At 35.2% G+C, this 72089-nt stretch overlaps 3 protein-coding genes and 2 non-coding genes across 5 annotated transcripts; 2 read left to right on the top strand and 3 right to left on the bottom strand.

Moving 5' to 3' along the window:
• Window positions 1-19847: 19847 nt before the first annotated feature.
• On the top strand, window positions 19848-21417 carry LOC118036729 (heavy metal-associated isoprenylated plant protein 28). The gene is made up of 3 exons (XM_035042526.2): window positions 19848-19891; window positions 20729-20790; window positions 20963-21417. Exons 1-3 carry the CDS (start codon window positions 19848-19850, stop codon window positions 21310-21312), a joined length of 456 nt encoding a protein of 151 aa, XP_034898417.1. The 3' UTR covers window positions 21313-21417.
• A 13653-nt stretch (window positions 21418-35070) lies between these two features.
• Window positions 35071-38327, bottom strand: LOC118036730 (protein ACCELERATED CELL DEATH 6). The gene is made up of 4 exons (XM_035042527.2): window positions 37426-38327; window positions 36116-36654; window positions 35234-35566; window positions 35071-35133 (listed from the first exon to the last, which is right to left on the bottom strand). The coding sequence occupies exons 1-4, from the start codon at window positions 38078-38080 to the stop codon at window positions 35071-35073; spliced, it is 1590 nt and encodes a 529-aa protein (XP_034898418.1). The 5' UTR covers window positions 38081-38327.
• Window positions 38328-47113: 8786 nt separating this feature from the next.
• On the top strand, window positions 47114-51391 carry LOC118036743 (uncharacterized). Its single transcript, XM_035042541.2, has 4 exons — window positions 47114-47695; window positions 48042-48181; window positions 49429-49870; window positions 50682-51391. The coding sequence occupies exons 1-4, from the start codon at window positions 47172-47174 to the stop codon at window positions 51229-51231; spliced, it is 1656 nt and encodes a 551-aa protein (XP_034898432.2). The 5' UTR covers window positions 47114-47171; the 3' UTR covers window positions 51232-51391.
• A 460-nt stretch (window positions 51392-51851) lies between these two features.
• On the bottom strand, window positions 51852-51958 carry LOC118036752 (small nucleolar RNA snoR97). Its single transcript, XR_004685437.1, has one exon. It is a non-coding gene; the product is annotated as a small nucleolar RNA snoR97 (small nucleolar RNA).
• Window positions 51959-52807: 849 nt separating this feature from the next.
• Window positions 52808-52958, bottom strand: LOC118036750 (small nucleolar RNA snoR134). Its single transcript, XR_004685435.1, has one exon. It is a non-coding gene; the product is annotated as a small nucleolar RNA snoR134 (small nucleolar RNA).
• Between the last annotated feature and the right edge of the window lie 19131 nt (window positions 52959-72089).

The raw sequence follows: 72089 nt of genomic DNA, 5'->3' as shown, positions 1-72089 counted from the left end.
AACCTTTTTTTTTAGATTAAACAAGTACCTGCATTGAAGTACAATTCAAGTATTTTCAAATAAGAAAAACATAGAAAATACTTTAAGATATGAATTCCATTGCAACTGTAATATCTCACCGTTCGAATGGGTACATCCATCTATACTGGACCGGTCCTCCAGCTTTTGCCTCGAACGGTAGATGTATAGGGAGATGCTCCATTGAGTCAAAAAATAAAGGAGGGAATATCATCTCAAGTTTGCATAATGTCTCGATGATATTCGTTTGAAGCATCTCAATGTGCTCAACATTCATCTTGCTGGAGCATATATCTCTGAAGAAATGACTGATCTCCGTTAGTGCATCCCATATTCCCTTTGGCAACAAATCACGAAAAGCTAATGGGATGAGTGTTTGCATAAACATGTGGCAGTCATGGCTCTTCATTCCATACAATCTGCAGTCCTCTATGTTAACAAGCCTTGATATGTTCGATGCATGTCCATCCAGGAAACGCAGACTCTTAAGCCATTTGTAGACTAGCAGTTGTGCGTTTTTCTCTAACACGAAGCTTGCCCTTGGTTTTGCAACCCGTGACTCCTCATAAACCAACTCCATATTTTTACGGTTACAGTATAAAGCTATATCCAATCTAGCCTTCATGTTGTCCTTTGTCTTCCCCTTCACATCCATAATGGTGTTGAAAATATTCTCAAACACGTTCTTTTCGATGTGCATGACGTCAAGGTTATGACGGAGAAGATTAGTCTTCCAATACGGAAGCTCCCAAAAGATACTTCGCTTTACCCAATTATGGGTCAAACTAAAACCAGGAAACTTTTGCTTACCTGATTGAAGGCCAAACACAATGTCACCGTACTCTGATACAACATGATGCAATTCTTCACCAGAAAGACGCGGGGATGCAACATCTTTTTCAACTCTACCAACAAAGAAATCTTTTCTGTTCTTTCTGAACCTGTGATTAAGTGGCAAGAAGCGACGGTGACAGTAAAAAAAAGAAGCTTTACCTCCGTTTGCTAGCGTGAATGCCTTGTTGTTTTCCATGCAGTATGGACATGCGAGTTTCCCATGCGTGCTCCAACCAGAAAGCATTCCATAAGCTGGAAAATCACTGATAGTCCACATCAAAGCCGCCCTGATAAGGAAATTTTGTTTCCTAGATATATCATAAGTCAGAGATCCGGAGGACCACAACTGCGCCAGCTCATCTATCAACGGTCGAAGACAAACATCTATATTCCGCTTGGACCGGGTATGACAGTAGATAGAAACATGAACTCCGGCCTCATACACATTCCTGGTGGCAAGTTATAAACTGTGAGAATGACCGGCCAACAAGAATAGGGAGCAGCAAATGACCCAAATGGGTTGAACCCGTCTGTACACAACCCAAGTCGAACATTCCTTGATTCAGCAGAAAAGTCAGGATGAACACTGTTAAAGCGTTTCCACGCTTCACCGTTAGAAGGATGCACCATCACACCATCAACGACATCGTGTGTTTGGTGTCATGTCATGTGCTCAGCAGTCCTTGGTGACATAAATAACCTCTGCAGTCTAGCTGTGATCGGAAAATATCTAAGTTTTTTATACGCCACTAGAGTCTTCCCCCTGCCAGTTCTGGGTTTGTAACGGGAATGCCCGCATGTCATGCACTCGGTCATCTCAGCATTTTCAAGGTAGTATAACATGCAGAAGTTAGGGCACATGTCAATTTTCTGGTATCCTAAACCGAGGGGTTTCATCATGGACTTCGCAGCATAGAAGTTCTCTTTGAGCCTGTTCCCTTATGGTAAAATGCTTCTTGCCCAATCAATAATTTTGTCATACCCGGCCTCACTCAACCCGTGATCTGACTTGATGGTGAACACCTGTGCCACGGCTGATAATTTACTGTGGTTTGTGCAGCCATCCCATAATGGTTCGTCAGAATCTTTCAACAAATCAAAAAACCTAGCTGCCTCTGCATTAGGTTCTTCTTCTACGATTGGACATTGATTGACATTATCTTGATTCATTCTCATTGCATCCATAACCATGTTTCTGTAAGGATTAGTGTTGTCATTTGCCGCTTCATGCACGTTGCTAGCACTAGAAGTTGACCCAACCACCGTTTCTCCCATTCTCCTATTACTAACAAATACCTCTCCATGTGCATACCAACACTCGTAATCCTCCACAAACCCTTTGTGTAGAAGATGCATCATTACAACATCTGGATGCAGATACTTTTTATTTTGACACTTCCTGCATGGACACCTAATACCGCCTCCAGTAAAATTTCTGGGAATAGATGTTGCGAAATTAATAAAACCCTGAACCCCGTTACAATAATCCATCCTCCACAATCCTTGGGGTGAATCTAGATACATCCATGAACGATCATCCATGACTTCTATCGAACCTCTATAAAAAGGACCCATTAATTAAGCAAGCTCTTAATTATTTCAAAACATAACATGTAATTCGGTAATTCTACAAATTAAGTTTTAACAATTTTCAAACAAATACAATCTTACAAAATCTAAAACAAACCATAACAAGTATAAAATTATACATTCATACACTACAAGTTTTTTTGAGAAATAACAATAAAACATGTACATCTACTAAAAAAAAATAATACATATACTAAAAAAACAATAAAATTGACATTTAAATGTTAAAATTTTAAAAGATAGAATTACTTACAAAAAATGATAAAATCCGTCGGTAAATCAGAACACGGATGCTGTGACCACAAAACAAATACAACTTGTTGTGCTGAGATGAGGAAGATTTTTGTTTTGGGGCGGGGGGGGGGCTGGTTATTTTGCAGATGGGGAGGGTTAGGATTAGGAAGAAGAAGGAGAAATGGGGGAGGAGAGTGTCGGCAGAGTGGCCATATATTCACTTTTGCCGATGGACTTACCGACGGTTTCGATTCCGTCGGTGACTCCGTCGGCAAAACCATCGGTAATTCTGACGGGCAATCGACACGTCACCGCATGGACTTGCTATTCAAATCCCTTGGTGATTCCGTCGGTATTTTTAACGGTGCACCGGTCACGTCACCGGTACGGATCTGGCATTTCAAATCCGTCGGTATTTTTTGACGGTGAACAGGTCCCATCACGCGTACGGGCCCCAGTTTTTAATTCCGTCGGAAAAATCACCCGCCAAAACCTCCGCGCCACTGCCCGCCCTTTTTTCATTAATTCTGAATTTTCGGTCGGTAATTTAGTCGGTAATTACCGACGGACTATATCCGTCGGTAATTACCAACCGAATTACCGACGAAATTATTCCGTCGGTGAGTTCGACCGAAAAATACCGGCAGAAAAAATTCCGTCGGTGAGTCCGTTGGTATTTAGCGAATTTCTGGTAGTGCAAGGATACCACTATGATGATATATAGGGTTGCCACGTTGTTGAACATGACTAGCATGAGGACAATGATAATTGTATTCTTCGCTGGCATGCATGCAGTTCTAGAATCTTTTTTGGGGCTTGCCATCAGCACTTTTCTTATTGGTCTGAGCTTCTTCTTTCTTGTTTATTTTGTGTTTAGGTTTATTGCAACGATGTAAATGATGATTCTAAATTTTCTATCAGATAAAATTTAGATGTATTTCTTAAGAGATTCTTATTATTTTGAAAAACATTTGTGATGTCATATGGTCAGAAATCATGTGTTTGGTTCCCAAATGAGTTGTCAATTTTTTTTTATATTTTTTTTGTAATTGATGCGCATCACAAGTCAAATAATCAAAAACTCTAACATTATTTTTTATTTATTTATTTATTTTCCTTTTCTTATCAATGACTAAAATTTAGTGACACAAATACTAGTTAGGACAGCTGAATTTATTTTTCAAGTACAATTTGCTTTGATGATTGGTTTATTAATCAAGATTGTACTCGTACAATTTGCTTTGATGGTTGGCTTATTGAGAAAAGTTACAGGCACTCACATAAACATAGGAGGAAGATGTGACTTCAAGTGTCAGTGTCTCAGTCAGTGTCTCAAGCTCTGGTGAGCTCCTCAGCAAGTGAAATATCCCTGGAAGCTCCCATTTCCTTAGCCAAGTTTCTAATGTCAAACATTTGCGACTTGAGATGGAAGGTTACATATTAATCGTCTCACACACTGAAAACATCTTTGCTCATAGGACAGGAAAGAACAAAGTGAAGAAGAAATATCAAGACCATACATTCATATGATACACATTTATGATTAGAAAGTTGGAATGCAAACAATTGTCTTGAGTTTCTCTACAACGATTATGAATGTGTAGTCTCTGTAAATAACAGCTTATCAGTGAGAGCAAATTAAAATTAACATACTATTGAAAAGATTTATAGGCACATTAGGGATTGTGTCCAGGATCTGTTCTGTTCCCAGATTGCAATAAAAAAAAAAAGTGTATTTGAAAATCCTGTGATCTCCAGCACAAGGAATCTGTCTGGATTCATTATTTATTCTAATAAAATAGCATGCAATTTAGCCTTTCTCAACCAAGTTGCAAATTGGCTCTAAATTTTCTAAACTTTTTGGCGTTGTCCATCCTTTACATTATAAACTACCTATAGAATATAAACCAGCTATTTGACTCAGGTTTTATTACGGATTAAATATATTTTTTATAAAAAAAAAATTAATTTTTTGACGTGTTTTTATAAATTAAAAATTATATATATTGAGAAGTTTATACATACATGTAATTAAATAAATTAAAAGTTATATATGTAAATAAATGGGAAAAAAATCATTAACAACAAATAAGAATAAAATTAGAAAAATCAAGAAATAAGAATAAATCAATACATTTAATCTTGTAAAACAAGATATTTACCTGATTGCACTTGCTGAATTTGATTATTAAAATTAATTGTTTATTCAATCAAATGATAATAAAAATAGACACACATATTAAATTGATTGAATAAAATATAAGAAAACAATATTATGCAATGTTGATCGCAAGATGAAATATTATTTTATGAAAATAAGTATTTTTTATGTAAAAAAATAAAGTTCAACTATATAAAAAGATTTTTAAAACATGAATTAGAATAATCTTTCAAAAAACTAAACACACAACACCATTAAAAAAAATCTCTATCCAAAAAAGGTTAAATAAAAAAAATCATAAATGAGGGATATTAATTGAATCATACATTTTAAAATTATTTAAGAAAAAAAGACATTCAAAGAAGATATCTATTAAAAAAAGCAAGATTAGGAAAAAAAAAAAAAAAAAGCTTAGATGTTGTTGTTTAACTCGTCAAACATATATTCCGAGCCATGGAATCAACCTGGTTCAATAATTGTTTTTCTTAAACTTCTATTTAACCCTTAAAAAAGTCTAGAAACAACCTAGGCTTATAGCCCAGCATGCCTGGGCCATTGTAGTGAAAAGCCCAAGAGTGTGGTTGGGCCTTCAAGCCCAGCCCAACGCCGCACCCTCACCTCAGGATTAGAGGGCTTGTTAGAGCGCTGCGCTAGAGGCACCGTAGAATAGAGAGTGTATGAGCACCCCTTTGCTTTGTTGGACTTGCGTCTAATTTTTTAATTTGAATAGGTGGAGGCACAGTGGCCGGTGGTTTTCCTTCTCTCTCTCTCCTCTGTGTTTTTTTTTCTTCTTCTTTGCTTCTTCCTCTCTTCTCTACCTTCTCTCCTCTCTTCTCTCGGTCTTCTCCCTCTTCTCCCTCTCTTCTTCCTTATGTTCTCTCTGTCCCTTTTATAAAGTCCTCCCCTGTTTTTATAGGCAAAAACAGGGGAGACGAACGCTGGGTGGCCGCCCCCTCCACTAACTTTGTGGCCGATAAAAGTATGTAAGTGGCTGCATTGTGGGCGTCTTTTTGAAGAGGACGCGGCGTCTTATTGAAGGTGATCATGGTGGTGACAGAAAAAAAAAAAAACAAATCTTCTTCCCCTGCTTCGCTGCGTGTCCAGGGGAAGAAGATGATGGTGTCGTTCAAAACGACACCGTTTTAAGTTTTCCTTTTTTTTTTAAATAAATAGTGCATGAAACGACGCCGTTTTCCCAAAACGCGCCGTTTCATTTAAATGGATTTTGGCGCCAAACACGTCAGATTCAAAGAAGGCCCTCAATTTGCGCGCGTTTTGCATTTTAGTCCTTGGTCTCGGATTTCTTCAATTAAGTCCTTAATTGACCATTAAACTTCAATATTTATGCAATTAAGCCCCTGATTTGACCAAATGAACTTCAAAAAATTATAATTTGACCCCAGAACTTCAACTTCTTCCAATTAAAGCCCAAATTAACTCAAAAATCAATTTTTCTTGGAATTAAACTCTCCAAAAATTCAATTAAATCTTTAATAAAATTTAATTGAGTCCATAAACTTCTAATTTTGGACTTTTTCTTCCTCAAATTGAATTTTCTTTATCATCGGGGCTCTCATCAATCAATGATATACTGTCAAAAATTAATTTTTATATTTTTGAACATCCTCAATCAATTTTTGAGCATTTTTAGGGCGCTCTGGCATTTTTTCACTGTTATATTTTTTTTATAATATATTTTTTTTGAATTTTTTTGAATTTTATTATTTTATATGTGGGGATCCAAAAATGGGTTACAACACATGCATATTGATCATAATGCATTTCTTTCAACATTGGCAGATCAGTGTTTCATCACCACCATTTGGGTAGTGTGTTTTCTAACCCTACTTTATTCCGAGTGCACCTTTGAGCCCTCACATCTCGGGTAGTGTGTTTTCTAACCCTACCTCATTTCTAGTGCGCCTTTGAGCCTTCACTTCTCGGGTAGTGCGTTTTCTAACCCTACCTCATTCCGAGTGCGCCTTTGAGCCACCACCATTCGGGTATTGCGTTTTCTGACCCTACCTCATCTTGAGTGCGCCTTTGAGCCCTCACATCTCGGGTAGTGCGTTTTCTAGCCCTACCTCATTTCGAGTGCGCTTTTGAGCCCTCACTTCTCGGGTAGTGCGTTTTCTAACCCTACCTTATTTCGAGTGCGCCGTTGAGCCCTTATTTTGAGTGCGCCTTTGAGCCCTCACTTCTCAGGTAGTGTGTTTTCTAACCCTACCTCCTTTTGAGTGTGCTTTTGAGCCCTCGCCAACATTTTTCTAGGTAGGTCACCCATTACAACGCGACCAATTCTTCATGTTTTTTATCTGGTTAGGTCACCTATTACAACGAGACCACTCTTTCCTTTTTCTCTGGGTAGGTCACCCATCATAATGAGACCCTTTTGGACATTTTTTTCATCTAGGTAGGTCACCCATTAAAATGAGACCACACTTCACATTCTTTCCATCTGGGTAGGTCACCCATCATAATGAGACCATTTTTCACATTCTTTCCACCTAGGTAGGTCACCCATTACAATGAGATCACTTTTTACACATTCTGTTATTTTGGTTAAATGAGGTCGCCAGATGGGATCTCAGGTGGCTTTGGTTAAAAGGAATCACCAGATGGGATTTCAGGTTGACTGAGCTACATATATTTTTTGGTTTTGGTTTAATGAGGTCGCTAGGTGGGATCTCATGTGGCTTTGGTTAAAGGGAATCGCCAGATGGGATTTCAGGTTGACCGAGCTACACACATTTTTTTAATTCCAGTTGAATGAGGTCGCCAGATGGGATCTCAGGTCCCTTTGGTTAAAGGAAATCGCCAGATGGGATTTCAGATTGACCAAGCTACACATATTTTTTTAGTTCCAGTTGAATGAGGTTGCCAGATGGGATCTCAAGTCCCTTTGATTAAAAGGAATCGCCATATGGGATTTCAGGTTGACCGAGCTCCACATATTTTTTAGTTCCAGTTGAACGAGGTCGCCAGATGGGATCTCAGGTGGCTTTGGTTAAAGGGAATCGTCAGATGAGATTTTAGGTTAATCGAGCTACACATAGTTTTTAGTTCCAGTTGATGAGGTCGCCAGATGGGACCTCCGGTGGCTTTGGTTAAAGGGAATCGCCAGATAGGATTTCAGGTTGACCGAGCTACATGCAGTTTTTTAGTTCCAGTTGATGAGGTCGCCAGATGGGATCTCAGGTGGCTTTGGTTAAAGGGAATCTCCAGATGGGATTTCAGGTTGACTGAGCTACACACATTTTTTAGTTGCAGTTGAATGAGGTCGCCAGATGGGATCTTAGATGGCTTTGGTTAAAGGGAATCGCCAGATGAGATTTCAGGTTGACCGAGCTACACATAGTTTTTAGTTCCAGTTGAATGAGATCGTCAGATGGGATCTCATATAGCTTTGGTTAAAGGGAATCTCCATATGGGATTTCAGGTTGACCGAGCTACACACATTCTTTGGTTTTGGTAAAGGAGGTCGCCAAATGAGATCTCAGGTTAACGAAAAAACAAAGAGAGAAAGAAAGAAAAACAAGAGAAAAAAAAGAGTAACGTCTTTAGATGAGTGGGTATTGAACAAGTTAAGATAAGAAGACAAGTTTTCTTTACAAAGCTTATTATGCAAAACATTGAGGAGTTTTACTTCGTAAGCATTGTAAAGAGGGGGCATCTGTTGCTATCTAATTTTTAACCCATGTTTTGATAAATTTTCAAAAAATCCAAAAATAGAGAAAAATATCGAAAATATAAAAAAATACTTTTTAATATATTTGCATCGTTTTAGCATTTTCAACGTCGTCTAAGAAAGAATTTAAATTTTTAAGGGTCTTTTGAACGCGTTCGACTTTTCACGCGTCATTTTTTAAAATCATTGATTTTCCTCATCGAGTCGACGTTGATATTGCTCGTTTTCAAAAAAATACAAAAAAAAAATTAAGAAAAAGCTCCACCTTTCCCCCACTCTCATAGAACCCACACCGCCGAGCACTTCAGCAGCCGCAAACTGCAGTTGAGACACACGGCGCCCATAGACCCACCGCCAGAACTGCCCAACAGCGGCCACCGAAGCGGGCCATCGCCAAATCTGCAACCAGTAAAGAAGAAGCTAAGACACACGTCTTCCTCATCTGCCAGAGCTGCTCACCTTCTTTAACCAGCAGCGACGACCCGCAACCATCACAGACCGATCCAGATCTCCACTAGCCGCCGCCCAACTACCCAGCAGAGGAGAAGACGACGAAGCCCCAAGAACAGACCTGAGAAAGAAGAAAGTGAAGCAGATAATGATGGAAAGTAGAGGAAAACATATCTAAAAAAAATTAACTAAAACAGACTGCTTGTGCGTTTTCTTTTGGTTGTAGGTGATGGTGATCTTCACCACCAGCGAGGAAAGGAAGAAGGAGAGAAGCTGAGTCAGATCCACTCTGTCTCCTATTCTTGCTTGCGGCGGCGCGTGGGAAGACGCGCCGCCACTGTTCATGCTGTTCCAGGAGGGCTTCCCAGCGCTGTAATGGATTTTTGAGGGGTTATTTTGTAATTTTAATGTGTTTAATGTAATATTTTTTTTAGTTTTGAGTTTTTTTGTAATTTATATTTTGTAAATGTGTAAGCAAAACAAGGAAAAGAAAAGAAAAGAAAAGAAACAAAAATAGTGAAAGTGTAAGTGTGTGTTTGTATTTGTTTTATGAATGTTTTATTTATTTTTCTTTTTTATGATAAAATTGCAAGGATTAAAGAAGAATTTAATACTTTGAGTGGATCACGGTTAAGAATTATTAACTTATACGTAAGTTGTATTTCTAATATCCGATGAAAAGACAATTATTAAAACTTCTTTAACACATCAAATTCGCGAAGCAGCTTACCTTAGGTAGGGTGCGTTAGAGGTGCTAATACCTTCCCTAACCACAACCAGTACTTTACCTGGGAATCTCTGACAAGACCAGTACATCGGGTTTCCTAGTAGCCTTCAATAAATTACTAGGTGGCGACTCCAACGAACCAATCAAAGCAAACACAACAACGAGAAAAAATCACCAGTCGATGCCGCGTGGATTTTCTGACGTGCGACAATACCAATTTGTGGTAGGAGCATAATTGGCAGCACTCTCGCGCACCATCATGACCACGTCCACCGTCTCAAAAGAATGCAGCCTACTTTAGGTAGAATGTATTTGGGGTGTTAATATCTTTTATTTACACAACCAGTCCCTGTACCCAATCTCTTATACCAGTTAGAGTTCCTAGTGACCAAAATACTAGGTGGCGACTCCCATTTCATTTTTCCACTCATGAAAAACAAGAATTTTTTGTCTCCCCACACATTTGCCAGATCGATAGAAAATAATAATTTTAAAGATAGATGTTTTTACCGGGACGCGCCACACACAGTTATGAAGATTGTTTACTCCCATGAATTCTCCACTTCCTGTGGTAAAGTGTAAGAGTTAGGCTTAAAGCCACGATTTTAGGTTTACTTGTATGGTAACTCGATAACAATGACTTGAATAGCTTAACTTGTATTGTTAGACCAAATTAGTTTTTTACGAATCTCATTTCCTTATTAAGTATTTAGAATCCAAAAAAGAAAAAACTAATTATTTGATCCAATGTTATGTGTTGGGTTGTCCAAGTTATCGTTAAGATAAGATCATGCAATTAAATCTCATGCTGAATGGAAGTTGTTAAATGTTAACAAGAGAGTCATAACAGTTGAATTTCATATGTGAGTAAGGAGTTTTGTAGCAAATTTTGATATGATTGTTGCTACCTAATTTTTGACCCATATTTTGATAAATTTTCAAGTAAAAAAATAATAAAAATAAATAATAAATAATAAATAATAATAATAAAGGTTTACATGTGACGATAACATAAAACATTAGGGCTAATATCAAGGAAGCAATATGTCCAGGAGATAATTACTGAATCATATATAATTACTGCAATATAAAATACCATAGATATATGATTTGATTCGTGCTGGTTAGGGAAAATAATTACTACAATAAAAAAAAATCATATATATAGGATTTGTTGGTGCTGGTTATAGAAGATAATCTCTGCAATAATTATTGCAATATTTCTTTAAATAGCACATGTAAAAATTTTCTATATAAAGTGAACACCAAACCATATAAAAGGAAAAAGAGGAAGAAAATGAAAGGAAAGCAATTTTAGAGATAAAAATAGAGGGCAAACAAAAAACCTAACCCTATTCTCTTTATTAAAAAGGCTACAATGGCTGCCCCCATCCTGGACCAATAAAACAAGCCAACAATTCGGCGCCCCCCTCCCTTTTGATATATTTTTTTTCTTCCGAAGCCTCCAGCCAATCCCCTCTCTTACCCGGAGACCAGCCCCCCTCCATCTGGGCGACTCTCCCTCACGAGCTCTCCTCTCTTTAGCCAAACTAGAGAAAACGTTGCTTTGGCCTTTGAGAATTCTCGGTTTCCCTCTTCAGCCGGCCATTGATCAGCAGTCTCCTCTCTCAGTCGGCCAAAACCAGATCTCCTCCCTCACTTCTTCTTCTCCTACAGAACCCTTTTTTCATTTTACCCATAGCCAACCACCTTCCCCGATTTCCTCATCTCACTCTTCCCGACAGCCCACTCATTTCCATTTCCTTCAGACAAGAACGAGAGAGAGAGAGAGCACCCAAAACCAGTCCCCCTCCTGGCATTCCCCTCTCTCGGCCATTTCTTCCCCTGCACCTGAAGCAGCCCTCTCTGTCAACGTAGCCTCAGACCAGCCTCCACCGAGCCCCACAGCAGCAGCAACCATTTCTTCTCAGTAGAGACAAGACAGACGCGAAATGAGATGAAGGACGAGCAGAAGGAAATAAGATAAACAGACGAAAATCAGAGAAACCAACCAGCACGCCTTCGCCATCACCTTTGTCCCTTCATTCCGTCTCCAGTTTCTTCTCCTCTAGTGGTGAAACTTTTGTTTTCTCCTCCATAGGAACATGTATTAATTAGCCGAAGCAGCAGCCCAGTAATGAGACCAGTTCCATCCCGGTCGACGCCATCCTCTAGCTTCATCCCCGAGCACCAGCTTCGTCCCTGCACCAGGTAAGCTCTTCTCATCCTTGTGCATGCATGCATGAATTCAATCCACCCTGTTACTGTGCATGTTACTGTGCATGTGAATTTTAATTCACCAGTAACTCGTCACGCGGGTCTCCTGCTGGCAGAAAAGAAAAAAAGTTTATGTTTGGCTTCGAAGGGTCATCCTTGATTTTTTGGACTGTTTAGTTTTCTTGTAAATTTTAAGAATATATAAGCAGTTTGTTGTCTTTAATTGCAATTAAATGTTATGTTTAAATTTTTTTTTGACAAAAAAATATAAAAATATATTTTTGTGTGTTGCATACGGCTAATACCCTAACATATTTTGAATTTTCTTTTTTTATATATAAAAACAAATATTTGAAGTTTTAAAAATGTGTTTTCGCATGGATTTTCTTAAACACAAAAATTATTTTCTTGCATTTTTGAATTTTACAACATGTTTGTAAAACTCCAAAGGGTGTTGACCAATATTCCAAAAAAATATAAAAATCTTATTTTGGAGAGAATTTATCTATTACTCACCATTAATGTTTGGATAAAGAAATCCTAAAGGGATGAATATCCAAAATATTATTGGGAATAACTTGTTATTATTCACTGTTAATATTTGGATAAAGAAACTCTAAGTGGTAAATATCCAAAATAATTTTCTAGGAATAATAAGTCATCAAACATCATTGAAAGAAGCCTTGATTATAATCGAGGACATTTCAATTTTACTCCACGGTTTACGAGCCATGAGTGTATGAAACACTAAGGCAAAAATAGGCTTTTAAAACGCCTTGAATTTCCTTAGATTTCTAAATTTTTTGTCCCTCTTCCTTGTGATTTACGAGTCGCAAAACTCTTGAAATACTAAGGGAAAAAATGAGCTTTTAAAGCACATGAAATCTCCTTGGATTTCTATCCTAATAAATTTAGTTTGAATCAAACCTAGGAAAATTGATGGGATTACAAAACATCAACACCGTAGCAATTATAGAGTAAACCAAACACCAAGCAGTTTACCATAGGTAGGGCGTACTAGGGGTGCTAATACCTTCCCTTTACGCAACTAGTCCCTTGCCTTAGAATCTTTGAAAGACTAGTTAGGGTTCCTAGTGACCAAAATACTAGGTGGCGACTCTCTTATTCACAATAAAACAAAAGACCCCGAAATTTAATGAAAATTCGTCATCGGACGCTGCACGGATTTTTTTGACGTGTGACAATGATTATATATAATGATGAATTTATATTTCAATAGCCTGGATTTATGATTTAAAGAAAGCATCCATCAACGTGTATAAATCCTTACGTGCATCTCATGTGAAGACAAATGTGATCTCAAGTGCAGATTCTCCCTAATACATATATACGAGGTACAGCTTCTTAAAGACAATCAGACCAGAGATGAGTTCTGTTGGTTGTAATATTGGATTTTGGAACCGAACTATATATGTAGAGATGTCCAAAGACTGGCTTCCTGAGAAGTTTGAGACGGAAATGGGGCTGATGAAGTTCTTGACGAAGAATATACCTATTTCTTGGATGAAATAATCATGTACATCAACAGTAGAGAGAATCTTGAACAGAAGAAAAAGAGAGTAAAAATTTATATCTTCGAAAACATTTTCTGATCCAACATCCCATTTGCAAAGTAATTATATGAAAAGAAAGCCGGTCCAATAGTAAATTATATAATAAGTTACAAGTCCAATCATTCCCATTATTTTATCAAATTACATGTTCTATTTATAGAGAGCATATAGCACCTTGTTCGACATATTCATACTATCATACACTTCAACTCAATCGTTCTTCTCTACAATCAAATTCAGGCTTCAGCAGCAAAAGTTACAATGGCGGTAAGCGTGTATAGATGTCGTGGATGAAATTATATAAGCGTAGGTTAATAATTAGTAAGAGTCTTCTATTAATTAATATTTTCTCGTATCATATTACAACTGAAAGGAAAGAATGGCACAGTTGTATTGAAAATTTTCATTGTATTTTACTCGGTCAATCATAGAAATAAGAGTTGTCGCACCCGACATCGCGGCGACCTTAAAAATTTATTAAATCTTTGAAAAGAACGGATTTCTAACATCCTGTTCTTTAATGGGGATATTCTTGTTTAAGGAGTTGTCACCTAGTATTATGGTCATTAGGAATCCTAATTGGTCAATAGAGATTCTATGGATCGGAATGAGTTACGTAAAAGGGAATATATTATCACTCCTTAAACATTCTGCCTGAGGCAGACTGTATTGCTGGTTTTTTCTTAAATTGCTAAATATTTATTGGTTTATGCTCTGATGATTTACTTGCAATATTCCTGACTTTGGCGCCAATGAATATTCAACTATGAATAATTCCAACTCTGGTGTTGGTAAATATTACGTGGCTATAAAACAAATTTGGATCAATATTTTTATTCCTGACTCTGGCGTCAGTGAATAAACAAATAAAAATAAATTTATTTTTACGCATGCACATATTTTTTATTTTTCTAGCTAAATAAAACAAAATACAACGAATAAAAATAATATAAATTTAAAACTAGTATTTTTATTCCCGACTCTAGTGTCAGTGATAAATTAATAAATTTACATTACTTTTATCAATGCATGCACATTTTTTATTTTTTTGTTTTTTTATTTTTTTTATTTTGAGTTGGGCCCAGCCAGCCAGACCTGGTCACTGGCCCAAGCCAGTGACCGGATGGGCTCTGTTGCAGGCATGCGTCATGCGTGAATTATTCACGCATGCTTGCAACAGTAAGAAGGTAATTATATTACCTTTGCACAATTACAAAATTCTGAATTTGCAAAGCAGGGAGAAGGAAGAACTTACCTAGTAGCCAAAGACGAAGGTGTGTGGTTGCTGATTGACTAGCCTCTTCTTGCTTTCCCTTCGTCTAGCCTTTTCTTTCTTGATCTCTGGCTTTCTTTTGATTTTGCTGCTGGTGTGGTTCGTTTGTCAGTTCTCCTTGATTCCCTGTCTCCCTCTTGATTTTCTGTTCCTCTGTGCTTGTTGGGAGACAGACGAAGATGATGACATATGAAGGTTTGGTGGCTGAAAAAAAACTTCCCCTCCACCTCTGTTTCTTGGCCTGTTCCCCCTCTCTGTTTTCGGCTTACACTCGTCGTTCCCCTGCTCGTTCGTGCTCTCTGTTTTCTTCCCCGGTTCTGTTTCATTTGCTTCCCCTTGTTCGTTCTTTTTTTCTCTGCCCCCTTTTCTAGGTTTATTTCTATGTTTTGCTATGCTTTTTCCTCTTCCTTTTCTGGGTTTATTTCTCTGTTTTTTTGTTCAATCTCCCTCCACTGGTCCCTCCTGGTTTCTCCCCTCTGTTGCTGGTCTAATCGTCCTGGGTTTTTTCTTGTTAGGATACTGGCATGCAAACCCGACAAGATAAAAGGCTTAAATGAGAAATGAGACACATAAGAATTTACGTGGTTCACCCAATTAGGCTACGTCCACGGGCAAGTATAGAAGGATTTTACTAGTAATGTGGGAATTACAACCTCTCTCAAGTAATAGGAGAACAACTAAGAATCTCTCTATTATTAGGAGAAAACACCTCACTTACTCTCTTACAAATACCTCACAATTTTGTGGGATTACTTTCCTTCTCTCACTCTTCTCTTCCTCTCTTGTTTGTGCCCAAGTTCCTCCATAAGTTTCTTCAGCCATATTGCTTCTTTACAAGCCTGTGTAGCTGCCATATACTCAGCTTCTGTTGTGGATAACGCTACAACAGTCTAAAGTTTAGAGACCCAGCTCACAGCTCCTCCTGCAATTATGAACACATAGCCTGTAGTGGATTTTCTTTTCTCAAGGTCACCAGCAAAATCTGAGTCAACATAACCTCTGATAGTAAATTCTGATCCTCCATAACATAATGCGGCATCTGAGGTACCCTTGATGTATCTCAAGATCCTCTTAATAGTATTCCAATGCTCTCTACCAGGATTTGCCATGTATCGACTAGTTGCTCCCACTGCTTGCGCAATGTCTGGTCTTGTACATATCATGGCAAACATTAAACTTCCCACTGCTGATGCATACGGTACTCGAGACATCTCCATCCTCTCTGCTTCATTGCTAGGAGACATACTTGAGGATAATTTGAAGTTAACAGGCAGTGGGGTGGAAATTGGCTTACAATCTTGCATGTTGAAGCGTCGCAAGATCTTCTTTAAATAATTCTTTTGAGAAAGCCAAATCTTCCTCTTACTTCTGTCTCGGTGAATTTGCATCCCTAGAATCTTGTTTGCTGGTCCCAAGTCCTTCATATCAAACTCCCTAGCCAACTGTGCCTTCAATTATTGGACTCGATCTTTGTTGGGGCCTATTACCAACATGTCATCCACGTACAACAAAAGAATGATGAAAACATCATTTTCTTCAAACCTCTTGTAATACGTACAATGGTCTGAACTGAGTCTGTTGTACCCAAGGCTAATTATGAAGGAATCAAATCTCTTGTACCAACACCTCGGCGCCTGTTTGAGACCGTATAGAGATTTGTTCAACCTGCAAACCAAGTTCTCTTTGCCTGTTTCAGCAAAACCCTCTGGTTGGAGCATATAAATTTCTTCTTCAAGTTCTCCATGAAGAAATGCAGTTTTCACATCTAACTGCTCTAAGTGAAGATCAAATATAGCACACATCGCCAAGACTACTCTGATTGTAGTAAGTCGTACCACCGGAGAAAATATCTCATTAAAGTCTATTCCTTCTTTCTGAGCATATCCTTTCACCCCCAATCTTGCACGATACCGCTCCACTTGATCATTGCCATCACGCTTTATCTTGTAAACCCATTTGTTGCCAATGGCCTTTCTTCCTTGTGGTAGCGGAACAAGATCCCAAGTGTTATTCTTGTGCAAAGCTTCAATCTCCTCTTGCATTGCTGTCATCCACATAGATACATCTGTGCTTTTGATAGCCTCATGGAAAGTTGATGGCTCTCCATCCTCTGTTAGAAGACAGTATGCAATGTTGCTCTCAGTAACATATTCTGAGTGCCAAGCCGGTGGTCTTCTTTCACGAGTTGACCGTCGAACTTCAGGAGTTTCAGACTCTATTTGTTCTTGTTCTTCATGCTCTGGTGCAGCTTCAGAAGAAGTATGATTCTGAGTATTTTCTATCTGGACTTCTGTAGTCTCCTTTAAAATGCTATTATTTTCTTCCATTTGCATTTTATCTTCTGCAAATATGACATCTCTGCTGATGACTACCTTGTAGGCAGTGGGATCCCACAAGCGATACCCCTTCACTCCATCAGCATATCCCAAGAATACACATTTTCTAGATTTTGAATCCAGCTTGCTGACTTCTTGAGTATTGTACATCACGTACACAGGACTTCCAAATATATGCAATCGAGAATAATCAGCTGGCTTTCCAGTCCACATCTCCATCGGTGTCTTCAACTCGATTGCAGTTGACGGAGATCGATTTATCACATAACAGGCGGTATTGACTGCTTCTGCCCAGAATGACTTTTCTAGACCTACAGCCTTCAACATTGCTCTTGTTCTTTCCAATAGAGTTATGTTCATCCGCTCTGCCACTCCATTTTATTGTGGAGTGTATGCCGTTGTGAACTGCCTTTTGATACCTTCAGGTTGACAGAAGTTATCAAATTCATCACTGGTATATTCTCCTCCATTGTCAGTCCTCAAACACTTGATCTTCTTTTCAGATTCAAGTTCTACCCGCGCTTTGAAGGTTTTAAAAACTGCGAACACATCTGCCTTTCTTCTAATCGGATACACCCAACATCTCCTGGAGAAGTCATCTATGAATGATACAAAGTATCTTGCTCCTCCCAAGGATACAACCGGTGCTTGCCAAACATCAGAGTGAATCAGGTCTAAGATGCATTTGCTCTTAGTTGTTGACGTGCCAAACTTCAACCTGTGTTGTTTACTTGTAACACAGTGCTCACAAAAAGGTAAAGTAACCTTTGTAAGCCCCGGGAGTAACTTCTGATCAGAGAGAACCTTTAAACCTTTCTCTGACATGTGGCCTAGTTTTTGATGCCACATCATCGTCTTCTCTTCTGCGGGACCGGCTGATGCGATTGATGCTTCTGCCCCCTGATGTGTTTCTCCCATTAATACAAACATGTTTGCAACTGTCTTTCTTGCCTTTAAAACCACCAGCGCGCCTTTGACAATTTTCATGATTCCATTGTCTGTTCGAATCTTACAGCCAAGACTATCAAATTGTCCTACGGACAAAAGATTCTTCTTTAAGTCTTTCACATGTCGCACTCCTGAAATAGTACGAATTAAGCCATCATACATCTTTAATTTGATGGTGCCAATGCCAGAAATCTCTACAACATGATTATCACCCATGAACACTATGCCTCCTGAGATAGGTTCATATGTATGGAACCAATCTCGTCTAGGGGTCATATGCCATGTTGCTCCTGAATCCATTAGCCATACCTGAGTGAGCTCTTCTCTATCTGTAGAGATTGTTGCTGCTTCACTATATAAAATCTCCCCATCTTCTGAGGTGCTTGCAACACATCCTTGAGGTTTTGATGACTCTGCAGTATTCTCTATACCCTTTTTAAACCAACAATCCTTTTTGAAGTGCCCTTTTCTGCCACAGTTGTAGCATTTCACAACCTTCTTACTTCTTGATTTGGACCTCCCCTGCCTTTGACTCCCACTGAAGCCACGTTCCGTTGATCTTCCTCTTGATACCAACAATGCCTCAGCTTGGTTTGAACTGTTTCTGTCTCCTTTGTTTTTGCGCCTATTTTCTTCTTCCAAGATAGCAGCTGCAACATCATTGAAGACTAAATAGTCTGAGAGGATATTATTGGTCAAGTTGATAATGAGCTGATCATACGAATCAGGAAGACCTTGAAGTAGAAGCTCTGCACGTTCATGTTCCTCTATTTGTTGACCCAATGTAGTGAGTTGTGAAAATAGAGTTCTCAAGTCATTCGAAGGGTATAAAGTCTCCGCTTTAAGAAAATCTTATTATGCAAAGACTTGGACTCGTATAGCTTGGTTAGAGTCTCCCATATCTCCTTAGCTGTTTTCTTCTCCGCCACACTTGATAATACTTCATCAGCTAATGCTAAATGTATGTTAGCAATAGCATTGCCATCCATCTCATTCCATTTTGCATTATCAGTGATCTCCGCGGGCCGATCCCTAATTGCTGCCAAGCAATTGTCTTTCCTCAAGATTGCCTTGATTCTCATTTTCCACAGTGAGAAATTGCTCCCCTTGAACCTCTCAATCTCGTACTTTGCTGCCATTGTATTCACCGAGATCTATTCAGCTATCACCGTTTCACAGATTTGTAATGTATATAGAAATAGTATCGTGTGAATAATACTTCACTAAGTAAGTTCCCAGGAAAGATTGGAGGGGTCACAAACGGTCCCGCTTAAAACCCAATCTCCTTAGACAGAACTTCCTAGACTGTATTTAATCACCGCACTGACTTTCTATATACGCCAACAGTAACGAGTGAACAGTACCGTATGGATGAATAGTGCCGTATACGTGAATAGTAACTGTATACACGAAGAACTTTTGTGTGTTAACAACACCAACCAAGAAGGCTCTGATACCACTGTTAGGATACTGGCATGCAAACTCGACAAGATAAAAGGCTTAAATGAGAAATGAGACACACAAGAATTTACGTGGTTCGCCCAATTAGGCTACGTCCATGGGCAAGTATAGAAGGATTTTACTAGTAATGTGGGAATTACAACCTCTCTCAAGTAATAGGAGAACAACTAAGAATCTCTCTATTACTAGGAGAAAACACCTCACTTACTCTCTTACAAATACCTCACAATTTTGTGGGATTACTTTCCTTCTCTCACTCTTCTCTTCCTCTCTTGTTTCTCTCTTGTGGTGTGTTTTCAATGCTTGGATGCATTGCCTATTTATAGGCAAGCATCCATGCAAGAGCAAGGGGCCAAGTTGGTTAAGGCACCTCCACCAAGGTAGGCACCTCCACCCAAGGTAGGCACCTCCACCTATCTTCACATTTCTAGGTTCCTGTTTTATATTGGGTTTTCCTTCCCCTGGTGTGCTTGCCTCCTCCTTCCTCTCCGTTCGTTGCTCATCTCTGCCTTTTAAAAGGCAAGAGAGCTTCCACAACTGTTACCCCCCACGAACCGGATCGTGGTCCATGATTTGCTGTAGATTTCCCCGTTGAATCGGTTTTCTCCGTGCGAAACGGAAGGGACGAAGAACGAAGTCTTCCAAACGACGTTGTTTGTGTGCTTGAGGCATTTTTTCACTTTGGTCCCTGGATGTTTAAACTTCACAATTGAGATCTTAATCATTAATAATCAATTTCTAATTGTACCCTTAGATTAATTCAATTGAATCCTTGATTTATAGTGCCATTTACACAACAGTCCTGGATTTTTGGACTATTCAATTTGGTTCTTGGACTTTAATTTTCTAGCAATTTTTCCTTGAATCAGCTCCAAACTTTGGTATTTCTTCAATTACACCCTTGATTCTTGTAATTAATTAAATCAAAGTATAATTAAGTTCTCAAACTCATTAATTCTTCAATTAAACTCTTGATTTCATTAGTTAAAATCATCTAAATTTTAATTAAATCAATTCTCCAATTAAGCCCTTAATTTAATTAATTAAACTAGTCAAGAGTTTAATTAAATCTTTAAACTTCCAATCGTGTTGCCCTTAATCCAAATTTTAATTCACTCTTTATTTATTTTATTTTTACTTGTTTTTCATCATTTTTTAAAAAATAAAATAATAAAAATAATAATAAATAAAAAAGGTCAAAATTGGGTTATAAGAAGAGTGCATATGAATTGTGCTGGATGCGAGAGATTGGTGAAAAATGCTCTGGAAAAAGTCAAAGGTAAGAAATCACCTCCACTAAAAACTTTATGCAAGCGACGATTTTCATCTTAAGCATCCCTTTTTTTTTCATGAATTATTTTATCTGTTCCTCTCTTTTTAAGGTTTTCTTTGGACATATTTTCTTGGACTATACTTTTGTATTTATTATATGTATGCACGCACAAGCGTAGGTGACATAGATATAGATATGGGGTTGCAAAAGGTGACGGTCACAGGATGGGCTGACCAAAAGAAGGTTCTAAAGACAGTTTGTAAGACAAGAAGAAGGGCTGAGCTCTGGCAATTACCTTACAATCCACAGCATCATAGCTATTCTGACCATTACTACAACCAAAACCAAGTTAACGGTCCACTTACTTACCATGCTCCTCAGCCTTCCTCTTCTTACAATTACTACAAGCATGGATATGATAGCAACGATCATGGTTATTATCATCATCTGGTGCATTCCTCCATCTTTAACCACCAAACAGGAGCAATTTTCAGCGATGAAAACCCTCATGGTTGTTCTATAATGTGAACAACGTAGTATATATTAATATTCTTACTATATATGTACTTATGCTACATTGTTTTACATGTGCTGATTTCCTTTTCACTTTATGTTTTGTTAAACCTTGTTAACTTGAAGCTATAAAATATACATAAGAAATGCCTTTTTTTCCTTATCATTTTGCAACTTATAAGTTGTTTTATTTTGACTTGTGCCCTAGGCATGGTATTGTCTGTTGAGAAAACCTAAAATCGCCATCGATTGCAATGAAAATTTTGTTCTACGTACATTAATATCATTCAGAAATGATTAGGATGGACTCCTCCACAATCTCTAATAAATCTTTTCCAAAAAAGATATGCCTTGGAATGTTTTAGAAAAGGGATAATATTCTCATATGCGCACCTAACTTATTCACTATTACCCTTTTCAATTGTGTCCCTAAACTATATATTGAAGCAATTAGGTCCAGAAAGTATCTAGGAATTATCAATCTGATCCTTTCATCCTCAAATATACTTTGTAGTCATCTTTAGGTGTGGACTCGGTTGAGAAAACTTTTAAGCAAATTTTTTATGGACAAATCCAGTTGAGAATTCTTGGACTAGTTGGTTGAAAGTTGTTGTTGGGTTGAGGATCAAATTTAGAAAAGAATTAGAGATAGGGGACTAAAATTATGTTACCAAGGAACCCCATAAAAATTAGGGATGAAAATTGTTAGAGAATATAAATTATATCTTATGATCTCACTTAACAGTTTAAGCTTTTTAAATTAAGATAGTTTTTTATATAGTATCAAAGCCTTGATGACCAAGCAGTCACAAGTTCGAATCTCACCATCTTTATTTATTTGATCAAAATTAAATACAATGTAATGTGGACCTATGCAAGTTTTAAGCCCAAAGGGCTTTAACTTAAGGAGGTGTTAGAGAATAATATAAATAATATCTTAGAAACTCATGTAACAATTTAAGTTATTGGGTTGAGATTATTTTTTAACATGGTATCTGTCGCACCCCAAAAAAAACATACAAATTTTTATTTTAAAATTTGTTTTGCGACATTCGACTGGCGACTTTCGTTTTGTTTTATTTTGCTTATTTGGTTCTTTGGAGTCGCCACCTAGTATTTTGGTCACTAGAAACCTTAACTGGTCTTTCAGAGATTCTAAGGCAAGAGACTGGTTGCGTAAAGGGAAGGTATTAGCACCCCTAGTACGCCCTACCTAAGGTAAGCTGCTTGGTGTTTGGTTTGCTTTATAATTACTATGGTGTTGGTATTTTCTAGGCTCGTCAATTGATAGAAATCTAAGGAGATTCCATGTGCTTTGAAAACTCATTTTTCTCTTAGTATTTCAAAAGTTTGCGACTCATAAATCGTGGAATAATAATAATAAAAAAAATTAAATTTTGAAATGTCCTCGATTATAATCGAGGCTTCTTTCAAGAATGTGTGCGGATCTATTACTCCCAATAATATTTTGGATATTTATCCTTTTAAGGATTTTTTTATCCAAACATTAGCGGTAAATAATAAATAAATTCATTTTCCAAAAATAAGATTTTTATAGTTTTTTGAATATTGGCCAATACCCTTTGGAATTTTACAAACACGTTGTAAAATCCAGAAATGCAAGAAAATAATTTGTGTTTAAGAAATCTATGCGAAAACACACTTTCGAAGCTTCCAATATATTTTTTTTATAAAATAGAATATTCAAAACATGTTAGAGTATTGGCCGTATGCAACACGCAAGAAAATATTTTTTTTAAAAAAAACAAATATAATTTTTTTCGACGAAATCGGGTATTTTTTAATACTGAATTTGTATCTCGACAACATAAAAATACAAACTAATATTAAGTCATAAACAATATGCGGAAAAATCCTCAATATTTTTTTAAGGAATTTTAGAAATTTTTGAAAGCAAAAAAAAAATTTATCTTTGAAAATTTCGGATGTATTGACGAAAACCGGGTATTTTAAACACTGAATTTGTATTTCCACAAAATAAAAATACAAACTAATATTAAGTCATTTTAAAAAGATGTACGAAAAAAAAATCAACAATATTTTTGAGGAATTTTAGAAATTTTTGAAAGCGAAAAAAACAAAATCTCTTTGAAAATTTCAGGTGTCTCGACGAAAATCAGATATTTTAAATACTGAATTTAGACCTCCACAGTAAAAAAAAATACAAAACACCCTAAAAAAAAAAAATATATATATATATATGAAAGGAAAATAACAACATTTTTTTATTTTTTTCTATTTTTTTATAAATATTTTATACATATATAACATATACATACATATATATAATATAATAATATAAATATAATTATATATTAATTATTAAGGGGGCCGGGCCGGGCCAACTAACTGGGCGGGCTCAGCCCCACAAGTCATTGGGCCGGGATCGGCCCAAGAAAGGTAACTGGGCCGATTCGGCCCAAGAAAAATAACTTGGTCTGGGCCGGACCCGGCCCAGACCACCGGGTTGGGCCAGAATCCTTCTGGCCCATATACATGTTTCTGGGCCAGAACCCGTCTGGCCCAGAAGAGGAAACAGAACGGGGGGGAATTAATTCCCCCCCCCCGTCCCCTGCATGCAGAACAATTCTGCATGCAGGGGACGAAACCTAACAGAAGAAAGAAAACAAAATGCAGGGGAGAGAGAGCGTACCTGGCGAGGCTGGAGACGGTGGTTGGCTGACGGGGCTACGGTGGCGTGGCTCGTGGATGGCGGCTCCGAGCGGCGTTGCTGTTGTTTCCAACAGTGGCGAAAAATTCTTTTTCCTCCCTTCTCCTTCGGTTTTTTTTCGTTCTCAGTGGCTGTCTGTTCTCGGTTTGGTTTTGGTTTTTTTGGTTTCGGTTTCCTTCTTCTCGGTTTGTTTCTGTTCTTCTCTCTCTCTTCGGGTCGCTCTCTCTCTCCTTCTCTCCTCTGGTCTCTCGGGTTTTTTCTTCTCTTTTTTTCTTCGGTTTTCTTCTATATTTATAGGGGGAGAACAGGTGGGGGACCATGGTTAGTGCGCCTTCAATCACGCATGGCTGGTCGGGAAAATTTTCAAATTTTTCGTCTCTGTTGCTGCTAAACCGGGGGGAGGAAGAAGATGAACAGTGTCCTTCAAAACGACACCGTTCTGCTTTCGTTTTTTTTTTTTATATATGAAACGGCGTCGTTTTGGATAAAACGCGCCGTTTCATTTAAATGGCCAAACTTCAAATCAGTCCTCCAAATTCGGTCCCCGCCCTTCTTGTTGGCCGCCTTTTTCACTTTGGTCCTTGGCCTCTGATTTATGCAATTGAGCCCCTAATTGATCAATAAACTTCCAATTTCTTCAATTAAGCCCCTGAAACAATTCCAAACAGCCCCCTCTATCTTTACACCTTCTCCAAATTGGTCCCTGGTTTCGGATTTTCACAATTAAGTCCCTAATTGGCCATTAAACTTCAATATTTATGCAATTAAACCCCTGATTTGACCCAATAAATTCCTAAAAAATATATTTTGGCCCCATAACTTAAATTTCTCCAAATTAAAGCCCAAATTGACTTAAAAATCAATTTTTCTTGCAATCAAATCTTCTATAAATTCAAATAAAAATCCAATTAAGTCCATAAAAATCCAATTAAATCCATAAAAATCCAATTAAGTCCATAAACATCCCAATTTGGGCTTTTCTCCTCAAAATTCAAATTTTCCTTCTCAATAGGGCTTTCATCCTTCAAGAATATACTGTCAAAAATTCAATCCTTGTATTTTTAAATTCCTTGACCAATTTATTTTATTTTTCAGGGGGACCCAAAAATGGGTTACAACAGTATCAAAGCCTTGATGGCTAATCAATCAGGAATTCAAATCTCACCATTTCCATTTATTTAATAAAAATTAAGCACAAGCTAGTGTGAGTCTACGTAAATTTCAAGCCCAAAAGACTTTCAGTTAAGGGAGTGTTTTAGAGAATAATATAAATCATATCTTGAGACTTCACCTAACAGCTTAAGTTTTTGAATTAAGATGATTGTTTAATAAAAATATCACCACTCAACATATATTATACTACGAATCCTCTCATCTAATTGAGATGGGTTTTAACCTAGTTTGATTAGGATCCAAACTAGTTTGGATATAACTTAACTCGCTTTTATTTTTTTAGCATACAAATAAGTGTGTGGTTCGCCCAATTAATACCCAACTATGTTTTATTTTTATTATTATTTCCTAAGTATTCTAAAATTTTTGTGACCTATAATTTTCAATTTTTTATTTCCTTAATATTATTTTAAAATTATGTGTATTTTAAATATTAATTTTCAAATTTCTTTAAGCTTTTCAAACAGTTTAGAATATATGGTCATGCTATACTAGAGCAACGACTTAAAACAGAGATAACAAGGGATTCAATGGTTGGGCGAGATCAAATTTTTACAAGAGATTATACAAGTTGTTTTCTTGTGGTTAGCCACTCCATTATTTATTAGACAACTACATCTTCCAAAATTAAGCCCAAAAATTGCTACTTAGGCTAATTTGTTATTTTTTTCTAGATTGTTTTTGGATTTATTATTTTATTTCAGATTTTATATTAATTTTCTTTATGCTTTTGAATTCTAAATTGTTTCCTTATAGAGATAGAGTTTTCTAATTTATTTAAATATCTTGTAAACATTTTAATAAAGATACTTAATATATACTTATTTTCCGGAGAATAAAATCACAAATTTAAAGTCTGAATATGCTATCCATTTCACTTATCAAAATTCTATTAACAAATTCTTGAAGTGGTGGGGGTAATGACTGCCTCATATCATGCAGCATAGGTGGATCATAAAGGGACTCAGATATGTGTTTTCCCCATTAGATGTCATTCAAAATATTTTTTTTAGTAAAAATTGTTGTCTTTTTCGCTTTCACACACTCTCTTTTGTGAGATGGAATTTATCTTTGTATCTCAAGAGCAGTCTGGTTTGTCAGGTCTGACTTTATGGAGCGAGCAAGCTAGCTAGCTAGCTGACACAGGAACCAAAGAAGAATGAAACTTGGCATCCCACATTTCAAAATAAGTTATTGTTTTTTAAAATATTTTTTATTTAAAAATATATTAAAATAATTTATTTATTTATATTTTTAAAAATTTATGTTTAATATCAACATATTAAAAAAATATAAAACCATAAAAAATTAATTTAAAATTAAAAAATCCAATAACATTTTTTAAACACAAAACAACCTCTCACTACAAGATTTCATAGTTTTACCGACGAAAATATTCCGTCGGTGTGTGATAGAAAGTTCGTCGGTAAATTATTTACCGACTATATTACCGACGGAATACGCCCGTCGGTATACCTTTTGTCGGTGATTCCACATTCCGTCGTTATATCGGTCGGAAATACAAAAAAAAACATTTACCGACGGTTTTACCGACGGACCGTGCGCGCAAAAACAAAAAAGTTTCCCGCTTGGAATATACCGATGGAAAATATTCCGTCGGTGTTATGTAAATACCGACAGACTAAATCCGTCGGTAAAAGTGTCGGTGATATTTCATACCGACCGAATATTTCCGTTTGTAAATTCGTCGGTGAATATGTCGGTGATGGGATGGAATACCGACTGAATCTATCCGTCTGAATATTCATCGGTGATGGTGGCAGCATTGTCCAATACCGACGGACTAAATCCGTCGGTAAAAGTGTCGGTGATATTTCATACCGACCGAATATTTCCGTCTGTAAATTCATCGGTAAGTTTATACCGACGGATTATTTCCGTCGGTGATGGGATGGTTTCCGTCGGTGATTATTTCCGGATGGGTCGAAGGATCGTCCCCGTATCTCTCCCTTAACCGATTATTATAGGTCTCCTGAAAAAAAAATCATCATATTCAATTCAATAAACATAATAATAACTTACAAAATAAAATGGTTGAACAAACATACCACAAACTGTTGAGCACGGTTGTCAACGAATTGTTGCGTCCCCTTTTGGCGGTCATGACTCCGCATGTGCGTCTCCACAAACAGCTCCATAGGGCTCGGCTCACGTCCAAGAGACGTAGCCTATAATGAAAAAAATTTATTAACAACAAATTAATTGAACAATATATTTCATTTAAATTAATCTTACCATCCGTTTCGCATGTGCAGCAAACGGAATGGAGCCGCCGGTGTGCGTTGTCACCGAGCCATGAATTGGCTGATTTCGGTTGCCAGCACCGGACTGTGAGCGTCGTGTGAACCGCTCAGACGTCACATGCTGAAGATAGTGCGGCCATTTATCTTCCGGGATGTATATCGGTTTGAAATCCCTCCAAAGCGCAACATCGTTCCAGCCTTCGAACCCCTTATCCCTCGCTGTTTCATACCAAAAATCACGCAACATAATTCACGCACGAAAAAATTACATTTCGAAACATAAATAATTATGTAAAAAAAAAGTCGTATTGTTTTCGATGTTACCTAATTGCCACGTGATTTTCCCACACCCTCCTCACAACGGTGTCATGTTCATCGTCCTAGCTGAATCGATGTTGTGTATAAAAAAATAATTTTTTTAAATGTTAATAATTTATTTACAATTATAACTAGAATTTATTAGAAATAAGCTGAAAATTATATATTAACACAAACCTCAAATCTACGAAACCATGCATTGATTTGAGGCATCCATTCAGGATGTCTGGATATCTGACTCCATTGAAACAATGGAATCTCCATCGACGCTTTAAACGCCTCAATGTTTGTGAACCTGAAAAGAAATGAAATTAATGAAATAGTGATTACTTTATAAATTATGTTTTAATTTTTTTATATATATAAAAAAAAAACTAAAACCTTAACAAACTTATATTGAAAGATCGTCCTTCCACTGTGCCTCGTACTTGCGGGTAAATTGATTCCGCTGCGAAGGCACGCCGCTTCTGCGATGTGAAACAGCGCTGGAAGAGGCAGCATCGGTTGACGGCGCAGGTGGTGTAGGTGCCTCTTCTTGAGAGGCACCTAAGGAACTTGATTCGACTGGACGTGAACGACTAGCTCTGGTTTTCATTCTGCGCATCTAAACAATTTTATATAAATACTTATATAATAAAATTCAAAAGTTAAAAAAAATCGGCAGCACCTCCCCTATACTGGATACTACCCAAATCCACAAACCTGCAAATATTAACAATAGCCACAACCAATTGACCCAATCTATACTAATTATTCCAACATATTCAACTATTAATCCTAAGATAAATTCAACGTTAACAATTACAATTCACAAATTATTCAATAATTATGTCAATACAACAAAACTATAAATTCAAAATAAATAGAAACAATTAAACACAAATCATCAAGTTATAGTAAAATTAATAATTCTTCCAACATATTCAATTATTAAATCTAAGATAAATTCAACATTAACAATATTAATTCAACAAATTATTAAATAATTATGGCAATACAACAATAAAATATATTCAATAAAATAAAAAAGAATTATAGCCTAACAATTAAAATCAATGGAAACAATTAAACACAAATCATGCAATAATATAAAAAAATACTAATTATTCCAACATATCCAATTATTAATTCTAAGGTAAATTCAACATTAACAGTTATAATTCAACAAATTAATCAATAATTATATATGGCAATACAACAATAAATTATATTCAATAAATTAAAAAATATATATAGACTAATAATTAAAATCAATGAAAATAATTAAACAGAAATCATGCAATAATAGAGTAAAATTAATAATTATTCTAACATATTCAATTACTAATTCTAAGTTAAATTCAACTTTAACAACAAATATTCAACAAATTAACTAATATGTTATTATGACAACAAAACAATAAAAAATATTCAAAAAATTCAAAAGGAACGAAAATATACATAGCTTAATAATGTGACAAATTCAAAACTTTATCTACATTACAAAAAAAAACACTCAAACAACAAAAATAAAAACAACTAAAAATAAATTAAAAGTAAATAATATAAATTGGAAAAAAGCACATACCTTTTAATATGAGGAAGATTCACACCACTAAATCTTGCTAGAGATTGAAGGTGAAATTCTTGAAGGATTGAGGGCAAAAAAATAAAAAATCTAAGATGCAAAACGGAGGAGAAGAGAAGAGAAGCGGCGCGGGGAGAAGAAGAAAAAATGAGGCGAAGCGGCGGGGCTGTAACTTATAGGGCAGTTTTACCGACGGACTTAATATCCGTCGGTAAAAGGTCAAAAATTCCGTCGGTAACAGGTCAAAAATCCGTCGGTAATTTTTGAATTTCACACCGAATTTTTAAAAGCCCTCCATATTTTTCGACGTCCGTCGGTGATTCCGTCGGTAATATGACAAGTTCAGAGGCGCATTAATTCACACACTTTGGAAATCACGCGGTCCGTCGGTAATATGTGTGACCGACAAATTACCGATGGAAATATTCCGTCGGTATTAGCGTTGAAAAATCGGTCGGTGAATCCGTCGGTGATTGTGGCATTTTGTTGTAAATATTTTCGAACTCTCTGTGAGATACCGACGAACTAGAATCCGTCGGTATACCCGTCGATGATTGTGGCATTTTGTTGTAAATGTTTTCGAACTCTCTATGAGATGCCGACGGATTTAATTCCATCGGTATGCCCGTTGGTGAAGGTGGCATTTTGTTGTAATTATTTTCGAACTCTCTGTGAGATACCGACGGACTAGAATCCGTCGGTGTATGTTTCGGTGAATCCGTCGGTAATGTCGTTGGTGTTGGTGGCATTTCGCGTAATTAATTTCGAACTCTCTATGAGATACCGACGGATGGTTATCCATCGGTATGGACGTCGGTAAGTTTGCATTATGCAGGAAAGGTTGTCTTTGTATTGCCTGTTTACCTTCCTGCAAAAACTTAACTGATAAACTGTTCATCACATAAAACAATAACCACATTGCTTAAACAGTAAATATTTTGTTTTACAAAATACATCATCCATAATCTAAATTAAATGAGACAAATGTTTTTACATAGGGCTTCATTTTCATAATTAGTCGGAATTTTCTTCTTCTTCCTCATCAATTGAATTGTCATCATCTTCATCGCAATCTTCAATATGGATATCATCTTCTTCATCGACATTTGCTTGTCCGCTAGAGATGAGAACAACATTCAACTCCTCTCCGTCAATATCAACAAGACTATCATCGACAACTCGAAAATTTGAATTTTCTTCCAATTCAATCGAAGGAGCAACTCGATATGGTTCAACCAACTCAGGAACTTGAAAGACTTCATCTCGTACACTTGTGTCTTTGTTCTCATCCTGAACAACCTCGACACGACCCCGTGGTTTCGTTTTTAAAACGGACAACCAATCAACTCTTGATCGATCCTTTCTAAATGAAGGGGTGTATGTGTAATAAACTTGTTGACATTGTTTTGCGAAAACAAAGACATCGTTTATGTTGCGGAGTCTAGCTTTTGAGTTGATTTCGACCAGACCATGGTGCGGATCAACTCTGATTCCTCTGTCCGTCGTGTCATACCAATAGCATTTGAATAAAAACACTTTTTTCTGCTCGCTATGATATTGCAGTTCGACGACCTCTTCTAATCTACCATAATACTCAACTTCTAACTGGCTACTTGTAGATCCCTTAACACAAACACCGCAGTTGTATGTCTTTCTTCCTTGCCCGTATTCTTCAGTATGGAAAACATATCCATTGATAAAATACCCGTTGTAGGACTTAACTTTTCTTTCAGGGTCGAGGCTTAGTGAAGACAATGACTTAGACGCACTCCTTCTCACTTGATAAACCTTGTAAATATATGTAATTAAATGTACATCAATAAACAGTAAATGAACGAGAATCTCCTAATGACATGCATACGTTAGAATGAGTTTGTGATAGTGCTTACATGTGTTCTGAACCATGTGGCAAATTGTTCATCTTGTAATTGAAAGATCTGGGATTCGGTCAGTTGCGAGTTATTGGAGAGCAAATATTGTTGATGTTGCCTGCAAGTGATAATGAGTGTATGATATTACAATATATAATTAACAGTATATTACTGACAAAGTTTAATTAGTATTACACATAAATAGACTTACTGAATAAATGGTCTCAGCTCATCATAGTTAAATAGAACATAGTTGTGTGCTTGTTTGAATTCTATTTCCGACAAATATCTTCCTCTTACGGCATTTTTAGGTGTGGGTCGTCCAGTATTGGAGAATATTGACAAGTTCCCACTGGAAGGCACTTCACCGCCATCGTCATGCCGTGGAACACGATTGATTCTTGTTCTCAGATGAGGTTCGAAATAGTATGAGATAAATGTTGATATCTCTTCAACAATATAGGCCTCAGATATCGAAGCCTCAACATGGGCCTTGTTCTTAACCTTTTTTTTAGATTAAACAAGTACCTGCATTGAAGTACAATTCAAGTATTTTCAATTAAGAAAAACATAGAAAATACTTTAAGATATGAATTCCATTGCAACTGTAATATCTCACCATTCGAATGGGTACATCCATCTATACTGGACCGGTCCTCCAGCTTTTGCCTCGAACGGTAGATGTATAGGGATATGCTCCATTGAGTCAAAAAATAAAGGAGGGAATATCATCTCAAGTTTGCATAGTGTCTCGATGATATTCGTTTGAAGCCTCTCAATGTGCTCAACATTCATCTTGCTGGAGCATATATCTCTGAAGAAATGACTGATCTCCGTTAGTGCATCCCATATTCCCTTTGGCAATAAATCACGAAAAGCTAATGGGATGAATGTTTGCACAAACACGTGGCAGTCATGACTCTTCATTTCATACAATTTGCAGTCCTCTATGTTAACAAGCCTTGATATGTTCGATGCATGTCCATCCGGAAAATGCAGACTCTTAAGCCATTTGTAGACTAGCAGTTGTGCGTTTTTCTCTAACACGAAGCTTGCCCTTGGTTTTGCAACCCTTGACTCCTCATAAACCAACTCCATATTTTTACGGTTACAGTATAAAGCTATATCCAATCTAGCCTTCATGTTGTCCTTTGTCTTCCCCTTCACATCCATGACAGTGTTGACAATATTCTCAAACACATTCTTTTCGATGTGCATGACGTCAAGGTTATGGCGGAGAAGATTAGTCTTCCAATACGGAAGCTCCCAAAAGATACTTCGCTTTACCCAATTATGGGTCAAACCAAAACCAGGAAACTTTTGCTTACCTGATTGAAGGCCAAACACAATGTCACCGTACTCTGATACAACATGATGCAATTCTTCACCATAAAGACGGGGGGATGCAACATCTTTTTCAACTCTGCCAACAAAGAAATCTTTTCTGTTCTTTCTGAACCTGTGATTAAGTGGCAAGAAACGACGGTGACAGTAAAAAAAAAAAAGCTTTACCTCTGTTTTCTAGCGTGAATGCCTTGTTGTTTTCCATGCAGTATGGACATGCGAGTTTCCCATGCGTGCTCCAACCAGAAAGCATTCCATAAGCTGGAAAATCACTGATAGTCCACATCAAAGCCGCCCTCATAAGGAAATTTTGTTTCCTCGATATATCATAAGTCAGAGATCCGGAGGACCACAACTGCGCCAGCTCATCTATCAACGGTCGAAGACAAACATCTATATTCCGCCTCGGGCTGCTTGGACCGGGTATGACAGTAGATAGAAACATGAACTCCGGCCTCATAGACATTCCCGGTGGCAAGGTATAAACTGTGAGAATGATCAGCCAACAAGAATAGGGAGCAGCAAATGACCAAAATGGGTTGAACCCGTCTGTACACAACCCAAGTCGGACATTCCTTGATTCAACAGAAAAGTCAGGATGTACATTGTTAAAGCTTTTCCACGCTTCGCCGTCAGAAGGATGCACCATCACACCATCAACGGCATCGTGTGTTTGATGCCATGTCATGTGCTCAGCAGTCCTTGGTGACATAAATAACCTCTGCAGTCTAGGTGTGATTGGGAAATATCTAAGTTTTTTATATGCCACTAGAGTCTTTCCCCTGCCAGTTCTGTGTTTGTAACGGGAATACCCGCATGTCATGCACTCAGTCATCTCAGCATTTTCAAGGTAGTATATCATGCAAAAGTTAGGGCACATGTCAATTTTCTGGTATCCTAAACTGAGGGGTTTTCATCATGGACTTCGCAGCCATAGAAGTTCTCTTTGAGCCTGTTTCCCTTCAGGTAAAATGCTTCTTGCCCAATCAATAATTTTGTCATACCCGGCCTCACTCAACCCGTGATCTGACTTGATGGTGAACACCTGTGCCACGGCCGATAATTTACTGTGGTTTGTGCAGCCATCCCATAATGGTTCGTCAGAATCTTTCAACAAATCAAAAAACCTAGCTGCCTCTGCATTAGGTTCTTCTTGTACGATTGGACATTGATTGACATTATCTTGATTCATTCTCATTGCATCCATAACCATGTTTCTGTAAGGATTAGTGTTGTCATTTGCCGCTTCATGCACGTTGCTAGCACTAGAAGTTGACCCAACCACCGTTTCTCCCATTCTCCTATTACTAACAAATACCTCTCCATGTGCATACCAACACTCGTAATCCTCCACAAACCCTTTGTGTAGAAGATGCATCATTACAACATCTGGATGCAGATACTTTTTATTTTGACACTTCCTGCATGGACACCTAATACCGCCTCCAGTAAAATTTCTGGGAATAGATGTTGCGAAATTAATAAAACCCTGAACCCCGTTACAATAATCCATCCTCCACAATCCTTGGGGTGAATCTAGATACATCCATGAACGATCATCCATGACTTCTATCGAACCTCTATAAAAAGAACCCATTAAGCAAGCTCTTAATTATTTCAAAACATAACATGTAATTCGGTAATTCTACAAATTAAGTTTTAACAATTTACAAACAAATACAATCTTACAAAATCTAAAACAAACCATAACAAGTATAAAATTATACATTCATACACTACAAGTTTTTTTGAGAAATAACAATAAAACATGTACATCTACTAAAAAAAAATACGTCGGTGAAACCGTCGGTAATTCTGACAGGCAATCGACACATCACCGCACGGACCTGCTATTCAAATCCCTCGGTGATTCCGTAGGTATTTTTAACGGTGCACCGGTCACGTCACCGGTACGGATCTGGCATTTCAAATCCGTCGGTGATTCCGTCGGTATTATTGACGGTGAACAGGTCCCATCACGCGTACGGCTCCCCGGTTTTCATTCTGTCGGTGATTCCGTCGGAAAAATCACCCGCCAAAACCTTTGCGCCACCTACCCGCCCTTTTTTCATTAATTCTGAATTTTCTGTCGGTAATTAGATCGGTAATTACCGACCGAATTACCGAAGAAAATAGTCCGTCGATGATTTCGATCGAAAAATACCGATAGAAAAAATTCTGTCGGTGAGTCCGTTGGTACTTAGCGAATTTCTGGTAGTGTCTTTACAATCTTGAATTATAAACAAACAATCAAAGCAAATTGTACTTTGTCCCAACTAGTATTTGTGTCGTTACATTTTAGTCATTAATAGGAAAATAAAAATAGATAAATAAACAATAGTGTCATAGGTTTTTACCACAAGTCTTATGATCATGTGCATCAATTACAATGAAAAAATAAATTGACAACTGATTTGGCAACCAACCACATGATTTCTGACCATATGACATCATAATTTTTTTAAAAAAATAAAAGCATTAAGGATTTTCTATAAGTTGAGCATTGAGTAAGAATGAACTTAAAGATAAGGAAGAAGAAAAAGCTTAGACCAATGAGACAAGTGCTGATAGCAAGCCCCAAGGAAGGTTCAAGAACCGCATATGTGCCTGTGATGAATGCAATAATCATTGTACCCATGCCAATCATGGTAAAGATTGTGGCAACCATTAATAAAGTGGTATTCTCGTTTATCTCTTTACCCGTGACCATTCCCAAACCATGAGCCAGCGACGTCCAAAAGTGGATATGGACAGCTAAAATAGAGAGCACCAATGACATTGCATCTGAGATGACAAATAATATAAAAGCAGCTTTTTTAGCTAGAAGTGCAGTGCCTCGATCGCTCTTGTAACCACCAGGTAGAGTGAATGCTGCTGCAAATGATACCGTTGCTATCAGCGCCGCAACAACTAGTTGAGACTCTCTTACTTTACTCAAAGCATCCTTTAACTCTTTTTTTCTCTCAACATTCTTCATTCTCAAAACTCGACTGCCAAGCAGTCCACTGCCAGCATCTTCAAGGGATTCTAAGATCTCTTTCTGCAAAATATTCAGGGTAAAATATCGTACATATCCATCATTTTTAGCTATTTAACAAATATCATACATCAACTTCCAGGCATTTGTTTTTGTTTCCAAAACTAGTTTGTTTGCAATCAAATCCTTTTTGTTAGTACTGTATATTTTAACAGGTAACAAAAACTAATTTGGTTGAAAACCACATGCTTTACATTGGCCCAATTATCCCCAAAAAGAAAACTAAGATGTGGACTTAATTTTATATACCATTAATTTTACATCATTTCATTCCAAAATTAATTTCCAATATATTATTGTTTATTGTTACTCTCCTTAATTGCTTGTAAGATTATATTAAGTTTCTATTTGATTTTTCAACTTTTAATTCTCAGATTTTTTAAATTTTAATTAATTGTATATTTTTTTCATTCATTTGCACTATTTTTTTTTATTGAATAATATATATATATATATATATATATATATATATATATTGTGCATGTGTGTGTGCGTGTGGGTTTCATGGATGCATTAATTATCACAACAATTAATTCATAGAGGATTGATTACCTGTATCTCTGCAAAATCTCCTTCATAAATGTCCTTGACGCTTAGCTGTCGCTTATTGAGACCACATACCTCCTTTTTACTAAAACAATATTGAAGTAAAACACGTTTCCATTGCATCTGCTCGCGCGTTAAAGCAGCAATTAGATGGAAGGGCGTGTTTCCTTTGTCATCCTTCTTTGTTTCAAGTCTGTCAAGCTCTGGAATCTTCAGACATTGGACGAATACTGTGCTTCTTTTACTTGCCACAGCATAGTGAAGGGCATTCCAGCCTCTGTTATCAACTAGCTCACAACAAGCTGGACATCCAGAAACAATCTCTTTCATTGCGTTTACATGTCCTCGAATGGCTGCAATGTGAAGAGCTGTTCTCTTCTTCTCTGTTTCAGCAATGTAGGTCGCAGACGCATCATTTTCTAGTAATACTTTCAGTACACCAACAGACCGGAAATAATAGGCAACGTAGTGAAGCGGTGACCAGCCGTTCTCATCGGTTGTTTCCGTCAACTTCTTTTCTCTTTCTAACAATTTTATTGCTGTCCCTGAAAGCAACAAAACAATCAAATAAAATTATACAGAGTACTTATAAATTAAAAAGTTAAATAAAAATAAAATTTCATAAATGATCTCAAATGAAATAAAATAACAATCAAGATAATTAATATCAAATCTAACTGATAAAAAAATTAAAAAATAATAAAACTAAAAAAAAATTATAATTTCATAAATTATTTCAAATAAAAAATAAGGATTAAATCTTATAAATAAAAAAAATTCAATTAATGATACGAGAAAAATAAATAACAATAATAAAAATGAGGAACAAAGTTGATATAAAAATAAAATTAACTCAAATTCTAAAGGATGCAATTTAAAAAAAAAAATTCAAAATAAAATATATAGCAATTAAAAGTTTGAGGACCAAATTCAATATAAATCAGTAAATAATATGATATTTCTAAATTTTTCACAACTTCTAAAAAAGTATTTATTCACCCAAAATAAAAAGAAATCATTTTCTTAGAAACCAAATTATTTTTTTTAATTGAAAAGTGTTTTTTGTTTATCAACATTTATAATAACAAACAAATATAAAAAAAATTAAAAAATAATTTTTAAAAAACCACTTATGTAACCTACGTGAATTACTATATATCCAATACTTAAACTCACAAAGTTTTTTTTTTTTTAAAAAAAGCTAATTATGAAGCGAACACGGATATATACAATCAAATATACATGGCTTTTAAATTATAGTTTACACTATTATATATAAATTATTTAATTCTCCAGACTTGAGCACAAAATCCTACCATCATCGCCCTCCGCGCTTGCCGCGTGGAGAGCAGTTCTACCATGAGGGCCGCCGTAGTCCACTGAGATGCAATTTCCCAAGATTTCATCGACTACCTCTCCGCGTTCGTCGATCAACATTAGCAAGCCTATGCGGCTCCATATTACCAAGCCAATGGAAGCAGCAATATAAAGTGGAGTTTCTCCATGAACATTGGCGGAATATGAAAACTCAGGGTCCTCTTTAGTTAATATTGCCACCACACGGCTCCGCCTATTTCGAGCTGCCTCGTGCAACGCTGTATCTTGCTCTTCATTGGTCATCCTCAACATCTTTTTTGCTTCTGTTACTCCGCTCTCTGGATCTGAAGGTAGAGCTTTTGCGAGGTCAATGAGGACGCTTACCACGTTGGAATGGCCATATCTTGCTGCCAAATGGAGTGGGGTTTCACCTTTCTTATTGGCCTGCAATAACAGTGGTGGACACTTTTCAAGAATTATAACAACAAAATCAGTGGATTCCGGTTCACTGCTTTGGTTTCCTAAGTAGACATGAAGAATGGTGTTCTCGTCTGGAGTCAATAACTGATTGAGGCGGGTTTGATAATTCTCAAAGGGATCGATATCGCCTGCTTCTGCAGCTTTGAACAAGACAGGATCCATATAGGTCGTCATACTATTTTGTAGCTTAGAGAAACTCACTAAATGAAAGGTAAACAAATGAAGGGTAGGTGAAATTAAGCACTGTGGCTCAAAGGCAAGAGGGTCCACTCCTCAACTGATCACAATCTGCTGATTTTTTCGGTATTTAAAGGAAGAAAAAGCGTTAATAACCACAAATTACATTTATTTTTGTAGCTTAGAGAAACTAACTAAATGAAATGTAAGCAAATGAAGGGGAGGTGAAACCACAAAGGTAAGAGGTTCCACTCCTCAAACTGATCACAAGCTGCTGATTTCTGTGGTCTGCTGAAAGCGTGTTAGATATTGTTTTTGTTTTGTTTTTTTTTTTTTTTTTAATATTTTTTATTTTAAAAAAATTATTTTTAATATATATTATTTAAAAATATTTAAAAAATTAATTTAAAATCAAAAACTTTTTTAAATTTTGAGCAGAAACAAGGATTATAGTGTTTGGTTTTTTTAAAAAAGAAGCTTAGTTTTTAATTGTGGGGGCACAACATTTTTTTTTTTCTAGTACTTCACTTGTCTTTGTAGTATTTTAAAAATATATTAAAATAATATTTTTTTATTATTTTTAAAATTTAATTTTAATATCAGCATATTAAAATAATTCAAAAACATTAAATATAATTTAATTTCAAAATAAAATAAAAATAAAAACTTGAAAAAAGATGGTTAAAACATCTTGGACTTGAAGATAAGGAGATTGTGGTACAGCTCTAACCAGAAGAAAAACGAGTGAAGACAGAAAAGATGCAAGTGGGGAAGAGAAATTGACCTCGAGGAAGACAAGGAGATTGTGGTACTGAGTATGTTCATGTTCAAGAACTTCTGCAACACACGAAGAAAAAGGCTAAATAAATATATAAAAATCAAATAAGATGTGACACTGAAAACCTCAACTTTTTCACTCATTGTAGATCATCATGCAATTATTCTCACCCTTTCTTTCCTCAACAGACCACATATGGATCTGGGATGGTTTCTTTGAGCTTGGAACCACCTCAGGTCCTCAACTGCCATAAAAGGAAAGCTGCCTTCTCTTAAAATGCCATTGTGTGCTTAAAATGTCTTTTGCCCTGCTACAAAGTTCTGCTTTACAAAATGGAACCGATAACAACAAATTTATGCTTTGTCCTTGAAAGAAATAGAATTTTATTTGTTCTTCTTCAATCATATATACAATAACCGAGTATTTTTCGTAATTTGGTGTAGTTACTAATTTGAAGTCGGAGTAAAAATGTATTGATGGTAAAAAAATGAATTATCGTAAGTTACTGTAACGTAGCTGGCTAGCTCAAGCAACCAGTTACTAGACAAAACTGCACCCAACGTGGCATGAATCTCTTTCCCGTGGTTTTGAATTATCAGGGACAATGTGGCTTGAAGACTTGAAGATAAGGAGATTGTTGTCTAGCTTTAACCATAAGAAAAAAGAGGACAGAAAAGACTCGTGAAGATGAGTATTGATGAATCCAGTTTTAAGGGTCCCAACAAACCTCTCTTGGACTTGGTCAAAGGAAGGACCTTGAGCTGAGTTAAAGAGCTGAGGTATCAGACACTAGCCTCCATCGACCTCCCAAAAAAGAAAAAAAAAATAGATCAGATTTTGAGAGAAAAACAAATTCTAGCGTTTTAAGCACGCACCTTCAGCAACCATAAAATCAGATCTTATTGCATAACTCTGAGCCAGAGGATACAAATTCCAAGACAAGTTGATACAAGAAAAAGAATAAAATTTGTCCCAACGCCAAGAGAAAGGAAATTTCAACCACCCCTTCTTGCTAGTCTACACTGTCACCACCTTATACGACGGTTGTCTATTTTGTTCTGGTTGGCATTTTATTTGGTTCGGATTTTTCTGCCACTTTGAATTTAAGAATATACCTGGCTGATTTGCCTCTGAATTTATTGTAATTAATCATCCAACTTAATAGATCATCCAATTTTATCTTGTCTCGTAGCCTTTGTCACATGTTCACACGGTGGAAAGTATGAATGCACTTGGACAAAAATAACAGCAAAGACAAAGAACACAGGTCTGGTCCTTTTCTTTTTCCTTTCACTGCTGTCCCGTTCCCTCTGCATTTTTGTCGACAGAGCTCAAGTTTAACGTGTCATCCGCGGAAACGAAGACTTTTCGGGTAGAATTTGAGGTTTTTTTTTTTTTTTTTTAATATTTTTTATGTTTTTATAAAAAAACATTATATTAATGTATTTTTAAAAAAAAAATTAAATGCTCACGAAATACTTTTTGTCCCGTCCCGTGTCCCCTATGCAGTATTGTCCATTGAGCCCAACTTTAATTCTGATGCAATCCTGTCTCAGTTTGTTTGAGGGAGGTCCATACTTTTAAGTGGTAGTATAAAATCATGGTTTCCACACTTGATTGAGTAAAGCAGATTGATTTAGAGTTTAATCGGATTTTAATTCGAAATTAAATTAGTTAAGGAGATGATCGTTTAACTTTTTAAAAAAATATTTAAACTAAGAATCAAATCTTGATATAGCTTCTGTTTAAATAAAAATGCTTTGTCAACACCCTATATTAACACATTTGATAGAAACTGATTTTAATATTATATAATTTCACCACTACTGTATAATATAATCAAAGACTAAGGTGAAATTCTTACATGTGGTTGTAACTTAATTTTGACCAATTGACTTTTTAATTTAATTTTATAGGATTTAAAATGTAAAATTAAAATATCAAAATTTTATTTTGATGAAAAATATAATTTGTCAACTTGCATGAAACAAGCTAACTAGCGGGCACAAAACAGCCAATGAAGGATGTTGTTGGAGACGCGGTCTTAATCGTGTTTTTTTTTTTAAAACATTATTTAAAATAATTTTTTTAAATATTTTTTAGATTGTTTTGATGTGCTGATGTTAAAAATAATTTTAAAAAAAAAAAAAATATTTTGATATATTTTTAAATAAATCACTTTTAAACTTTTACCGCTACCGTAATCTCAATCACACCATAAGAATGAAACTTGGCATATCCCACTTTTCATAGTAGTTTTCTTACAATATTTTGAGATTGTGGTAAAGTGTTTTTTAAAATATTTTTTTTATTTAAAAATATATTATGATAATTTTTTTTATTTTAAGAATTTATTTTTAATATTAATATATTAAAACAATTTAAAATTATAAAAAATAATTTAAATTTTTTTAAAAAATTCAATAATACTTTTTAAACACAAAATAAATACTTTACAAGTACAAACTTGATTAATAAACAAACCATCAAAGCAAATTGTACTTGGAAAATAAATTTATCTATCCCAACTAGTAGTTGTGTCACTAAATTTTAGTCATGAATAAGAAAAAGAAAATAAATAAATAAACACAAAATAGTGTTAGTGTTTTTTACTACTTTATTTGTGATGCGCATCAATTACAAAATAAAATATAAAAAATTGACAACTGAGCCTTGTAAATGAGACTAAATACACAAGGAAAAAGAAGATCAAACCAATGAGACAACTAGTGCTGATAACATGCCCCAATGAAGGTACTAGAACTTTGTATGTGCCTGTGATGAATGCGATAATCATTGTTCCCATTATAATCATGGCCAACAACGTTGCAACCGCAAATAATCTTAGAATGGTTTTCAAATTCATTTCTTCACCCTTATTCATTTCCAAATCTTGAATCAACGCCGTCAAAAAATGGATAATGAGAGACAACAGAAATAAAAAGCATCGTTGACATTGCATCTATTATGACAAATACTATAAAAATAGCTTTTTTTAGCTAGAATTGCAATGTCTTTGTCACTCTTGTAACTGCCAAGTAGGGTGAATGGTGCTGCAAATGTTACTGTTGCTATCAATGCCGCAACTACTAGATGAGACTCTTTTGCTTTACTTAAAGCATCATCTTCCTCTTTGTTTTCCTCCTCTCTTCTCAAAACAAAGTGCCCGACCAAATGGTCCCCTGCCAACTGTTAAGGATATCAAGGATATCACTGCCGTGCTCCCTACAAACCAGGATACTTGATGCTTACTGTGTTATACTTAAACTTGTACTCTGTTGTGATTATCCCGAGAGTTATGGTTGATGATATTGTAATGCTTATCACTGCAACTGTAATGTCTATATAATGAGAATAATACACACGGTTTGACTACTTAAGTCAAAACCATCTTTATGTATATTATCTTACATGGTATCAGAGCAAATCTAGCTTACGCTCTAAAGATCTTGCTTCCGCTTTTCAAAAACATGGTTGAGTCTGGTTTCTCCTCCTCATCCCATTTTGCTTTTCCTAATCCAACGCAACTTGTTTCTATCAAACTTGATGAAACAAACTACCTTGTGTGGACTGCCCAGTTTAAACCTATTCTCAAAAGTCACAATTTGCTTGGCTTTATTGATGGTTCTAACCTCTGTCCTGCTATGTTTGTTGATGATAATGCTGCCAAAAATGAATTCATAAATCCTGCTAAGTTGTATCATCTCCTCTATTTCTCCAGCACTGGTGGCTTCACTCTATGGTTTGGACTCCTCATTTTTGGCATGGCAGTCTCTTGCTGCTCGTTTTGCATCTCAATCCAAATCCTGTATCTCCCACTTGAAGCGTCAACTACAGAATCTCCAACAAGGATCCTTGACTTGTGCTTCGTACCTGACTGAAGCCAAGTTCTTAGCAGATCAACTATTTGCTGTTGGAAAACCAGTTGATGATGACGATCTCATATCCTTTATTATTGGGGGTCTTAATTCTACTTTTACACACTTTATTACTTCTTACTCCTTTCACACTCGGGAGTCTTCTATGTCATTTTTTATTTCAGATCTGAACTACTGAATCATGAAATAATTCTGAACTGTCATGCTCCACTCAATCATGCACCAGAAACGTCCTCCTTTGCTTTATACACCAATCGACCAAAGTTTCAGCCTGTGAAACGTAAACTCCAATTTTCAAGGTCTTCAAACACCAACGATGCAAAGCCAAATTTTTCTGTCCATTCCAGTTCTACCAAGGACGTTCATCTTGTTTCTAACTCTGGTGGTCGTTCTCCTTGCCAAATTTGCAAAGGTAATAATCATCAGGCACTGGACTGTTTTCGGCGAATGGATTTTTCTTTCCAAGGATGTCATCCCCCTACAGACCTGGCAACCATGGTTGCTGATATTAATACAGAATTCCTGAATTGCCAATGGCTTGTAGACAGTGGTGCTAATGCACACATAACCAATAATGCTGAGAATCTTGACTCCAAATGCCCGTTTAATGGCAATGAGACTGTTGGTGTAGGTAATGGTGCAGGTTTGTCTATTAAACATACTGGTTCATCCATTGTCCAATCTGATAATAATCGTTTCATTCTTAAGAATATTATCCATTGTCCTCAAGCTGCTACCAATCTCCTTTCTGTTAACAAATTTTGTGTCGATAATGCTGTTACTTTTCATCTCACACATAATGCCTATTCGGTTCAGGACAATCAGATGGGAATCATGCTCCTTCAGGGTCCGAGTGAAAATGGGCTCTATCCTATCAATCTCTCCAACTTATCACACAATAAACGCAGAGGACTAACTGCCTTCATGGGAATCAAGGCACCTAGCTCTCTTTGGCATCAACGTTTAGGTCATCCATCTGAGTCTTTTTTGCGTCATGTTTTATCTAATTTTCATTTACCTCTTATTGGTTCGGTGCAAAAGAATTTTATATGTGAATCTTGTCAACTTGGCAAGTCAATTCAACAACCCTTTTCTAGTTCAAATCGTCAGACATCAGGTCCTTTAGATCTAGTTCACTCGGATGTTTGGGTTGCACCTCTTATTTCACCTAGTGGTTTTAAATTTTATGTCACATTTATTGATGATTTCAGTCGCTTCACATGGTTGTATCCCATTGCACACAAATCCGATGTCTTCAATTCCTTTGTTCAATTTCGGCTACTTGTGGAAAAACAATTCTCATCCCCTATTAAATGTTTACAAACCGATAATGGTGGAGAATATATTTCCTCACTTTTTACTCGGTATCTCATGGAAAATGGTATTTTTCATAGACGAACATGTCCACATACCTCTCAACAAAATGGTACTGTTGAACATAAACATCGTCACATTGTTGATATGGGACTTACTTTACTTGCACAATCTGGTCTCAATAAGAAATTTTGGGTTGAATCATTTTTAACTGCTGTATATTTAATCAATAGGTTACCAACACCAGTTTTAAATAATGACACTCCCTTTTTCAAACTATACAAAGATGCACCTAATCACTCTTTTTTACGAAACTTTGGATGCCGATGCTATCCCTTGTTATGTCCATATGCTGAAAATAAATTGTCATATCGTAGTATACCGTGCATTTTTATTGGTTATTGCTCTAGTCAAAAGGGTTACAGGTGCCTTGATCCCATAAGTGAACGTGTTTACATCTCTCGCAGTGTTGTATTTGATGAGAACTATTTTCCAGCTAAAATAAAGATCCTAAATCACTCTCCTATTGGTGTCGTGATTCCTCCTGGTACGTCTTTTTCTCCCTTTCAAATTCCAGTTCCTACTAATTACTTATGTTCACCACCTATCAGATCCACTGGTATGTCTTCCTCTCCCCGTCCAGTTCTAGTCTCACCTACCCGTCAGCCTTTAGTCGCCAAAGGATTTGATCAAAGGTCTGGCATCGACTACTTTGAGACTTTCAGCCCAGTTGTTAAACTGACAACTGTTCATCTCATTTTAGCCTTGGCTGTACAGTTTCAATGGACAACACGACAACTTGATGTCTCCAATGCTTTTCTTCAAGGATACCTTGATGAGGAAGTTTATATGGAGCAGCCGCAGGGGTTTATCAGTGCTGAACATCCTCATTTTGTCTGTAGATTGCATCACTCTCTTTATGGCCTAAAACAGGCACCACGAGCCTGGTTCACTCGTCTCTCACAGGCACTTTGCGATCTTGGCTTCTCTGGTTCTAAAGTCGACTACTCACTCTTCACTCTTCACTCTTCATAAAGATAAATTACATATTTTTATATTAGTGTATGTCGACGATATCATCGTCACTGGCAATGATGATTCTATGATTTTCTCTATTATCTCACAATTACAATGTGAGTTTGTGATGAAGGATTTAGGTGACTTGAGTTATTTCTTAGGCATAGAAGTTGCACGTGATCAGACAGGCTTGCATCTACGATAGTCTAAATATATTGCTGATTTACTTGATCGTGCAAATATGGTTGGTGCTCGGCCTTACAAGGCTCCCTGCATCTCTGGTTCAAAGATGTCGAAATTTGATGGTGAACTCTTAGTTGATCCCTCTGAATACTGTCATATTATTGGAGCCCTACAGTATGTTACAATTACACGTCCTGATATTGCCTATTCTGTCAATCAGCTATGTCAGCATATACAAGCACCTACCAGTACTCATTGGACTTCGACAAAGCGAGTTCTTCGTTACTTAAAGCATACTCCTGATTTTGGTCTTCATTATAAACCCAGCACTATTGCCATACATGCCTTCTGTGATGTTGATTGGGCAGGTAATCCTGATGATAGACGTTCTTCCAGTGGCTATGGCATCTATTTTGGTCAGTGTTTAGTTTCTTGGTCCTCTAAGAAACAACCTGTTGTCTCTAGATCTAGTACTGAAGCAGAGTATCGAAGTTTGGCCTTAACAACAGCTGAAGTATATTGGATCCGTATGCTTTTGCGAGAATTGCATATTTATTTACCTTCACCACCAACACTTTGGTGTGATAATCTTAGTGCTATGCCTTTGGCTTCTAATCCTATCTTTCATGCGCGGACCAAGCATATCGAAATTGATTATCACTTTATTCAAGAGAAGGTTGTTAACAAAGATATTGTTGTTCGTTACATTAACCCGCCAATCAAGTTTGCAGATATCTTCACTAAGGGCCATACTGCTGATCGGTTTTGTATCTTGCGTGACAAATTATTGGTATGTTCCCTGCTCACTAATTTGAGGGAAGGTGTTAAGGATATCAAGGATATCACTGTCGTGCTCCCTACAAACCAGGATACTTGATGCTTACTGTGTTATACTTAAACTTGTACTCTGTTGTGATTATCCCGAGAGTTATGGTTGCTGATATTGTAATGCTTATCACTGCAACTGTAATGCTTATCACTGCAACTGTAAAGTCTATATAATGAGAATAATATACACGGTTTGGCTACTTAAGTCAAAACCATCTTTCTGTATATTATCTTATTCCAACATCATCAAAGGATTCTAAGATCGCTTTCTGAAAGATATTTAGGGTAAAATATCGTAGATATACATTATCTTTTGCTATTTAATTCTCAGATTATTTAAATTTTAATTAATTGTGTTTTTTTCATTCATTTGTACTGCTTTTTGTTTTTTAATTGAATAATATGTTTTTATAAAGCAGTTACATGCGATTGATATGCATAATTTGTTATCGTAGATGAAAAACTTAACAGAATCAATAAAAATAACTTGATTTCAACTAAAAAAGATTATTAAGTTATTTAGATGAATTCATTTTTATGTTTGGTATTGCAGTACGAATGGTTTTTTAAAAGGAAAAACCTTGTTTGAAAATTAAGATAATTTTTTTTTTTACTGTAAAGTATTTTTTGTTGACCAATTTTTTTTAATAGCAAACAAACAAAGTAAAGTTTAAAGAGTAATTTTCAAAAAAATAATTAAAATAATATATCAGCATGTTAAAGTGATTTAAAAACATTAAATATAATTTAATTTCAAACTTTAAAAAAAATTAAAATTTAAAAAAAACATGCTTCACACATCTAAGACTTGAAGATAAGAGGATGATGGTCCAGCTCTAACCATAAGAAAAAACGAGTGAAGACAGAAAAGATGCAAGTGGAGCAGAGAAATTTAAATTGTTAGTGAAACTTCTAGAATTATTTATTTCTATCTCTCACAGAACTCAGACAGCTTCCTCTGCTTTATTTTTTATTTATTCATATAGATGAATTAGTATAAATAGGCTTACAAGCCTAGCTAGTAAATGGAACTAGCCAAAATAGTTACTTCTATCAACAACCATTTTCAACAAAGAAACAGTCATACAAGATGAATTCCTCTGATCAACAAATGAATAGCATCACTTACATGGAACCAAAATTGTACAAAGCTGCAGAAGCAGGCAACATCAACCCATTTCAGGATTTTCCAACTTCTCTCAGTGAGCTATTGACTCCACAAAAAAACACAATTCTTCATGTTTACTTAGAAAACCAACGCAGTGGATGGAAATGCACTGATTTTGTTGGCCAAATTATTGGTACGTGTCCACGACTGCTATTGCAAGCCAATACTAAAGGCGAAACTCCACTACATTTTGCGGCAAGATATGGGCGTTCCAATGCAGTGAAAGTCCTGATTGAGCGCGCAAAAATACTAGATCCTGAGAACGGGCTAGCAGAAGAAAATAATATGTTGGGGATGACGAATGAAGAGAACGATACAGCGTTGCATGTGGCAGCTCGAAATATCCAAGCCCAAGTGGTGAAAATATTGACTAAAGAGGACCCTGAGTTTTCATATTCCGCCAATGTTCATGGAGAATCTCCACTTTATATTGCTGCCAATATGAGGTTTGTGAACATGTTTTTTAGTCTCAAACAGAGTTTCGATACTATATGTGGCCAACATCTTTTTTCTTTCTTTTAATAGATACTAGATTAATCAATTTTTACTAATCTATTTATCAATCTAGAATACTATCATTTTAAGATTATATAAATGTAATTGTTGTTTAATTTTAATTTGTTCAGCTTTATAATGTTTAAGTAAATCTGTTTTTTAAATTATCATAAAAGATATTAGAAAAGCAATGCTTCTATAATAATAGGATTTTACCTGCTTATTTTAATTTATTGGAATAAAAATGTTAATAAAATCACATATATCTAATTATAATTATATTGCTGCCAATGTAAGGTTTGATGGGAAGTTTAAAAGACATGAAGAAAATAGAAAAAAAGTGATCAAATACATCTTGAGTAATTGCGAGTCAGTGGAATATTGTGGTTCTCATGGCAGAACCGCACTACACGCTGCAGCCATGCATGGTGATCATGGTAAGATTTTATTCTGAACTGTAAATCTTTGAATTCATAAATTATTATCGGAAACCATAACCGTGAGAAGTGTGTTCTTATCTTAAATTGGGTTAAAGAAAGAACACTACTAATGACCTCTCTTGACACGATTGTTTGATTTTAATTTAGCAATTCTAAAGCGGATGGTTTAACTAAGCAAAATTCAGATAGACAATGATAAGATGACACAACACCATACATAACACCGTCTAATTACACTTCGTCATAGGATTAATAGAATGTTCCTCTGTTTGCCATTTTATTGTACTTTGTCTTTATAATCTAATAGCAAATTTAAAGTGTTTCTAATTTTTTACTCAATACAAACAAATCCTGATGTAACTTATAATTTTTAAGTAGTCCCTACATAATTTACGTTGTACAAAAAACAAAAACTAAATTTGTTTTCAATTCAAGAAAAGCCTTATCTGTTCAATACACAATATATTCTATTTTTTATATTTTAGTTTCTTTTTATTTAAAGCCATTTATTTTCATTTTCTTAAAAAATCTTATTTTAACCTTTAGGATATTGTTCTTTTCATTTATTTTCCATTTGTCAAATTCTTCGTTTACTCTATCACATTTATTTGATATAGAATTTAGTAAAGGAAAAAAAAAAAACAAAAATATTCATTGTATGTTTGTTAAATTAAAGGTTAAATTGTATTTATTACTTATATAATTCATTGAAAGATACAAGGGAAAGAAAATACATAATAAGAAGACAATGAATTTCCTAGTCTATTTAATTAAGGATTTACATGCATGATTATAAAGATTTTAGGACTAAAATGTTCTTATACACGTTTGCAGGTAAGGAATCTATATGACATGTATGTATGGGAGTATCATTTCCCTTGCATAAATAAAAATAAAAAAACATACATGAATTATTAGATTAGTAAGACTATTAATTGGATTCTACGTTAAAATGATAATTTAAAGGCTCATAATAATATTGAACTTTATTCTTGTTGTTTATAGTTTTTTAAAAAAACTTTGGTCATCTAGTTAAATGAAGTTGGAGTTGTTGACATTTCCATATTACAGTTAAAGAACGTAGAAAGCAAGAAAGGGAATTTATAATACAGTTAAAGAGAGAAAAAGGCCATATTAAATATTAACTTATCACTAAATTAGTAGCGTAGATTACGCATTAACCATAATATTATTCATATATTACCTACTATGTACCATATATATTTTTTTATGGTTTATTGCAGAGACAGCAAGAAAGATATTGAGAAAAGACCCGAGTTTGACGAGAAGAACCGACGATGACGGGTGGTCCCCACTTCACTATGCTGCCTTTTTCTCTAGGTTGGCAACAGTAAAAGTACTACTAGAACATGATGTGTCCGCAGCCTACATTGTTGATTCAGAGAGGAGAACAGCCCTTCACATGGCCGTCGTTCGAGGCCATATGGCAGCAATGAAAGAGATTATGAACACTTGTCCAGATTGTTGTGAACTAGTGGATAGCAGAGGTTGGAATGCCCTTCACTATGCTGCCATAACTCTAAAAGGAGCACTTAAAGCTATGCCTTTCCCTCGATTTGAGAAACTTATATACGAGAAGGGTAACGATGGAAACACACCATTGCATCTATTTGCTGCTGTCGGCAGTTATCCCAATAAGTATTTGAGTAGTAATCGGAGACATGCGTACAAAGAAGATGTGTGGCCTTAAACGAGCAAAACAATCAGCGTTGACGACATCTTGGTAGGAAATTTTTTTCCTGAAGAAAAGGTAATTCCCTCGTTTTGACTTTTTAACCTGTCTTTAGATACCACACTGCGACACACACGCACGCACTCGTACACGCGAAAGAGTCTTTGCAATTAAAAAGGCAAAACAAAGCTATCTTACCAAAACAAATTAAATTTAAATTGTCATAGGAATGATGTAAGATTATTTTTATCAATATCAAAGGATAATTTATAATATTCATTCAATCTTGTTAAAAAAAAAAAAAAAAACCTCAACTCTTAACAATAAATCCGTCTGCACAATTTAATAAAGCACATCAATTCAAACATAAATTCACTTGGTTTGTCTCCCTTTAAAAAAAAAAAAAAGAATAGAAATCCTTTTGTCAATATAACAAATCATACCTTCAACTTCAACACTTATTTTTAATTGATTAACACTATTTGCTTTGTCCGCCTAAACTGATGTAGGTTTTCTTTATTTGTTTGTTTTAGGGTGTGTTTAATATTGTAGTACAAAAATATTTTTTATTTAAAAATATATCAAAATAATTTTTTATTTTTAAACATCAAAAATATTTAAATCATACCTAAAAACAATCTAAACTAAAAAACAAACAGCCCCTTAACAACAAAAGCAAATATATATTGTTGCTAGCTAAAAGAAACAAAATTACTTGATTTCAAACTCGCTTGTTATGATAACAAACAAAGGTTGAGAGTCTATAGATGATATAGGAAAAGAAAGACTCGTTTAATTTCACAGCCGAAACTTGTTGCAGAAAAAGATTTTGGAATCATTGAAAGATGTACGGAGTGGACCGCTTCAATGGCCCATACCTATGATGACAGAAGAGGACCACTCTATTACTGAGAGAGGAATGGAGGCTCATATAGTTGTAGCGGCACTCGTAGCAACAGTAACATTTGCAGCTGCTATCACCATGCCTGGCGGTTACAAGAACGAACAAGGCACTCCAGTTCTTCTTAAAAATACTGCTTTTGCAGTCTTTGTTATATCAGATGCAATAGCAATGGTTCTCTCAACTTCTGCTCTCACCATGCACCTTTATTGGGCACTGCTTGGAGAAAGAGGTCAAGTGGATGAGGATTTAAAAGAATACTTCTCTGATTGGACATTTTTTTTAACCATATGTGCCATCCCAGCATTGATCATCGCATTCATCACAGGAAGTCATGCAGTGCTAGCTCCATCAAATTGGCTTGCAATCACGAGTTGTTTCATTGGTGTATCCTTCTTCTTCTTTGCGTACAAGGCATTAATAGGTGAATTCTACACCATTTTAAAAACTTGAAATAAACACTTCACAGCAGACTTTAAAAGAGTCTGATATTGAAGAAGATTATTGATTCTCATTTAGCTCGTGTTATAAACCATCTTCTGGTCATCTTCTTGATGGCATCAGCTGTAACGTTGGTTTTATTTATCAAGATATTTTACCTTGCTTTTTCACAAGTACAATTATCGAAAAATTCAATTTTGGCACTTGGGAAATGCTAACACCTTCAATATAGAGATCATAGAATGACGGCTAACAAGTTCACCATTGATTCTAGATGAATGGTGTACATGAGCCATAATTTTCGAAGGACTTGAATTTCTAATATATATATATATATATATTATATATATATATATATATATATATATATATTGATTAGAATTCCATTAATTTCTGAATGGTAATTTGGACTTTATTTTCTACACATTGCAACTTCATTCACCTTCCCAACTTTTTGTTTAACCGAATATCATTCTCATGAAATGCAAAACATTCTTTTACGAGAACAAAAAAAAAAAGTAACGAAGGAAAATTTTACGACAGGCACAAGAAAAACCATAATAAAAAAAAAGGAGGAAAATGGGTATATAAAACAGCAGAACACAAAACATTTTGAGAAATTAATGAATTAATGATGTAGTGCTATGATTTAACTCCGATCTAGTGGGTTATGAAGGACATGAAGCTGATGACAACACCCAATGTCTGAGTTTTTCGGACCCTAATTCCACTGACAAGGTGTAAAGAGTGTAGTTAAAACTCAATTTGAACAACGGAGACTAAAAAAATAAAAATCAATTTATGTTTATGTTTAGTGTGTTTTAAGACTAAATAATTTGTTTTATTTTTATATTTGATTAGCATTAGTGGAGTAAAAAAATAATTAGTGGAAGAATTAATCTAACTTGAATCTCGATTAAAAATTCAAGTTGATCTACTATTAAGTTTATCTGAGATAAAACACAAATAAAAACTTTTTAATTTTTTTTATTAAAATAAAATTATTTTTAATTTATTTTTAATTTAGAATAATTTAAATTGATTTTCCTCCTAACTCATGACCAGGCCTTCTCACATCAACTCTTGGATTAGATTTTAAACAATTATAACAAATATTTTTATTTATATATTAGTTTTAGTCAATTTGGTAACCTTGCTAACACGGAATCAAAATCTTGCCTTAGGTTATTATTTATATTGAGTTTTAAACTATAAAAAATAATTATATTTATTTTTATAATTCACTTAGATTAACAATAAACATGATGTACGAATCAAACCTTATATCGAAATCAACTATTATTCAAATTTTTAAAATTATAATAATTATTATTTTTATTTTTATAGTAATACAGATCAACCCCGGTTAATTCTTTATGCCAAAAAAATTTAACAATCTAGCTTATTCTAACTCCTTTTAATAAACAAAAATTTCTCCACATGAACACCACCAAAAAAGACTCAATCCTTGCCCCAGTGACTAGCTTAATTTCCACCATAGTTCTCAAAAAAACAAGCTAGGGGTACAGAGAGGCAGCAAAAAAACACATACCCAGATAAAAAAAATAAGAAATTTTAAAAAAATAAGAGATGTAGTCGTTGATTTGACACAGATAAGCTATGGAAAAAGGTACAAGAGGCTAAACTGCAACACTGAACGGCAAGATTTTTTATCACGAGCATTGGAGCTTTCTACTTCAGTGAATGGTAACAAGTGATGCCTAGGAGGCATCATTCATAGAGAATTTTGTTAAAAGAAAAGGTTTTGAAAGGATTTGCGATGACAACAAGGTTTTTGGAGGCGTGGAGCCGGCAAATAGAGAGAAACAGAACGTTGTCAAATAAGTTATATAGAGGTTTGTACAGAGCTATAAAACCCTAGTTTTGTTATCTGAGGAGGTATTTTGGTGTTTTTTTGGGTTACGAGGCTGCGCTGGTTTTTCACATGTTTTTGTATTTGCAATAAAACAAATATAATAAGATATTATATATTTGATAGCATGATTCCATTAAAAAATTAAGTTTGAAAAAAAGTTTGTGTATAGTTTTTACATGCTTTTTAATTTAGTTTTGTAAAATTTTGTTTATTTTTACATTTTCAAGAGCTTTTAAAAAAAATTAAATTTTTATTTTATATTTTTTACTTTAAATTAATATATTTTATTATTGTTTTTAAATCATTTTAATATGCTCCTTAATTTGTTTCGGGAATTCAAGGTATTGATATTTGGAGTTTATTTTTATTTTTCATCTTTAATTACTGAAATAATTTTTCACGAACATAAATTTCAATTTTTTAGTCTAAAAAAAATCAATAACAAAATAATCCTTCTTTTTTCATTCTTCCAAAAATAGGTTTATTAGGTTTTAGGGCTGGATTTTGGGGTCATCCATTTGAAAACCAAAATATCATGAAAATAAAATAAATTATTATATATTTTATCTATGTTGAAAAAATATTTTTAGCTCTTTTTTTTAATTTTTTGATATAATTATTTTGGTTTTAGTGGTTATTGTTAAGATTTCTCTTGGGTATTAAAGGCTAAAATAATTTTTGGACTAGATTTTATATATTATAACTAAATTTATTTTCAATTAGATTTTAAATAAATCATTTATATCGAAATCGATGTATATCGTAAAAAAAATAATATAAAGAATCATTGATATTTTTAATTTTTTATATATAGCTTTATTGCCTCTGTTTCTTTAAATAATTTGTTTTTATTATTGTTGAGACCTTTTCTTTTCTTATTTATTATTGTTATTTCCAGCTACAATTACCTATAACAATAACATTAAAAATTAAGGGAAAATCACGTGCTTGCACTGTTCATGGCAAATAACACAAGCAGGTCCTTTTTTTTTCTTTTTCTTTTTAATTTAAATTTCATTACTCAATAATACCTTTTGAATTATTTTTTTATAATTTATTTTGGTTTGTTTTTTTTATAAGGTTATTATATTTTCAAACAAATAAATTGTTATTTGATTTGGTTCTTAATTTTATAACCATTTAATTTTATTATCATAAAATTAAGTAAAATTTTAGTTTCAAAAAACAAAATTATTTAAGTTTAGTGAAATTTATAACTCGGGTTGAAGATTTAGTGGGTTAAGCTACAACGCTTAAATATTTGTTGTCTCAATATTAAAAAAAATATATCATATTGAATTTTTTTAAAAGCTAATCCATATTTTTACCGGTTATTTCATAGTTTTTGGATTCATCAAGTAGATTAGGTCACATTGAAGCGAAAAAAAGTATATAAATAACAAAAGTTATTATACCTTGAGGAGTTCATAACTTGGATAGCCGAGTTTTTAAGGGTTAAACCTAAAAAGCTCGGGTCGGTTTAAATATGTTATCATTTTAATATTTAAAAAATAAAAAAATTATTTTGAATATTTTTTAAAATTAAAATATATTTTTTACTGGTTATCTGAGTTACTTTTGAAGTCAAAAGTTGACAACTTTTAACTAAATTATGATACTTGATCCATCCTTTATAGAAGTACATAGACATCTTAGGATTCCTTCTAAGTTTAGTCACACAAAAAAAAAAAATCAAATTAAGATAAAATTGTATTCCATTTGTCTGCAGAAGTATAAATTACGAACGACTAAATAAAACAAAATCTCATTTTTCTTGTTTTATTTTATATCCTTGGTTTTAAAATACTTTCAAATCCAATTAAATGTTCCGAATAAATTCATGAAATAAATGAAAAGATACATTCATCTAGGTGCTTCCAACAATTTGTCCGAATAAATTAATGATAATAAAATTCTTCAAAAAGAAAGAGAAAATTAAATGTCTTCTCAAACTAAATGTTTACTTATAAATGTAAGTAAATAAACAATAAATCAATAATTGAATAAAGGGTTATTACATAAATATTTGTCCAGCTTGATTGTCATTCCAAGTAAAGTCTGCTTTAGATGCCACCTTGTTTGGTTTACCTCCTTTATATCATCAGCACTCTAGGGTGCTTGATCTAACTTTAAAAGTTATTCCTTTGGACTTAATTTCGTCATATGTATTCTATTTCTTATCATAACCTAATTTTTAAATAAATAATAAAAATATATATATAGTTGAAAATGAGGTAAGACAACACAAATTCAAAAATTTAGGGATGAAATTATCAAATTTGAGAGTTAATTGGTCAAAAAATTAAAGAAGTAATAAGTTTGAGAATTTATTTAAAATTTTAATTAGTTTTAATTAAATCAAGAGTTTAATTGAAGAATAAATATAAGTTTGCAGACTTAATTAAACTTTGATTTAATAAATTAAATAAATTCAGGGATTTAATTAAAATTAATCCAAGGGGCAAAAATTAAAATTTGTTTTGATTAAGGGACTCGATTGATACATTTCAAAAACATCAGGGACCAAACTACAATTTGTTATTTTCAATGCAAATGACGCCGTTTTGGATCTTACTGTTCCATCATCTGTTTTTGCCGAAGACCAGTTTCAACAGGGCAAATCCAGCAATCTACGGCCACTTATACCCACGATGCCCGCCCTATCGATCTCTCGCCTCCACAATGCCCGCCCATTGCTGGAGGCAGGGACACAAGACCTTCTCTGGCTTTATAAAACAGCCAGAGAAAGGCCTCGGAGAGGGGACCGAAAGAAAAAAACAGGGAGCACGAACGAAAACAGGAGAGGGGACTAAAAAACAGAGAAACAGTGAGAGAGGCAAAAAGACAGCATTCCCAGCTCTCAAAACGCATGTGAAGTGCAGAGAAACTGCAAGCGTTGGTCAGCCTAATTTATTCGTCTCCAGCTACACACTCAAAACCATCAGGGGGAAGGAGGAGACGACGAGCAGGGAACTGGGGAGAAAGTGGGCTGAAAGACACAACCAGAGAAAATAAAGCAAAAGGGGACGCTCTCGACTTCTTCTCGGTGGCAGCTCTAAAAGCTCCATTTTCAGCAGCCACTGCTGTTATTGGCTTGAGAAGGAACAAACAAACACTGAGGGCTGACTGAAGGACGCTTTCAAACACGAGAAGAAAAAAAAACAGGGGAGAATGGAAAAGGGAACGAACCAGGCGACTGAGAGAAACAATGAAAGAATTCGGGGAGGAGAGAAAAGCAGAGAACCAAGGGAGATGCAGAGAACAAAAAGCAAGCCTAAAATAGTGAGAAGGGCGACCAAGACAAGAAGAGACAGAAGGGGAGAATAGCCTCGGCCCGCCAGGACACTTCGTCTCCAGCCTTCGGCAACCAGGTAAGTTCCTTCATTTCCTTCTCCTTTGCAATTATAATTACATAGGTACTGTACTATATACAAATTTAATTCACACTACTTACTGTTCAACCCGACATGTAATTCACTGGTTTGCAGTGACCAAGGATAGAACTAGCCCCAAAAAAAAATAAAAAAAAATGTGGTATGCATAAATAAATAAAATATTGATTTTAAATTTATTTTTAATTTTATTGTATTTTTATTTTATTTAGATACATAAAAAAATATGTGTATGTGTTATGCGTAAAAGTAAATTTATTTTATTGGTTTATTCATTATCTGATATCATAGTCAGGAATATAAAAAAACTATTTATTCTAAATTTATTTTGTTTTCTTATTATCTAAAGATATTTTAACAATGTCAAGTTGAAAGTATACTATAGTTGAATATATTACTGAGCGCCAAAGTCCAGGATGCTGCAAAAAATATTACCACACAAACCATCATAGCATAAACCAAGACAGGCTAACTTAGAGAAATTTTATGATGAAATTTTAGAATGTAACCCTGCCTCACTTGGCAGGCGCCACGCTTAAGGGTAATAATACCCTCCTTTTTTTTTGTTGTAACTAGTCTAGTCGTACCACCCGTAGAATCTCTGATTCTTGATCTAGTTAGGCGTTTAGTCTAATAATATCCATAATTACCCTATATTTTTCACCCGAGCCCTCTCTCGGTCCGGTGACTCCTTAAACAAAACTCATTCCCCATCAAAAAATAAAAAATGCCAAAAATCTCCATTCTCTTTTCAGTCTGACACCCAATGTATTCCTGTTAATTTTTGACCTGCCCCTGTCCTGTCCATATGACTGACATTTGCTAGGATCATTAGAATTTTACAAGTCAATGCGATGGAGAATGCCAACATTGATTCTACCTTATTTAGTTCGTTCGCCTTATTGGGCACCCCAAGAAGAGTGTGGAGTATTTGAAATTTATGCTGTTTTTTATACCTTCATAACACCCCTACCCCCATCACACCAATTGATCTCTTGACAAGAAACCCAAGTTCCTATATACAATGATTATTCACAGTTTATGTCATATATACTATGATTTCACGAACGATCAGTGTTATATAAAATTTACTAACAAAGTTTAATTAATTATTACACAACCTGGTCCCCGCAGAGCCCGAATTTTTATCGTAGCCACTCAAGCAAAGCTTGAGTAGGTGAGACATCTATTCCAACCACTCAAAAGATAGTAAGAGATGTGATTTTTTTCTTTCTCCCTAAAGCAAAAAAACGTTCTTTACCAAATGCAGTTCCCTGTTCATCCCAGGTACCACACATAATTAACGTATCCAAGATATTTATAAGTCCTTAATAGGTCCAGGTCATAAATCCTAATGAATAATGGATAAATCTAATTAAATATTAATAATAATTCAAATCGAATCTTAATTTGAAAGGCCTTAAAAAGAGGGCCCCTAATATTATCTAAAAGGACATAAGTATTAACTAAATAAACCTTGAGTGTTTTGCAACTCCCCTTACAGTTTTCTAGGGATTCAATTCTTAATTGTAGCGTTCCAGCGCACCTGCCCAAAATTTCCACCGGGAGGCTACTTAACATGAAACCCTCTTCAATTCTCAAAAACTGTGATACTACTTTTTGGCTATGCCCGAACTTTGCCGATAAGTACTTCTTTTGGCAAATTGTAATAGACGTGTGCCTTTGTAATTTGTTTATTGAATTTCTCTTTTCGAAAATATTAGGGCTCTAATCCCTCCATCCTATATATCACTGCCTATTAGCATAAAATTCGGATGCCCTTTTCCCTTTCCCAGGACAATATCCAAGCTCCAACTCCTTCAACCTGGTCCAATATTCTTTGCTAGTTAGCTAAACTTAATTGCACTATCCAATACCCATATTCTGCCTATTTTCCTCACAACTAACCTCTAAACTTTTTAAATAAAAACAACATAAGGTTTTAATTAATGGGAGGATCAAATGTCAACTAGTTTAAAACTTATCTCGGGACAATGTCACTCACATTCGCTTTTCATTCCACCGTAAGTTTACGGTGTTCTGATTGTACGACTATTTTGTTTTATTTTTGTCAATTCAAATACGTATGTTTGCGTGTTCAGTGAGTTTTCTGTACCTTATTGACGTATATATCCATTTGACCATAATGAAAAAATGGGCTTCAGAAACATTTTAATATTTATCTCACTCTTCTCATGGTGTCAAAGCAATGTGATTCAAGAAGTGATATTAAGCCTTTACGAGGACCAGGGCATTGCATACCAAATCCCAGTTAGGCGTGTAAGAAAATACTCCATTATGAGTTTAGAAAAAATAAATACAGTGAGACATAGTACCCACCCACATATGGTTATATGTGGTCCATGTGAAAAATCATGAGAAATTGGACTATCTATCTCTAGAAAGATAGAATGTATCCTCCAGTGTGTGATGTGTTTTGTCTTAATATACAATCATCATCTTAATCATAAGATTTAGATGGTAACTTCTTATCTATTTTTTCTTACAATTGCTAATTTTTTTACCCACAATGTTAGTGTAGCTACAAAATAAATCACCAATTGACTTCAATTGGGGTGATTTGACCGGAATGGTGATCGCTAAGCTTCATGTATTTAATTTTATATGAACTGTATCTTTCCTAATTAAATTTTGTTTACTTTATTTGACCTGCCGTTTTATTTTTTTTATTCTTATTATATTTCACTTATTCTTTTATGCATTGTTTTTTTTTATAATTAGGATATTGCACTTATATATTGTACACACACTTACACTTAAACTTTATTTTGCACACACATGCCTTAACGCTAGGATTCAGGAATTAGCAATGTCTTGATAAGTTATTTTGACTTGAACAACAATTGTAAAACCCACTTAAATTCTAATGAAAAGTCTACTTTGTGGAGACAAATGATTCCCAATAGAGCTTTGCCTTATGGATCCAATTATTTCTCTGACAATGTAGGAACCTTGGTTCAGCCTATTATAAGCCCATTAAATTTGGGGAGGACAAAAAAAAAAAAAAACGAACACCGATCCTTTCTGGAAACCAATAGTAGATATTAAATTTATATTCATTTGTGATGAATGTAATGACTATATAATCTTTTAACTAGATCTTCCGATCATGTTATTATCACAATTAACGAGAAGTCATCATAAAGATATCTTTTTCATCAGAAAATGGATGTACAAGATCTAGTAACAATTCACAAAATATACGCACAACAAAAATATCCATCCACCTAACATGAGAGTATTGAAACCTTGCAGGCAATTACTAGGGGACTTTTTTACTAGATAAAAACCGTTGATTACCGAGCTCCCGGACTTGACTTAAAAAACCTAAAATATATGAATACTTCAAATTAAATCTTGTATAAAGTTACTACAAGACTTCAAAATATTGGAAGTAAATAGTTATGTGTAATGAAGACTACATATTTTAAAATGTAGAGGTAATGGCAGTGTTGAATCTGGATAATTTGCCATAATGTTGAAACTAGCTATTAAACAATATAGCTCTCAAATGGTGCTCGACCCATATTTTTTAGGACCCCTTTCTTTCTTAGATTTTTTTTCTTTGTTTTTTTTGTATTTTTGTTTCGTGGAGAAATGGACAAAACTACCAAACATATAAGCTCAATAATATAAGAGAATATCTGCATGCCAAATCTACACGCTGCGCACACGCGCGCAAGCGCATATATAGATAAATAATATAATAGTATATATATATAATATATATAATCTTAGAATTATATAGTAAATATATATAGTGATTAATTTTCGACAATTGGTATTGTAGATGGAATATTGCATGAGGCATCTTGTAAGAGCTTATAAATGCTAGAAAACATTGACAAGCAAAGTGGAGAGATACTGGTGCAATGGGCGTGTTCTTAGGGCTGGCCTTGAAAAAACCTGGGAAAATATGCTTAACCAGAAAAAAAACGACCCAAGTAGTTGTTTTTAACAGAATCAGATATTGGCTCTGGTATCTTTGGGGCTAGGATATTATTTCTCTCCTTTGTTTGGTGGATTGATTAGTGGTTAGAGGCGGCAAATGTGCTTCTAGAAAGGAAAGAAGGCGTTCCCAATTCAAATAGTCACGGTGATAATAGAAACTATTTTTTTCACTTAATCAGCACTGCTGCGTTGTAAAAGAGACGAACCTAAAGGTGAGATGTTCGTGTTCACTTTTGCCGATATGACATGTAGATAGTCAACCATATGTATAAATGTGGCAAAACAGTTTTATATGAAGTAAGCCTTTGGTGAGTTTCTGATCAAAAAGCCATTAAAGGAGCTGTGTGGAAAAAAATAGCAACCATAATGAGGAAAAAGTTTATGATTGAGTTGTTTTATAAGTTACCAACAGTAGTTGGACAACAATTTGAAATGATGGGAATTTAAAAAACTCGTCCCATGGGTCCTCTAATAGCGAGTATCGCTGGGCTGTATATTAATTACAGTACTTATGCACCCGGTCCATGATGGCCGAAATGACAATTTAAAAGTATATGCAATGTATCCCAGATAACAATGGATGTGGGGAATAGCGTTAATGCATGTCCTTGAACCAAAATCAGTTTCTTATATAATTCTTCATTTCCTTAAATACGACGAAAAAAAAAAATAAAAAAACTCAAAAAAAACTATTTTGGTCGTTGAGCTCCATTGTTTGCTCCTAAATGGTTATGATAAGATTGTGTTCTCCCATGAATTCTCACTTTCTATGGTAAAGTGTTCTAAAGAGTTAGTCTATGACTTAAAAAGCCACGACTTGAGGGGTATATATCTTTTGTATGGGTAACACGGATAACTCAATGCCTTTGAAAATAAGCTTGAACGCAGTAAACTGTTGAGAGTATAAATCCAAATTAGTTTCTTACGAATCTTGTCACATTATCCACTTCTTATAATGTGGAGAATACAAAAAAGAAATAAAACTAATAAATTGCATCCAATGTTTACTGAATGTATTGGGGATTTGTCCAAGTTTAATGTTAAGAAAAATAAAAGATCATGCAAAAATAAAATAACTCATGCTAAATAAGGAAGTTGTTAAATGTTACAGAGACTCATAAAGATTTGAATTTACATATGTGAGTAAAGGATGTTTTTTATAGAATTTCAAAATTTTTGAATGATTATATAAAATGATGAATTTAGAAAATATTGATTTCAATTAGCTCTGATTTTTAATGATTGTTAAAAAGAAGCATCCATGAGCGCTAAATCAGTGTAATAATATTCCTTAACGTGCATCTACAATCGTGAAGACCCACAATGTGGATAATTTCTGAAGTGCAGATTTCTCCGTATATACTATAGTTATCGTTCGTAAACTAGCTTTCTTATAAGACATAAATGAGGTACCTAAGAGATGAGTTTTTGTTGTTGTAATAATTTGGATTTAGATTTTTTTTATTTTTTTTTTGTTTGGAACCAGAACTATGTAGATGATGGCCAAAGACTGGCTTTCCTGAGAAGTTTGAAATACGCGAAATTGGTGGCTGATGAAGTTCTTGAATGTTGATATGAATATACTATTTTTTCTTGGAGGAAATAAATCATGTACATCAAACTACTAAGGAAGAGAATTTTGAAAAGAGAAAAAAAAGAAATAAATTATTTATATCTTCGAAAAACATGTTATCAAGAACCGTGCCCCTTCTGAACGCGCACATAATTCTGATCCTCCTATGACCGCCAGTAAATCGTTTCTGTTTAAGGAATTAGTTAATTGGCTTTTTTTTTTTTTGGTTGAAATGTTCTTCGATGAAAAACGAAATGAAGCATGATTTCTGATTTGTAAATATATGGTTTCCGTATATTTAGACAATATCAGAAGCTAATTATTTTTTTGTGATACTAATTTTCTTATTTTCATATTTTTTTTTTGTAATGCTAGAGTTTTTTGTGATTCTTCGATTCATAAAATATGTTTTTTCTACAACTATCGATGTCTATGTATTACCCATAACTGTCATGGTTTTTTAAAGGAAGACAGGGAAAACTAAACATAAATAATATATATATTAACTTGTAGATTTTCAACTACATATATTTCTTGTTAGTACTCACAAAATTAAGATAGTATTCAATAATAGGTAGCGAATCGAAGCATATAATTTATATAGGGGTTTTTTTTTTAACTAATTACTGGTAATATACAATGCAATGAAAAACACTTAAATTTCGGGAATTAAAATAAATAATAATCAGAGACATTAACTAGTCTTCATGAGAGAATGAAAAGAACAGGAATCAGATGGAATTCGCTATGTATCATGTAGAAGTTTACAATTTTCCACCACCGGTTCCATACGGTCAAGTGACATGAGTTAAGCATTACTCTCTGTTTAAGCATAGTATAATTGTTAAACGTATGCTTTTGCAATCGTCTATTATTATTGTAATTATTTTATTTTGTGTAAATATTGTATTTAATACCACAGGGCTAGCAAAGTCGATTGCTCAGGGAGGAAAGAATGATTTAACTATCGTCGCAACCGGCCCCTTGCATTATGAATTTGTCTAAGACGACGCTCCTCTTTAACATGATTTAGCAGATGTAAATTTTCTCTTGAATCTTGGTCTTTCCTTTCCTCAGATCTAACATACCATTTGACTCGTTTAAATAAGGATATAAGTTCAAAAAGAAAGTCGGGGTTCCAAAATATATATAATAAAGAAATCTGGAGTAATAATTAGAAAGTTTACAATCCATATCATCTCAACATTATTTTATCAAATTACATGTTCTATTTATAGAGAGATATAGCACTTGGTTTGACATGATTCATACTATCATACACTGTCAACTTCAATCGTTCTTCTCCACAATCAATTCAGGCTTCAGCAATCAGAAAGTTATATGGCGTACATGTATACATTATAGTGGATGAAATTTAACCGAAGGTTAATTAATAATAGTCTTCTATTAATTTACTAATTTTTCTCATCGTATCTATTATAACTGAATGGAAAGAATGGCACAATTGTATTGAATTTTCGTTGTAATTTACTCAGTCGATGCATAGAAATGTAGCACCCGCCTGCATATGGATGTGCTTGGATGTCGAGAGCAAGGTGGAAAAATGCCTCTGGAAAAGTCAGGTAGAAATCACCTCCAATAAAACTTTTATGCATTGCGACAATTTTCCATTTAATCATCCCTTTTTTTTCTCATCAAATTATTTTCACTGTTCCTCCTCTTTTTAAAGGTTTTCTTTGGTCCATATTTTCTTGGACTATATAATTTGTATTTGAACTTATACACACAGCAGGCGTAGATGACATAGATATAGATATGGGGTTTGCAATAAAGGTGACAGTCACAGGATGGGCTGACCTAAAAGAAGGTTCTAAGACTAGTTCGTAAGACAAGCGAAGAATGGGCTGAACGCTTTGGCAATTCACGTAAAATCCAACAATCATCATAAGCCGTAGTCTGACCATTACTATACACCAATCATTCCTAAGTTTTAACGTGGTCCAACTTATCTTTACCATCTCCTCAACCTTTGCTCACTTCTTACCCATTATTAAATAAACGCCATGGATCTGATATGCAACGGAGAAAATCGATAGGTGATAAAAGAATGATACATCATCCATTTAGTGCATTCTTCCATCTTTTAACGCACCAAGACAGGAGCGATTTTCAGGGCGATGAAAACTTCCATCATCAGAGTGTCTCCTCCTCTTTATATACTAATTTGCAGGTTACTATAATGTGACAACTTACCGCTAGTATTAATTCTTACCAGATATATATTATTATACTGGCTTTGTTTTACATGTTATGGTGATTTCCTTTTCACTTTATGTTTTGTTAAACCTTGTTCACATGAAGCTTTAAAATATAGCACGACTTTTTTTCCTTTATCATTTTGCAACTTATAAATTATTTTATTCTGATTTGTGCCCTAGGCATGGGATTAGTCTGCTGAGAAAAACAAGCTCCATTGATCTTTTCTTTTTACTAAACTAAATCGCCACCGATTAGCAATTAAAATTTTGCATCTACATTAATATCATTCAAGCGCGCATAGGATTAGATCAATTCGCGGATGTGTTAGGATATTTGCCAATTTATTGGCAATACCCCACAAGTCAAGTGGTAGCCTCCATTTAGTGCCCACTAATGGTGGCATGTTGGCCCCTCCATGATGACCATAAAATGCCTATAAAGAAGGCATGCAAAGAGTGCATAATTGTGAGAGAAAACGTGAGTGTGAGCAAGAGAGAAGAGAGAAAGAGGAGCTGCAATGGCAGCAGCCATTGCAGCAGCTGCAAGGCAGCAAGAGAGATGGGAGTTGAGTGATGAGATCCTCCTCCATGTCTTGTGTTGTAATCCTTTCTCTAATCTCCAAATAATATTGTCTCTCCCGTGGATGTAGGCGGTTTTGCCAAACCACGTAAAATATTGTGTCTCAGTGTGCTTGCCCTCCGTTGATCAATTATCAGTACATCACCGGTCGCCGGATTCCGCCCAACAATTGGTATTAGAGCATATGGTTTAAAGTGGTGTTTGATTTTTGCTCAAAAATGAAAGTTGTCAAAATTGTGTTTTGACCATCCCACTGTGTAGAGGAGGCCGAGACGAAGCCACTGGTAAAAACAGCATCAAAATCGGACGTCGGACATGGCCGCACTCTCCATCACTCTCCGGTGAGGTGGCGGGCCACGCGCGCAAACGCGCCCCAAGCGTCTTCTTCGCCCGGACGGGTTGACCCGACCCGGATACCAGTTGACCCGACCCATGTGACTGACCTGGATAAGGATGACGTCATCATGACGCAATTGTGACGGCAGCATGTACAGTAGACATGCCCACGATGACATCAGCATGATGTAATAGTGATGTCAGCATGCATAGTTGGCATGCCATGTCAGCGGCAAGTCAGCAGACACGTCAGCACATCAGGACTCACATGCCACGTCATCCGTCGCGAGCCGAGCCGAGCCGCGAGCTGAGGGATAGGATCCAGTGTAGCTGATCTTACGTGCAACCGGATCTGAGATTGAATCTGAGCCGTCGTTCAGGCCAGAATTGTGTTGATCAAATCTTAGCCGTCTGAAATGCGATTTGGACGATTCAAGACATGTTTCCAGCTAATTTGATCATTCCAGATGCAATGGTACGGTCCGATCGTTGAGATTCGAGACCGAAAATGGCAGTGGTGTATTATTAAAGATAGATTGCCCGATCAGGAGGCATCTGAGGGTCGTGATGGTGGTCGATGGTGATGAAGAAGAAGAAGGTGCACATGTTTACCCAATTACATGTGCTAAACTATTAAATGGAAAAATGTAATGCCTTGATGGAAGGCAAAATTGGGACACTCTGGACACCCGGTTATGTGGACATTTAGAGGTGTAGAGTGAAAATTGACGAAGACCAATCTTGACGAATCTAAGCACTAGTAGTCTTGCCAGGATGTTGAGAAATCAGGTATAAAACTGGGATACCCAGATCACTTGTAAAGGAAAGCCGCAACAAAGCTAGCAAATGGTTGTATATACGGAGAGACAATACGATGGATAGATATGGCCTAAGAAGTTCTGTCTAGGAGATTGGGTTTTAAGCGGGACCAGTGTGACCCCTCCAATCTTTCCTGGGAACTTGCTTAGTGGAAGGATTATCCATACGGTACTATTTTCGTATATGTGACAGTTTGTTATGAAACTGTTGAAGACTAGCAAGATGACGGCATAAAGGAATAGTTGGGTTCCGTATGATCAAGGATCTGATGGAGTGGTGATTTCTCCAAAGAAGTTAGATTCGGTGACTGTGATTTCTCGAGGGGAGAATTGATGAAGACCCTGATAATGGAAGAGAAATACAGCAAGGGGATAAAGATTGGCGCCCTATTTTGACTTGGACAGGTGTTGTGACAGGATGAGCTGCTGTCAAACATAAGCAAGGAATAAAGAGAAATCTGGAGAACAGAAATTGCACGAGGGCACACGGAGATTGTGCAGGAGTACCCGAGGGATCCAATGAGGTACTGTAATGAGACAACAGGTGCAAGGAGAAGAAGAGTTCTCAGATGAAGCTCAGAGCAGAGACTATGTAGAAGTTGTACAACAGGAAGTCTCATGTGCTCTTGATGAAGACAACAAGCGAGAACCTTTCCAATGCATGCAAGGATGAAAAGATGAGCTGTTGCAGAAGCACCTAATTGAGGGGGTGCAAACGCCTATGATAAAAGGCGACCGCCTATGATAAAAGGCGAAGACACCAAAGAGAGTTGGTGTAGGTGGAGCTGTCAAGCAGAAAGGCATAGAAGCTCCAAACATAGAAATCAAGGTGGAGGATTGCGAGGAGTATACCACAACTTTCTCTTTCTATGTCGTTAGTGGCAGTGATCTCTCCCAAGTTCACATGGTGGTAGAGAATCATGAAGCCACTGGAGTCATCCCAATTAAGGAGGATGAGACCGCTCCACGACGAGCGGAGACACCTCGGATGGAAGGTGTGAGGGCCATGATATGAGCCCAGATTCAGACCGCCGTATGACGACGAGCGGAGACACCTTGGAGAAGGTGTGGAGGCCATGATAGGAGCCCCAGTTCAGAACGCCCCAGAGCCGATGTGATGGCTAGATATAAGTGGACAGATGGATAGCCAATGAAGTGGCTATGATGAGTATGAAGACAAATGCAGGATTGACTTTCATGGATATTGCCCCCATGCTAAAGATCAATGAGCTAGAAGACATTTGCCTTGGACAATAAGTGTGTGGCTTGTGGTGCATTAAGACGCGACTGCTATGAAGGAGCAGAGGGCATGCGCAGGTTCTGGGAACGAGTTGACTCTTGTCAAGGTGGTGAGCTCGGTAATGGCATTGTAATACTCAGAGTATGGAGATAGATATGGATCAACCTTTAATGGGCTGCCCCCATGGTTAAAGGTGGAGAGCTACCTGGACTCTTACGACTAAGAGTGAGAGACTCACGGAGAAGTAAGGCGTGGTTCCTATGGTGGAACAGAGGGCAGGCGCAACTCCTGGATGAGTAGACTCTTGGAAGAGTGGTGGGCTTGTGATCATATTGAGATACTCAGATAATGACTGTCGCACTTGGAATATCCATTTGAGGGGGTGCTGTAAGCCTTGGTGTGAGGCTTGGTGAATCATTTCGGACCGAGCATGGTTGATACGCTCGAAGGGGAATGTTCTCAGAGACAAGCGTTAACACTCTTCAGATGTGATGTGTGAGACCATCTGGTTGAAGTGATCCTTTGGTGTAAGCAAGGGTGTGCTTTGGTGACTCTGGTGATTGAAAGGTTTGGCAAGTACCTGTAAACTTGGCCACAGACGCTCTCGGAATGGTAAGCTTGGAAGAGTTGCAAGAAGCAAGCTTGTACCGAAGAAACAAGAGGACAATTGCCTAGATAAATGGCAAAGGGGGTGATTGTTAGGATATTGCCATTTATTGGCAATACCTCACCACCAAGCAAGTGGCCACCACCACCAAGCAAGTGGTAGCTCCATTAGTGCCACTAATGGTGGCATGTTGGCCCCTCCATGATGACCATAAAATGCCTATAAAGAAGGCATACAAAGAGTGCATAATTGTGAGAGAAAACGTGAGTGTGAGCAAGAGAGAAGAGAGAAAGAGGAGCTGCAATGGCAGCAGCCATTGCAGCAGCTGCAAGGCAGCAAGAGAGATGGGAGTTGAGTGATGAGATCCTCCTCCATGTCTTGTGTTGTAATCCTTTCTCTAATCTCCAAATAATATTGTCTCTCCCGTGGATGTAGGCGGTTTTGCCGAACCACGTAAAATATTGTGTCTCAGTGTGCTTGCCCTCCGTTGATCAATTATCAGTACATCACTGGTCGCCAGATTCCGCCCAACAGGATGTACTCCTCCACAAACTGTAATAAATCTTTTCCAAAGAAGAGATGCCTTGGAATGTTTTAGAAATAGGATAATATTCTCATATGCGCCCCTAACTTATTCGTTATTAGCCTATTACGCTTTCTGAGTTGTGTCCCTAAACTACATAATTAAGCAATTGGGTCCATAATGTATCTAGGAATTATCAATCTGATCCTTGCATCCTCCAATATACTTTGTTGTCATCTTTAGGTGTGGACTCAGATGAGAAATTAAATTCTTAAGCAAATTTTTTATTGACAAATCCAATTGATAATTCTTGGGCCAGTTCGTTGAAAGTTATAGCTAGGTTGGGAATCAAATTTGGAAAACAATTAGAGATAAATGACTAATATTATGTTACCCAAGAACCCCATAAAAATTAGGGATGAAAACTTCACCACTCAACAGATACGGTACCAGAAATCCTCTCATCTAATTGAGATGTGATTTAACTAGGATCCAGCCTAGTGTGGATATAACTTAACTCGCTTTTAATTTTTAGTATACAAATGAGTGTATGTTCGTCCAATTAATACCCAACTATTTTTTTTTTTAATTTCCTAAATTTCCTAATAATTTTTTGTGACTTAGTTTTCAATTTTTTATTTCCTTAATATTGTGGAAAAAATTTATTTCACTTATCATTTAATCTTTGTAAAGGGATGGTGATAGGTATTTATCAGCGTTTTGGTATTATTTATATTTGAGTTCAAACTCAAAATATTAAAGTTTTGATCATGTATATAAAAATCTATCATAAACAGACTATTTGGATAACTTAACATATATTTTTATAAAACTAGTATTGAGATAGCACTAGATTTAAGAAGATGCATAGCCATGTTATACTAGAGTACGTAGCTTTAATTAAACGGAAATAACAAGAGATTTGATGGTTGGTCGAGATTAAATTTTTTTTAAAGATTCTACAAGTTTTATTTTTGGGAAGCCACTATGTCATTCATTGGACTATTTGATCTTCAAAAATTAATCCTAAAAGTTGCTACTTAGACTAATTTTGTTGTTTTTTTTCTAGATTGTTTTTGGATTTATTATTTTATTTAAGATTTTATGTTAGTTTTCTTTATGATTTTAAATTCTAAATTCTTTTTATAGAGATATGGTTTTCTAGTTTATTTAAACATCTTGTAAACATTTTAAGAAAAAACTTAATATATACTTAATTTTTAGAGAATATAACCGTGAATTTAAAATTCAAATCTACAATTCATTTTCTTATCAAAATTCTATTATCAAATTCTTGAAGTGGTGGGGGTAATGACTGCCTCATATTATACAGCATAAGTGGATCAGAAAGGGACTCAGATAAGTGTTTTTTTTTTAATCAAAATTGGTGTCTTTTTCGGTTACACTTGCAAACGGAACACCTATCTCCAAAACCCATGTTTGCAAACATGTATGCTAAGCGTCAAAAGATGAAATCTAGTGCGATAGGATTAGCAATTTAATCCTCCTTCACACACACTCTTTTATGAGATGCCAAGGAATTTTGATTGGATACATTGTTCACTCTTTATTTCAAATCAATTCAATTTTTCTAATTTCTATTTTAGTTTTCTTTATTTTTTATCCAATAAACTTTATTTCTATTAGAAAATATTTGTTTTTCAAATTAAAAAAATTAACATTAAAAGAAAATTTTAACTAAAAAACCCAACTGTTTTAGCTTTTAATTAGATTAACCATTTGATTTATTAATTCAAATATTTTTAATTCGTTTTTTTTTAAATACAAACACCATCATTTCAGTTTTGAATTTAAAAATTTTATGCTATCAAAACACAACTCCACAGATTCATAGCTTCTTGTTTTTTTTGTTTTACATTACAACTTAGTTTGGAATGTTACCCGTAACCAGATGGTATCTAATGTCTTGAACTATTTCCCCATGAATTTGTATCTCAAGAGCAGTCTGGTTTGTCATGTACATGCACTCCATGGAAAAATGCTAGCTAGCTGGCACAGGAGCCAAAGAAGAACGAAACTTGGCATATTCATCTTTCACAAAAAAAAAAAAAAAAAACTTGGCATATTCCACTTTTCAGAATAAGCTGTGCGTAAGAGTTGTTCTTTAAAATATTTTTTATTTAAAATATATTAAAAATAATTTATTTTTTATTTTTTAAAAATTAATTTTTAATATATGATTTAAAATCATAAAAAATATTAGAAAAATTTAATAAAACTTTTTAAATATAAACACAAACACTTTAGAAGTACAATCTTGATTAATAAACAAACCATCAAAGCAAATTGTACTTGGAAAATAAATTTATCTGTCCCTAAATTTTAGTCATGAATAGGAAATGAAAATAAATAAATAAATAGTGTCAGAGTTTTTAATCACTTGACTTGTGATTTACAATTGCACATCCATTACAATAATAATAATAATAAATTGACAATTGATTTGACAACCAACCACATGATTTTGGACATATGACATTACAATTTTTTTTCAAAAACAATAAGAATGTTTTTAAAAATACATCTGAATTTTATTTGATAAAAAATTTAGAATTGATTGTTTCACTAGGATATCTTATCTTTTACGTCCTTGTAAATGAACCAAAATGCTAAATACACAAGGAAGAAGAAGCTCAAACCAAGGAGACAAGTGTTGATGGTAAGCCCCAAGGAAGGTTCTAGAACCGTGTATGTGCCCGTGATAAATGCGATAATCATTGTGCCCATGCCAATCATGGTAAACAATGTTGCAAACACAAATAATACACTAGTGGGTTCCTCACTTATATCTTTTTTCTTAACCAATTCAAAACCATGAATCAGCGAAATCAAAAAATGGATAAAGACAGTAAAAATGGAGAGCACCATTGATATTGCATATGAGATGATAAATACTATAAAAACAGCTTTTTTAGCTAGAATTGTTGTGCCTCGGTCGCTCTTGTAAACGCTAGGTAGAGTGAATGCTGCTGCAAATGTTACCGTTGCTATCAACGCCGCAACAACTAGTTGAGACTCTCTTGCTTTACTCAAAGCTTCCTCTTCCTCTTTGTTTTTCTCTTCCTCTTTGTTTTTCTTTTCCTTTTCCTCTTTCTCTTCCTCTTCCAAAACAAAGGGACCGCGACCAATCGGTCCACTGCCAACATCTTGAAGGGATTCTAGGATCTCTTTCTGCAAAAAATATATATTTTGAGTAAAATATGTTAAGATATTAAAAGAGGTTTTAAAAGTAATTTTTTATTACTTTCTAGATTATTTTTTAAATGAAATTTTTTAAAATTTTATTCATATTATTTTGTATTTAAATTTTATTAATTAAAATAGAAATAATGAGATTTGAATTTATAATTGTTTGATAAATAAGATTGTAATACTATTTAAAAAAAAACTAACTCAATTTAAAAATTTAAACAAATAATCCATCATTTTTAGCTATTTAACATACATCATATATCAACTTCCGATCAACCTTTGTTTCAACAACTAGTTTGTTTGCAATCAAATCCTTTTTGTTACTGTATATTAGCAGGTAACAAAAACTAATTTGGTTGAAATTAAACCGCATGCATTAGCCCAATTATCCCCAAAAAGAAAACTAAGATGTGGACTTAATTTTATATACCATTAATTTTACATCATTTCATTCTAAAATTAATTTCCTAGGAGGACTTAATTGCTTGTAAGATTATGTTAAGCTGTTAAAGAGGTTTTAA

Source organism: Populus alba, chromosome 19 (assembly GCF_005239225.2).
Source record: "Populus alba chromosome 19, ASM523922v2, whole genome shotgun sequence".
NCBI lineage: Eukaryota > Viridiplantae > Streptophyta > Magnoliopsida > Malpighiales > Salicaceae > Populus > Populus alba.
This window is presented reverse-complemented; position numbering and strand designations above follow the sequence as displayed.

Bases quoted from the DNA above. Each gene is read 5' to 3' on its own strand.
- LOC118036729 (XM_035042526.2), top strand. From the start codon at position 19,848: ATGCAAGAGCAAGGGGCCAAGTTGGTTAAGGCACCTCCACCAAG. The intron at 19,892-20,728 runs GTAGGCACCTCC...GGTTATAAGAAG, and splicing joins GTTAAGGCACCTCCACCAAG to AGTGCATATGAATTGTGCTG. The intron at 20,791-20,962 runs GTAAGAAATCAC...GCACAAGCGTAG, and splicing joins TGCTCTGGAAAAAGTCAAAG to GTGACATAGATATAGATATG.
- LOC118036730 (XM_035042527.2), bottom strand. From the start codon at position 38,080: ATGACGACCTATATGGATCCTGTCTTGTTCAAAGCTGCAGAAGCAGGC. The intron at 35,567-36,115 runs GTAATCAATCCT...AATATTTTGCAG, and splicing joins GAGATTTTGCAGAGATACAG to AAAGAGATCTTAGAATCCCT. The intron at 35,134-35,233 runs GTCACGGGTAAA...CATTCATCACAG, and splicing joins TGGCTCATGGTTTGGGAATG to GCACATATGCGGTTCTTGAA.
- LOC118036743 (XM_035042541.2), top strand. From the start codon at position 47,172: ATGAATTCCTCTGATCAACAAATGAATAGCATCACTTACATGGAACCA. The intron at 47,696-48,041 runs GTTTGTGAACAT...TGCCAATGTAAG, and splicing joins TATATTGCTGCCAATATGAG to GTTTGATGGGAAGTTTAAAA. The intron at 49,871-50,681 runs GTACAAAGAAGA...TTAATTTCACAG, and splicing joins AGTAGTAATCGGAGACATGC to CCGAAACTTGTTGCAGAAAA.